At 34.3% G+C, this 72,089-nt stretch overlaps 3 protein-coding genes across 3 annotated transcripts; 2 read left to right on the top strand and 1 right to left on the bottom strand.

Annotated features, from left to right (window-relative positions):
• The first annotated feature begins 13,049 nt into the window (after positions 1–13,049).
• Positions 13,050–49,963, top strand: LOC145664386 (CLIP domain-containing serine protease HP8-like). The gene is made up of 6 exons (XM_081731047.1): positions 13,050–13,184; positions 25,066–25,182; positions 28,883–28,985; positions 29,627–29,814; positions 41,593–41,691; positions 45,645–49,963. The coding sequence occupies exons 1-6, from the start codon at positions 13,121–13,123 to the stop codon at positions 45,953–45,955; spliced, it is 882 nt and encodes a 293-aa protein (XP_081587173.1). The 5' UTR covers positions 13,050–13,120; the 3' UTR covers positions 45,956–49,963.
• Positions 49,964–57,939: 7,976 nt separating this feature from the next.
• LOC145665246 (uncharacterized) lies at positions 57,940–58,662 on the bottom strand. The gene has a single exon (XM_081732537.1). It carries the CDS (start codon positions 58,660–58,662, stop codon positions 57,940–57,942), a length of 723 nt encoding a protein of 240 aa, XP_081588663.1.
• A 12,239-nt stretch (positions 58,663–70,901) lies between these two features.
• Positions 70,902–71,477, top strand: LOC145665245 (uncharacterized). Its single transcript, XM_081732536.1, has one exon. It carries the CDS (start codon positions 70,902–70,904, stop codon positions 71,475–71,477), a length of 576 nt encoding a protein of 191 aa, XP_081588662.1.
• Positions 71,478–72,089: the final 612 nt, after the last annotated feature.

The raw sequence follows: 72,089 nt of genomic DNA, 5'->3' as shown, positions 1-72,089 counted from the left end.
TAAGACCTGCAGCTACATAACGGATGTCTCGCTGTGATTCATGGATACCAACGGTCCCAATCCATGCCAACAGAAGCATCCCCAAACCATACAGCCGCCCCAACCTGCCTGTGCAGTACGCACGTGCTGTTGGCGTCACACATGGAGACGCCCATCCGAGAGGAGGAGCGAAAACCGTGATTTACCGGACCAGCACACCCTTTTCCAATTATCCATGGTCCAATTAGCGAGTTCTATGCCCGAGCGCAACGAAGTCTGCGGTGCCGAGTCGTAAGGAATGAGTGACGAGTGTGTAGTCGCTGTGGAAGTTCATGGTGCAATGTACGCCGTATAGCTGCGTGGGATATGGGTGTTGTGCATCCACCATTGTATGGGTCATGTAATTTCCAGACACTGATGGTTCGTTTGGCTGTCACGAGCTGTTTGACGCGACGCAACGTTTTGAACTTTCGTACGCCTCCGTAGTTCCGTCTCTTGGAGACCGTTACTCCATTTTCTTCCCACTCCTTGTACATCTTCACTATAGTTAGGAACGGGCGCATCCGACAAGTATTGTTGTCCGGGTTATTGACGCATCTATTGTTCGGGTACCGACAATCATGCTCTACTAAAATGCGGATAAATCCTGCGCACCTCCCATTATAACAGTGTGCTGTTTGCCGACTTGTAACTTCGAATGTGTTCTTTCTTCGCAATACCAGTCGGGGTGGTCATATAGTCTGCTCGGCTGCTGGCCACACTTTCTTGTGTGGAGGGGTGGTCACAATTCAGTAAGCACTCAGTGTACATTGTAAGCACATATAAAAGAAATATCACTGTCGTCTTTGACGTTTATCGTGAAAATGGAACATGTTAAAGGAATGCTTTGTTACCAGTACCAAGCTCTAAGCTTTTTGCATCTGGTGATCTTCGTCTCGTTTCTCACAACTGTGAATAACCTTGCGCCAACTACATGTAGAAATGTGGGGTTAGATTGTTCCTACAGGAGTGAACACTGTAATGGACTTTCCTGCGATAATTCTGCCTAGACAATGTTATCGACTTTAATGATGACGACTGTGAACACCATAGCATTTTGTTTTCACCAGATTGGACTGAGAGCTGAGTTGACTTTTTCAGTCAGCAACTAAATATCAATTGTATAAAATGTGTAGTAATATTGTAGAAAGTAGAATATTTCGTTGTACTTTCTACGTTCAGTGTGTTTTGAGTGGGTGGTCCGTCATGATGTTATTACAGTACAAAGTACATTATTTTGCATTGTTAAGCACCTACCGATTGTTGCCAGTCCAGTACATGACGGGTCTATAGGTAGTGGATAATGGAACGACCCTGATCTAAGTTAAGAATAATTTCCTGAACCAAAATTGGCCATATTAATTAGCAATAACACAAGTAATAAAATATACTCGTAGTAACCAAAATTTGTGATAACCATTATAAACGAAATATTAACTTACGTTCATATTAATAATTTATATATGTATATATTTTAAAGCTAAGAGTTACATTTTGTTCCGTTTGCCATATTTTCCTTTTATACTAGAGGGGTAAGAGTGCTGTTACTGGATTCGATTCTCCGAAAGTATCTCATTTGTGTTGCCAAACAGGATTAGGAAGTATTTTTCCTCTCGTAATTCTTGTAGGTATTGCAACGAAACTTGGCACAAAGATTATACAGAAAATAGTATTTTCAAAGTAGCTTATATTCAGGCACCTGTAACCAGTACTCCTTCAGGGGTCCCCAAATTTCAAAAAAAAATGATTTTTGGAGGGAAATTTTCATATTTATCCCAAACTTCTTTTCCTTTGTAATTATAAACACATGCGATTAGTATCATTTAAAATCTTGTTTTATTCTGAAAAGAATGACGTATTAACCATGATACTAGAATGTATAGTACTGTGCCTGGAAACTTATCTTATATGTAGTTGTCCCAATTTTCCTTATTTATATATGAAATTCGGTATTGTCAAGCAGGCTTGAGAAATGATTTTCCCTCCTAAATATTCTAGATATTGCAATAAAACTTGTAGCACACATTATATATAGACCGTAGTATTTTGCGAGGTAGATTATAATCAGTTACCTGTAGCCAGGGTTGCTCCAAAGGACACCAAATTTCAAAAAAGGAAATTTTTGGAAGGAAAGTTCTGTATTTTACCCCGGATTTCCCTACTCTCGTAGATCATGCAAACATGCATATAATACCATTTGAAAGCACGTTTTATTCGGAAGAGAATGACCTATAATCCATGATATTCGGACAAATAGTACTGAAGTAGTAGCTATTTAACTGAAAGTCAACATTTTCCTCAAAAAATGCAAGAGACTAAAACGCTTAAGGGGGCAGAGGGGAAAGCAAGAGGGAGAGGGATGGGGACTTTTCAGAAAATATCCCTTATATTATGGTCTAACGTTCCTAAAAAATTAAGCTTGTTACTAATTAGTCCCAACATAAAACCTTTATTGATTGGACTAGTTTATGCGTGATGTCTTGTCAAAACTTCTTAAAGATATTCTGTAACGAATGTAGTTCAAACATGAAGGCAGACCTGAGAATTTTGTTGTGGATGATAGAAATTTCTAAGTTAATTTGATTTCTTTCTGTAGGGTGAAAAGAAATATCCAAAGTATGAAAGACTGATTCGAATCCTCGACGAGATAATTGCCCATACCATTGCTGCTGCTATGGTGATGTCAGAAATCCACCGAATTGGCCGTACCAGGGAACACCAGATTCCATAAAGCCATCAGTGTAATCAAGGCAATGGCTAATAGATCCAACACAGTCTGTGAGGTGATCCTCAATTCACCTAAGGGTGATCGTATAAATATGGAACTTTACAATATCACTCAGGGATTTCAAGTGGAGTCCGAAGGACGATTGTGTAGAGGAATTCATTTTACATATTTCATCTTTGTATATTTTTACATTCCATGTTTGTTCTTTTGTATGCCGCCTATCAGCGACACGTTTCTAGTATCTCCGTCTTTCCCATTATCCGTTTCGAAAGTTCATTTACTCACATGTTTCGATGTCTACTTCTTCACACACTTTTCCAACGTTTTGCTACTTAACCAGTTTTGTTTGTTTCATATGTCGCTGCCTCCCGTACACTGTCAACAATCTTTTATCCGCTACAAAGAAGGAATTTAGAGGGGGTACATGGTACATGAGTGGTAGAGTGTTTATTTCTATTGCTAGCGATCCCGCTTTTGATACACGGCCAACTGAGTTTGTGGTGGGACAATATCGTGTTCGTATTTTTATTGTTAGTGGATACTCACATTTTTCGCACATTTCCATTGCAATAATTCTTTCAAAATCATTAACTACTATAAGTGAACACGTCTTCTTTAGCCCATTTGACATGATTGTGAGTCATTAAACTGAAGATTTTACTTAATTTCATTTTATTCACTTCACATATTCTCTACTCTAATTATGAAACCACTCACAACACACACCAAAAACCTTAGCCATCTCGATTACGTTCGAGATATCGATGTTCTGTGAACGATTCATATAACGGAATATCCGGGAATCCCTCATATCCTGTAAGAATATTCAGTGCAGCGCCATTAAAAGAATCTGAATCATAAGTTTTTGGATAGAGCAGATTACAAGTCTGTGGCAGATTACAAGATAAACATGTGGCCTCAAGTCAAATGACTAATACTTCTGGGGATATTCATCTCCGAGGTCGATTTTCCCTCTTTTTCGGTTGCCTGTAACTCTGAGTCTAAGCAATTCAGATGAAATGTTTACTGGATTTTTTCTTGTTTCTATGAATAAATTAACCTACCAAACGTTGTAAAACTACCTTTAGATATACCCTGTGTGTGTATGTGGGTGGACGCGTGTGAGTGTGTGTGCGTATGAGTTTGTGAGCATATGTATGTGGATCCAGTTTCTCAGGATAACATTATAATGGGTTGAGTCCATATCCGTAGACTTGTTACGTTGCAGTTTTCACAAAAAAATTCCAAATCCCAGATTCTCAATTTCCTATATTAAATTATTAGACTAACTATATAAATTCTAGAACATGCGAAGCAATTGAGAATTGTACAGTTTGTCTACAAATATTGTGACTTCAAAATAAATGGTATGATATTGTAATAAATGCAAAATCCTTATAAAATGTTCGTTTATTTTTTAGGAATACGGAGTAACGTTAAACTCAAAGTAAGTGTTCCTGTGGAGAACTTAAGTAAATGCAAATCAATATACTTAAAGCTTAGAGTAAATCTGAATGATGAACATTTATGCGCTGGAGGTAAATTTGGGCAAGGTATTTGCAGAGGAGATAGTGGGGGACCTCTAATGGCTCCCTTCCATAGAGGAATTGACTCACGATGGTATGTATTGGGAATATTATCTGGTTCGTATGTAGAGTGTGGAACTCCAGGAATACCCAGCTACTATATTAAAGTTGGAAAATACTTGGACTGGATTTTACGGAAAATTGGTAAATAAGTGCATATGTATTCTTCCGTTCTGTTTCAATAAAAGAATGATTTTATGCTTGCCTTTGTCTCGTTTCCCGGAAATATCATAAATTAAAGTACTAATAACTAAAAATGAAAAAAAAAACATCATACTTTAGCCTATTTGTTAACTTCACAAGACTATGTTGTTGCTGCTGTTAGTTCTAGGTTTACCGGTAAATATTCTACTTTGATAAGTCTACCTAATTTGCACATTTCTCAGAATAAGGAATAGTATTTAAAATTATAGGAGAGTAAGTTGATTAATCTACTGTGAGCAGGTTTTAGTGAATGATTTTATAAGATGTATTTATTCATTAAGTAAGCTAATTGCTTTATGAATAAATACTTATTTTATTATTGCAAAAGATCCAATGCAAAATTCACCTTTCGCTTCTCCAGAATACGTTTGATTTGATTTCACTAGTTGGCACTTTGATTTCATTTTCTATCTCGGGAATGTTTAAGAACACAAAAGAAGCTTAATGTATCCCATCTGTTAAAATACCATAGAATCTTTTGCACTTAAAAATGGCAAGTTGTTAAAGTTGTTAATAATTTTACAACAAATTGTTAATAAGCTTTCTTAATAGAAATTAAATTTGATACTGATTTCAAAGTTTTGATTTTAGTGTAAAATTTTATTTTTGCATGTACATTTTTTATTTAATATCAGTTTTTTTTACGTTTTTGTAATTGTGAACACAAATGAATAAATATCAATTAGATGTTCAAATTTATTTTGCTCGCATTTCATTCCACAATATATATATATATATATACTATGAAAGGGTAGGGTGTTATTATTAGTTTTTGGTTAATGCATTAATATGAGTAGTGTTAAAATTTTGAACATATTTCAGGTAGGAATTTTATCAAGCTACAAAAACTTTTTTAAAAAGAATAATTTACATCAAATTGATTACTTTGATATGTCAATACCTTTCACATAGCATAATGAACCGGACTGCAATAATAGCATAAACAAATGTCAAAATGCGTATGTTCAAAACTATATTCAATCTGACTATTCTCCAAAAATTCATTGTAGTGCTACAACTTGACAACCTCTCAATCTTTCAAATCATTAATAACGAATTATTACATAATCACTAGTGTGAAATTCGAAACTTCAAGGTTTTGCACTAGTGGTTGAATATTTAAATTTTTTTCTTTCTCTACAGTTGATGTATCTTCAACTAACATGAGACATTTTAGATGTACCTGACCCAAAATTTTTCACAAAAGAATACTTACTTAGTGATAGAATATAAAAATAAAATTTATTTACATATAACAACTCATGATTCCTATATTTTCGATTAATGTAAGAGGAAGTTTTTCGAAGTTGTTCTGCTTGAGTGCTGTTAAAAATGCCTATGAAACGATCTTGATGACATTTTTATACTTATATTGACTTATACGTAGGTTGATGGTAAGAAAACTTGTATGAGTTTAGCCAATACTAAAACCAAATATAATATAATATTTTTGAAATTATGGGATGATTTTGGAAGAGACTATATAAGCATTAGCCATTGCTTAGTAAATCTGTTTAAATAAACAACTATCAGTCGAACTGTACTTGAGGGACAGGATGTCGTTTAGGGGGGTGGGCCCCAATTTGCCCTATGTGTATATATCTGTGGCTTTGAGTCAAGTGCAATACTAATATTACTGTATCTTGTTAAAATATAAAACGGTATGAAAAGGTCAAACTATATCGAACTTCCTGACCTTAAGGGTCTGGTATATCTCAGTACATATTTTCTGTTGCTGTTGCTATATATCCCTCCTCTGAGATTTTAATAATTCTCATGTTAGCGGCAGTCTTGCCAAACAAAGAGAAATAATTCGAGATTAAAAAAAGAATAAGAGCTTCGTTATTGTGTTGCACTGTCCCAAAATTTTAAAATTACTGAATAAAGAAGTAAGACATACATTTAGTATTTCTAATGATTTCTTTTAACACTCGGAAAACAAATTCGTGAATAGTCTGATAAATGGTATGTGCATCTTTTGTTTGTTTGATAGACATAGTTGTATAGCCAGCAAGAGCTAACTTTGAAAGAAGTGGCTGGAAGCTAGTTTCAAACTGCAAATCTCTTGTGAAAGCATGAATAATAACTACAGTAAAGAATGTTGGAAGTAGTGCTTGTAAGCAATGTAGTACTTCAAAAATGTTAAATAAATTAATAGACTGTATTGGGTTTTTCTTTCAGTCAAGAAATTCATAAGCCTAAATTTTGATGTCTAAACTAGCGGAGATTCTTTTTTTTTTTTTTTTTTTTTTTTTGTATCCGGGAAAAGTATACCATTTTGTGATGGCAAGGGGCAATTATAAACTAAAAGTACGAGTAATATATCAACGAAAAGCATGGAACTCTATGCTGCTACTGGAAAATGTCTTCAAAGCAACTATTAGTTATTTAATGCTATTTTGTAAGTATTCAAATGCTATTTTCCGAAATTATCATAATAATGCTATTGGGTTATTACAAAAATTAAGCTTTTTTTTTTTTTTTAGTTCAACGTCTTCGGTTATGCTAAAGAAGACGGATGATTAACGAAAGTGAATGATTGTGAAATTAATTTTTTGTTCTCCATTGGCAATCGAACTCAGAACCACGAGCCCCAAAGGCATACGTGTTAGCCGCTACACCAGCGGAGAGAACTAAAAAAAAAGAGAGAGAGAGAGAGTTCCTGGAAGAGTATCTCAGAATTTTAACATGGTAGAAAACAAAGAACAAAAAGAAGACACTTTAAAAAAAAACTTACGTACTTTGTTTGAACGTTCATGAATGTAATATCATGTGCGCAAGCACTTTGTATTACATTTTCGAATATACATGTATATTTTTACTTCCGTACCGATCTGTAAAAAGATGCTTCAGTACAAAACTCAAAATAAAATATACTCAATGTGATCAAATGAATGTCTATCTGATATTTCCAAAGTGACGCACAGAAACAAATAAAATTGGAACACAGATTCATGAGCGTAGTGACCTTCTATCATTCGACTAAACCGGCAGTTCTATTTGTGTCTGTTCCATAATAACTTTCTTAAAACATCTGATTTTGATGAAAGGTTGAATGTGCCTCCCTCCAACCTTTCAAAGTAGTCTCATGCTTCGGGCTGCAATTTATTAAGAATAAGGGTTAAAATTTGTCCCATGTTACAAGTTTACCGATTGTATACCCAAAAAATTTTACTTTTAAATTTTGTAAAACCCGTTGAATTTGGATAAAACAAAGCATATATTTTCCTTGGGGCATCCACAATGAATGCGGTTGAAATCAATCAACGATAAGCGTGTAAAAGGGTGTAAGTTCTATTTATCATGCACTGATAATTAGTGCCCAAGCTTGGATAATATTCTAATTGTGCTTTTTATACGGATTTGAGGACGCTCAATCCAATGAGATTATTTCTAAATGTATCCATCAATCTGATGTCTCAAAGTATGGATATTTAAAATACCACTCTTGCTAATAGTGAAAGTGTCCACATTTGGATACATTTTTTAATCGCTGAAGCCGTGGTTGCTCAGTGGTAGAGCGTGCACCTCTGGTGTATGGGGTTCCGGGTTTCATCCCAGCTCCAGCCAAGTGAACTTTGTGGTGGACAAACACTGTGTGCATGGGTTTTCTCGGGGATCTCCCGTTCCCTCCCACTTTTTTCATTCCACCATTTCATTCATTTCTCATCATCACTGCCTCTTTTAGCCTAGCCGGCATAAGCGTGGGACTCCAAGGTTTCATTTCATTTCGTTTACTTTTAATCGCGATTTTTAAAGTTATTTAAAGGCGTTGAATACAATGGAACTGTTTCCAAACATATCCGTTCAAAGAGTAATGAGAATAAAGACCTTAAAGTTGGTTCTTTTAGCTAGCTCTTATGATAATGGTAAAAGTATTCATGTTTAGATACATTTGTCATTGTGCATTTTATACTATTTGAGGAAGCTGAATCGCATGGAATTATTTTCAAACATATTTGACGATAACATCACACGAGAAATGACGTCAAATTTGAGTTATGAAAGTTTCCTTGTCTAACACGATAAGGAAATATTTTCCTTGATAACTTTCACTTCACCGAAGTTAAAAGTTTTATATTTAATATGGTGCTTTATTTTCTTTGAGACTTCTTACTAGTCCCAAGTACATGAAGTTAAAATCAGTAAATCAGAAGAAAATGAAATCTTTGAGTTTTACGTCCCACGATTTTGCCGGTTAGGCTAAAGGAGACGGTGATAAGGAATAATGAATGAAAATGGTGGAATGAAGAAAGTGGGAGGAAACGGGAGAACCCCGTGAAAACCCACGCACACGGTGTTTGTCCACCACAAAGTTCACTTGGCGGGGGCTGGGATCGAACCCAGAACATCAAGCACCAGAGGTGAACGCTTACCACTGAGCCACCGCGGCCCTAATCAGTAAATCAGAGTAGTAATTATCTCCCTCTGATATATTAAGTACTATTTCTTAAAGTTTAGTGATAGCTTTCGTAACAATTATTTAACTTTCATACAATGTACAGAAAGTTAAATAATGAATTACGAAGAGAAACAGACAGAGTGAGGGAAGAGTTTTACAAAAGAAAATGCGAGGACATAGAAGAATTAGAAAGAGTTGGGAAAAATGAGGAAATGTACAAGGAGGTGAAATCTATGGAATTTCGCAGGAAACAAGGGGGTATTATGATGGCAGTAGAAAACAAGAATAGGAAGGTAGTCAGCGAGAGAAATGAGGTCATAGGAAGGTGGAAAGAATACGTGGAAGACTTATATGAGAGTAGGGATAGACCATGTAGCCTAAATGTTGAAGTAGACGAGAATGATAAAGGACTTAGTATTCTCCGGGATGAATTTGAAAAGGCTATATCCGAGATTAGGAATGGAAAGGCAACAGGAATAGATAGCATACCAATCGAATTCATTAAAAATATAGGAGACAAGGGAAAGAAAGAATTGTTGCTGCTATGCAATGAAATATATGAAATAGGAGAATGGCCAAAAGACTTTCTGAAAACGATCATGATACCGATGGCTAAGAAATCGAACCCAAAGAGATGTGAGGACTATAGAACTATTAGTCTCATATCTCATTCAGCTAAAATTCTGCTCCGTATACTGAACAGAAGGTTATATGAAAGAACAAATAAAGATGTTCAGGAGGAACAGTTCGGGTTCAGAAGAGGCAGGGGCACAAGAGATGCAATTGGATTGTTAAGGGCGATCGGTGAAAGATTTATAGAAAAAGGGAAAGAGGTGTATGTTGTATTCATTGATTTAGAAAAGGCTTTTGACAGCGTGAATTGGGAATTGTTGTTGGTAGTTCTAACGAAGATAGGGTTGGAATGGAAAGTTAGAAGACTCATAAGAAACTTATACATGAACCAACAAGTAAGTGTGAGGATAGGGGAAGAAATGACGGAAGAGAGTGCAATTGGCAGGGGAGTTCGACAAGGATTCTGCCTCTCGCCAACACTATTTAATGTCTATCTAGAAGATATAGTGAAAAAGAGCCTACATGATGATGATGGTATTTCGGTAGGAGGTAGAATGATTAGATGCATAAGATTTGCAGACGATATGGCGCTTCTTGCAGAATCTGAAAAGAAAATCAATAAAATGTTAGAAAAAATGAGTAAGGGCTTTGAAGAATATGGGATGAAAATAAATGTTAGAAAGACAAAAGCCATGGTGATTGGAACAAAGGGGTGTGAAATATAAAAGTAGGAGGGGAGAAAATAGAACAAGTGTATAGTTTTCGATACCTGGGTATCATTCTTAGTAATGACATGAAGTGCGAACGTGAAATAAAAGCAAGGATAGGAATGGCGAAAGAAGTCTTTAGGAGGAAGAAAAGTCTGTTTTGTGGGACCTTGAATAAAGAGTCGAGAAAAAGACTCATAAAATGCTTCGTGTGGAGTGTTGTACTGTATGGGGCGGAAACTTGGACATTACGTAAAGGTGACGAAAATCGACTGGAAGCCTTCGAAATGTGGGTGTGGAGAAGAATGGAAAGAATTAGTTGTTTCGAGCGGAAAACGAATGAGAGAGTGTTAGAAATGGTGGGTGAGAAAGGAACACTTTTAGATAGTATTAGGAAGAGAAAGAGAAACTGGTTGGGACATTGCCTAAGAAGAGATTGTATCATGAGGGACGTCCTAGAAGGTATGGTGGCGGGAAAGAGAGGGAGGGGGCGAAGGAGACTACAATTAATGGATGATATTAAAACAGAAAGACCATACGCGAAGACGAAGAGGTTAGCGGAGGACCGTGGAGCATGGAAGCTTCTCAGCTGCGGCAAGTGACCTGCCAATAAAGGCAGAATACCTATGATAATGATGATGAAACAATATAGTTTAATAACTTTATGTCTAAACTTTAAAGAAAATAACTTCAGTATGTTATATATTTTTCTACAAAGAACAAAGTATGTCATAAATTTGTTGAGCATATTGAATAGAATTTAGACTTGCGAATTTTTGCATTTCCTTCTTTGTTTCTTTCTTTCTTTCTTTAAGTACTAGGGGTAAACAACAGAAACACTGTTCGATACAAATTATAGGTACCAATGTGATATTCAATTATCATTATTATTGTTATTATTATTATTATTATTATTATTATTATTATTATTATTATTATTATTATTATTATTATTATTATTATTATTATTATTATTATTATTATTTATCACTTAGTATCTGTTATAGCTCAAAAGCATTTAATGAAACACTTCTTTCTCATTATCCTGGATTTTATCAATAGTTTTCGAATTCTCCTTAAAGATTATGAAGTAGTAAAACTATAAACGCACGTCTTTTAAAAACTTTCAACATTTGTTTGTAAGATATATGTATTAAACTGCAATCAACCACGGTATGTTATCTCTTTATCTATTTCCAGCATATGTGCAATTATTTTCAAACAGCAGCAGTTTAAAAATTTACTACAAGTTCTGCCTTGTATTTGAGCCAAGCTTTATCAAATACTAACATAAATCATAAATATTTTCTCGTTATGAAAATTTTCTTCTTTTATACTAATGTTATGCTGTTGCAGAATTGTTTCAATTGTGTGTAGTGACGCATCTGTGTTACAACGATTTTCCAGAAAATTTAAACTCGAAATAATTGCGACAGTTTTTCCCATAAATAAGAAATGAGAGATACTGTATATAAGATCAAATTTTAAATTGTTTCAGACCTTTGGTCATATAGTTAATTACAGGATATCTCAGGATTTATCAACATGAGTAACGTGATGCAAAAAAAAAAAAAAAAAAAAAAAACTAATTCTTACAAGCATTTTTCATTAAGAATGGGATTTTTCAAATGATAAATTAGTTTCTGGTTTACCTCATTTGGCTCATTCACAAAAATATGTTACATTCTGTTGAAAAGAATGTATGCAGCTAAAAGACGAATTACGCTTTAAAAAAAATGAGTTATCTTTTAAAAAAATGCGTTTTTTAAAACATAAAATAGGCTTTAGAAGAAACATGTAAGCAGCGAAAGCTGAATAACAATTAAAAGTACTGTAATACTTTTATTAACATCATTATCTGTGTTAGGTATGACTACACTGAACAGGGTCGTCACAAGAGATTCACCATTTGCGAAGAGATTATAACTACTCTTTTGATGTCAAACTGACATTGCGTACACATATCTTATCATTGTTACTATAGTTAATACAATATATCAAAACTTTTTGTTGTTAAAGTCCAGCATCGAGACGTACACCTACAGTCGAACCACAGCAATACGTTCAAATTTCAATTCTCTTCCATCGGGAACCCAAACCGTGACTCCGTGCACAAAAGATGAACGCTCTAGCCATTAGAGCAGTAGGGAGGAATATATCTATCTATAGCACTGATAAAATTGTTTTCGGAACTTTATGATATTTTATTATTATTACTATTAATTGAGCTGTTCAGATGCCAAACCTATTAACTCCATCGAAAGAGATTTTTCAGTAGTGAGCAATTTAGTAATCAATTAGTTAGATACGAGAGTGATCAAAACGTTTACGCATTATAATGGCAAATTGTCAAACTATGAAGTTCATTCATTTTGGCTCTGAAAAGAATATATCTTTCCCAAGTTAAAAATGAGTAGAACTAAAAAAAAACAACAAAAAGTTCTGAACGCCTCAATTATCAGTTTTAAAAAAACGTAACTGTTAACAATAATCGGTTAAATTTTCAATTATCATAATTTCGTCCATTAAATTTTACATTAACTTTCACAGATTTTTTTTTCTTATTGCACATTATTGTAAATTACCATTTTTAATCAATTAACTTTAATTTTAACTGTTACTCTTTTCCAACATTAGTTTTAATTTAAACAATTATTATTTTCTTCCGAGCCCTCTTTATTTCCTATTCCTCTCCAAAGTATTCACAAAGTAACAAACAGGAAGCTGGGCTAAAGGAAAAACATGGGTTAATCCTCTAAAAGGAAGCTGAAATCATTTTTATAAATTACGTCCGGTGTGACTAAATGTTAATCTAATATAGGCTATACAAAGCGTTATTCACTTATCTTTTTGTTCTCTGCACGTCTTATTAGATACTAAATTTGCCTGACTTATTACCATCATGGTATTCTACAGCATCCAATTAATTTTAATTATGTGTGGTTTAATTCAAGGCGAGGCTGCAAGTAAGTATTATTTTCTTTCTTTTTATCTTTCAATATCTTGGAGGTATTTATCTTATTATCTTATTTAAGTAATTAGTAATATGGATATACTGACCACTGAAGCAGCGAGAATCCCGCCATCAACTCCAATGAGAGTAAAAGTTTTGCAGTTGCTCTACATGATGTTGCTACAGTTAACAGTAGTAAACGTAAATGGAACATAGTTGTAGTTTCCATTTTATTCCAATAGAGTTGCTGGAGTCATACGACCACAGTTGAGATCTAAGTTTTTAGCATTCTTTGAGATTATTTACATTTATATGTATATCTGATAACAAAGGAAAGAGAAAAATTAATTTAAAAACACATTCTTTGAAGGGTATGTCCATGGTAACTCACGTTACGTAATGACATATATTTTGAAGGATACTAACCACAATAAACTTAAAAGCTTCGTTTTCTTTCTTTTTTTTAAAGAAAAGAAAGCTGTCATATTTATACAGATAATTACCAAATATCGTCATTTTATATGATATAGCAAACCTAGGAGAAAAGAAAATACTATAGTAACTCACGTTACAAATTTTTTCCCTTACATTCAGAACCTGTGATTTTTTAGTACATTTTCTTTTGTCCTGGCATAGCAATGTGCATGGAATTACTATGTAAGATAGTGACACACATAATTTAATTATGACAAAAATATTAAATTTTTGTTTACATTTTATGACTACTTATTTTAGTGGAATATGCACAGAGTCGGGTAACTCACGTTACATTTGTCAACGGTCTTTTATTATTAACTATAAGCAACATACATTTATAATAATTTGAAATAAGCACAGTTTAATTAAGTTGAACATTGAGCTGGGATACGGACAAAATCTCGCGGCCGAAACATCGCCTCCCAAAATCTCGCCGGCCAAAACCTCGCGGGACAAAATCTCGCCGGGCCAAAACCTCGCGTGGCCAAAACCTCGCCGCCCAAAACCTCGCGGGACAAAATCTCGCCGGGCCAAAACCTCGCGTGGCCAAAACCTCGCCGCCCAAAATCTCGCCGGGCCAAAACCTCGCCACCCAAAACCTCGCGTGGCCAAAACCTCGCCGCGAATGAAACTTTTCTTTAAAATTTACCCAATGAGTTTCTTAATATGCAATTTCACATTACAAATAATAATAATAATAATAATAATAATAATAATAATAATAATAATAATAATAATAATAAGAAGAAGAAGAAGAAGAAGAAGAAGAAGAAGAAAATACAAAAACATCGTGTGCGTGGGCTTTCTCGGGTTATTCCCGTTTCCTCCCACTTTCTTTATTCGATCATTTCCTTCATCCTGGTCATCTACGTCTCCTTTAACCTACAGGACATAATCAAGGGACATAATATAAAGGACTCATATATTATTTTATACTTTCATAAATATTATTAGATTTTTGTTGAAATTTTAAGTTTTTGGATGCTCCAAAGTTCACGAAACTAACCCCGTTAGTCATTACTTTCCTTATGCAGACTTTCTTTCCCTATAACCAGTTTAAAAACATCCTGTCGCCCTATCTTCACATTGAAATCCTCTAATACAGAAATATAATTTTCATATGGTATCGCGGGACTTGGTCAAATACCCGTGATACTTTTTCTGAAACAGCGTCTTTTATACCGTCATCCTTATTATCTGCTGGAACATTTACATTTTGGTCAGGCGAGATTTTGGGTATGGCGATATTTTGGGGCGCGAGGTTTTGGCAAGGCGAGGTTTTGGCCCCGCGAGGTTTTCGCCAGGCGAGGTTTTGGCCCCGCGAGATTTTGGCCCGCGACGTTTTGGGCGGCGAGGTTTTGGCCAGGCGGGGTTTTGGCCCGGCGAGATTTTGTCCCGCGAGGTTTTGGGCGGCGAGGTTTTGGCCAGGCGGGGTTTCGGCCCGGCGAGATTTTGGGAAGCGAGGTTTTGGGAGGCGAGGTTTTGGCCAGGCGAGGTTTTGGTCCGCGAGGTTGTCGCCGCGAGGTTCTGGCCGCGAGGTTTTGTACCCAAACCCATTGAGCTTTACTTTAAGAAAAGGTTTCATCATTTATATGAAATTTTACTTGTTATATCGACAGAAAAAAGTAAGACCTATGTAATAATAAATAAGGCTTGTATAATATAATCATTATACATTAAAACTTAATAGATGAAAGGTAACCTACGGGAAAAATAAGAAAATAGTAATTCTCTGAAAACAATTTAATGATGACAGCTACATCCAACTATATTTTTATCAAAAGAACAACTTGACTAAAAATTATAACTATATTTCTTTCATGAATTTTTGTCCCTATTTCCGTGGACATACCCTGAAAAGTTTCACATTGTAGTTAATAGTGTTGAGTACATACACCATTACAATGATTTACATACTGAAATCTAGGATTAACATTAACAGAGTAAAAACGATATCCAAGAAGAAATTAATTACCGACTGAAAGCAGGGAATTCGTGTTATTATTCAGTTCAAAATCTTGTATCGTCGTGAATTCTGTCGACGAATTTGAAGCTTAAAACATATAAAACGTTAATCGTGTCTGTTGTCTTGTATGGTTGCGAAACATGTTCGTTTACTCTGAGGCAGGCCGGTAGCCGGCCCCAAAATGTAGGGGGGCCCGGCTGAAGTTAGGGGGGCCCAATCCAACCATATTATAGTTCATCACCATACTATATATTATTTGTAAGCCTACGGTGAAAATTTTAGGAGGCATCAAACATTTAGGGGGGCGAGCCCCCTAGACGCGCCCTGGATCGGGCCTGCTCTGAGGGAAGAACACGGATGAAAGTATTTGAAAATAGAATTCTGGGACAAATATTCGGATCCAAGTGAAAAGAGAGTGGGAAATGGCTGTAACTTCATAATGAGAAACGGAATAATTTATACCGTTTACCAAACATTGAGGGTCATCAAGTCCAGAAGGTTCAGATGGGCACGACATGTAGCTAGAATGGAAGAAAGTAGAAACACTTTTAGAGTTTTGACTGAAAATCCAATTGGAAAAGAAACATTAGAAAGACTGAGGCGCAGATGAGGACAATATTAAGATGGACCTCGCAGAAATAGAAAAACAATGTAGAAACTGGGTCCATGGAGAACTTTAGTGAACACTGCCTTGAACCTCTGGGTTCCATAAGCCATAGAGTTAAAACCCGTTCGTGGCAAGGGAAGGATAATGTTTAAGCAATATATCATATTTAATGGTAGTCAAATTAGTTAAATAAATAATGAATAGAAACATCTTTGGCGTTGCCATTCTTAATATGAGTAAAATAAATAAATAACGAAGAATGCGTTGCCCCTGTCAGTTCCCGTCTCGACTCAAATATCATCAAGACTGTCATCAATCACTTTAGTGATCCCGAAATCTATAGATTGGACACTAATATCGGTCATTTCAGACATGTTACTTTTCACGTCCCTAAACTCTGTATGAGGGACGGGGACTATACTTAGTCTTGAATGGCGTCTGAAGTGTTACTGTTCATTTCAGCAACCCCCAAAAATTATGAGGCTGACACTAATTTCCGGTGTCCGGGAATTCATTATCTCCCATTATTCACACATTTTCACCTTCTCGTACTGTCAGCCCGTGTCGAAATTAAGAAAAAAGGGCATCGTAGGCGATTAGATCTGGTGAAGAAGAATCCTTGTACCAAGTTCGGTGGCTCTGCGTTACTCTTCTCTATGCAGAAACTAATCACACACACACACACATACTATTTTATTATTGTTAAACTTTCAACCTATGCATCTCCTTCGCTGACTCTCTATTCAAACCAAAATTGGTTCAAATTAGTCACTTCCGGTTTCAACGTTTATGGTCATAGAATAGAAAATGGTAACATATAGCTAGATTTTTTTTTTTTTTTTTTTTTTTTTGCAAATGTTTCACCGTATCAAAATACCAAATCATGACTATGCACAACATTCTACGAAATCGGAGGTAGTTCAAGTTTACTAATTTCTTTCGGTTTCATTACTGATTTCCGTAGAGCAAAACAGTAAATGATATCAATCGATTTAACATCCCAATAATAGTTTCCATCTCCTTCGTTAACCATCTATTTAAACCAGAAGTGGTTAATATTATCTATTTCCGGTTTTAACGTTTAACGCAACATATCATGACTATCCACAACAATCTACCAGAAAAACAGAAGTTTTACTATTATTTCCGGTATAGTACTGATTTCCGTACAGCAAAGACGTTAAATACTATTAAGATCTTGTTTCCTTACAATCGACTCTGCGTTCCAAGAATGTGTTTAATCTTTTCCTTTGAAGCTCTATTCAAACCGGAAGTGAAAAAATAAATAATTTCCATTTTCAACATTTATCGCCACATAAAAACCACGGTAATAGATAACGAGAAACATTTTTAGCAAACAATTCAGCGTCTAAAAGTAACATATCATAATCATCCTCAACACTCGAACTAAACCGGAAGTGGTTCAAAATTACTATTACTACCCATTTCAACGTTTATAACCGTGTAACGAAAACGATAAGAGATAAAGAGAAACCTTTTCTGGTAAACGATTCTGCGTTTCAAGACAATATATCATGACTATCCACAACAGTCAACCGAAAGTGAAAGTTGTCCAAATTTTCTCTTACTAACGGTTTCAATACTGCTTTTCATAAAGCAAAAATGGTAAATAATATCAAAATTTGTTTTTGGAATCAATTCAGCTTCCAAGAAATGGTTTCATCTTCTTCGCTGCTCATCTCAGTATTCAAACCGGAAGTGGTTCAAATACGCCATTTAAGATTTATATGTTTATTAACACATAACAAACACAGTAATAGATAGTTAAAAGCGTTTCTCAAACGATTCATCATTCAAGGCAACATATCATGATTAATCACAAAATTCTATTAAAACCGGAAGTTGTTCAAATTCACTCTTATATCCAGTTTCAATACTGATATCCGTAGAGCAAAAGCGGTGAAAGATATCAAAAACGAGCTTTTTGCAATCGATTCAGTGTTCCAAGTATAGTTTATATCTCCTATTCAAACCGGAAGTGGTGGAAATAAACAATTTTTCACTCCAACCTTTATTACCATAGAACAAATACATTAAGGTACAGCTACTAAGGGTTTTTTGATATGGATTCAGTGTCCGAGGATCTGGTTCTATCTTCTATTTCCAGGGGTGTAGCCACGGGGGGCCCATCGGGGCCAGGCCCCCGAAATGATTTCCTGGGCCCCCAAATGACCAGCCTTTAAAACATCATTGTAAGATTACCTTTCTTCAGTCACTTAAAGATAACAAAGTTTACATATAATTAATAATTTAGGGTAAAATAGTATGGAAAAATACTATTTTACCATACCAATCTAAAAATAGTATGGTATCTCCTCCTTATACCAATCGGAAACCAGTGTGGTTTAATTTTATTTTATTACAGCAGATTACACAATTTACTGCGATTTATATTTGACACTTGGAAGGCAAACGTTTCAACGTTTCATAAATATTACCATAAAACAATGGTACTAAACTGATTTGTAAGTACGCCTGCATTAAATTTTTTTATATTCTGTAACTAATATTTTTAAAAAATATTTATATCAGATGAAAAATTTGGTGAAAAACGTTTTTCAGTATGGATTTCAATTCATCGGTAATTTTCAATTATTTTTACATGTCACTATTCCCCTTAGGAGTACTAATGGGGACTGAAGTTGGATTTAAACGGCATCGGAAGTGTCACTGTTCATATCAGCCACTCCGAAAACTATGATTCGACATTAATATTGGTCATTTTCGATCATTTTTGTATATCTTCCCCTTCTCTTCAAAGTGAAGCTATAAAACCATTCCAGGCTCTAATCTCATCTACGTTGAAAATTTAATCGAAATCAGTCGGGTGGCTCAAGAGTTATTACAAATCTAGTCATTTCATTATATATATATATATATATATATATATATATATATATATATATATATATATATATATATATATATATATATACAGGATTGACGGTAACTACGTGGACAAATTTGGGCGGGTGATAGTACATCTAACAAGAAGCAAAAAAAAAAGTCGTAGTGAACAGGGGGGAAATTCCGTCCCGTTTAGGAGTGACAGAGTGTCGAAAGCGTGAGAACATGAACTTCAGAGGCCAACAGCTTAAAAACAATATATCATAGAGAGTGCAGTTAAAAACATAACTTAGAAAGTCATACCTGCTGTTGAAGAATGCATGTTTGGAAACGCAGCTATGCGTGTGCACGGGATGCCCCAAAGGAACGGAGGGATTCCCAGACATGCTGTAAAGGAAAGAAGTGTCACACGTTGTTAATCCCGTGCGCACACGTAGGTGCGTTTTCAAATATGCATTTTTCAATAGAGTAGGTATGACTTTCTAAGTGACGTTGTTAACGGCACTCTCCACGATGTATTGTTTTTAAGCTGCTGGCCTCTGAAGTTCATGTTCCCACGCTTTCAACACTGTGTTATTCCTAAACGGGACGGAATTTCCCGCATGTTCACTAGGACTTTTTTGCTTTTTTTTAAGATGTACTATCACCCGTCCAAGTTCGTCCTCGTAGTTACCGTTCACCCTGTATATATAGATATATAGATAGATAAATAAATAATTATGTTATTTCGGAAAGTTGCGAACTATAGCCTATATAAATTGAAACATACAGAAGTTATTCGAAGGTGTACTAGACACCAGCATGACTCGTGAAGAACCCTGTGTGTATTACAATACAATAAACCTCCGTTTTGCGGCTATCGCAGCATTGCATTTACATCACACCCTTTTCTGGAGTTAGTTGTTAGTGATCGTAACCACCGCTTTAAAATTCCTTCGCGTTTCCACTTGTATCGCTATTTCTGAGAATATTATTTAAAACTTCTAATTCGAATCATTACCCACTCTTTTCTTTGAAGAAGTTTCGCATGTGAAACAGAAGAAACTTTTTTCGTGAAATATTTTCCGCGACGGAACAATGCACGATTTGCAGACCCAAAGATATTAAAAACCTAATTCGTCGGATATTAATTTCGTACTACTTTTTTTTTAATTATTTTTTGATTTGAATATTTCTGATGAAATCGAGTTTATTCGCATTCTCGCACTGATTTAGGAGAAAAAAAAAGAATTTGTAAAGTGGTAAATTGAATTCCGAAGTCCAAAGAAGATGCTCGAAAGCTGGTTTACAAACAAGATGTCCCTGCTTCTTCACGTGTGCAGCCACTTCGAATCTGTAGTTGACTAGAAACAGAACTCTGCATCGTTAACACTGGCGAACTTCAAATGCACGAAGCATCCTGGATCTCGGAAGAAGAGGTCGATGTTATTTCCTCCACCATCCTGTTTTAACTGCATCTTCAGCAGTACTTTCTCCTTGCCAATCACCAGTGACCTAAAATGATGGGTGCGATCACCTTGGGAAAACGACAGTAGTTTTGAAGAATTAGGATTGGTTAATTAAACAACCTTATGGGGATAAAAGATTATTACGAGTTTACCATTTTCTAATACTTTGATTTGTTGGGAAAAAACACTACAAATATATTTACATTTTGTAACAAAAACTTCTACCATTAAAAATAGTTTTTTTATTGTAATAATCACTAAAATAATCAAAATAATGAAAAACCAAAGATCAAAATATATTACGTTACAAAGAGGACGGGTTAGGCCTTGCGTTACGAAGTGTGACAAGCAGGAGGGAGGGGCGTAAAAATTGGTCAAAAATAGCGTTACGGAATATGTGGACTGCCCCTAGCAAAATATTGAGACATAGATGTTAATAAAATAATTTTTTAAGTCACGAATGATAATTATTTTTGTCAGGAAATCTTAAAGAAAATAAGTGAAATTTCAAAGAAAATCAGCTTTATGTAGATAGGTTCTGTGTAAAGGGCTTAAACTAAAATAGTTATGCACAAAGATATAACGTTTGGTTCGGGACAATAATATTGATTAAACATAATAAAAACTACCTGGAATATAGTTTATGGACAAAAAGCAAATAATAATAATAATAATAATAATAATAATAATAATAATAATAATAATAATAATAATAATAATAATAATTTAGAAACCAGTGGTTTTTACTTTCCCGGAAGGAAACCAAAATTTGCCGGTTTTTTCAGGCCTGGAAAACACTAGCTGCAACATAATTTCTTTTGGCTTTGTAGCTGCCCCCCCCCCCTCAAAAACGACGGGCCCTTCCTACATATACCTGCTGGCTACACCCCTGTCTATTTCTTTCCAAGATTTTCGCTGAGATAAATGATGAGCATTGATAGATGTGAGGGTGTTAGATGTATAGTAACCAGAAACCAAAATCAATCTTCAACTCAAGGAGCTTGGAATGATATTTTCCTGCTTTGATCTAATTTTGTTTCTCCTACCGCACTGTTGGCAATTTGTATCGTTAGCTTCATCTCATTAGGTGAAAGTGAAATAGGAACAAGTGAGCAGAGTTTGGAACATGGGTGGACCCAGAACATTCATGAGTGAAGTAAAGGGAGCATAGATCTAGGAATGAATTAGGAATATTTTTGATATTTTCCCGATATATAGGCATACATTAGGAGCGGCTGCTGATTCCAAATGCTTGTTCTGTAATATCCAAAAAAAAAAAAAAGTTTTTAAGTATTAGAATAGTGTTTGAGCAAGAATAAGGTCTTGTTCTATAGCGGAATACAATATTGATACAGTCTAAAGAAAATCATACATAGAATAAGAGAACTGATGAAAGAGAATGGTTTACATTTTTTGTTAGTTCACAGCTGCAGCTACGCCCAACTAATATTGAGTATGTGACTGGAAGTCCCAATACCGTACTCAATGGAAAGACTCAATTACACCTGCATTACTCCTATCTTCTAGTGTTGTAGACAAATGATTGCAATTTCTTGGCAACCTCCAGCAGTCTGTTTGCATGAATTCTTGTCAAAATGACCCTGAGAAGAAAGCGAGGACACAAAAACTCGACTCAAAACTGCATCACGTCAAAAGGGCCTGGTCAAAGTGGCCCGGTGATAAAATGGCCCCATGTCAAAAGAAGTCCGGGTTAAAAGGGGTACGGTTAAAAAGGCTCCCGCGACAGAAAGGCTCAGGCAGAGGTGGACCCACTTCCAAAAGCGTAAAAATTTCTTTTTAAGTCATGATGTGGTGTAAACTTGGTTCTTTAAATTAACAGGAAAAAAGAAACTTTGTTCAATAGTGTAGAATGATTAATTGTATCAAACAACACGTTTATTCCTTATTATTCCGCAAGCTGCAAAAATTTCACTTGTGTTTTTCAGTTGGCCAAATTTCTAGAACATTGTTAGCATTTAGTGAAAAGAGAAAATAACTGAAGATGAGACCCATATCATCAATTGATCTCATTAAGTTGAACAAGATTATATAAGTAAAGGTAAAGGTAAAGGTAAAGGTTGTTACAATCAATGATGCAGTACGATAATCACGATATGTATTAAATGGTACAAATAGTATACCTTCATGAAACTATTTAGTATTTAGTACACGTGATCTAAAAAATCGGCTGTTCTGTTTATTACATTTTTTTTATAATCACTTATTCACAGCTTCTGTGGACAGAATGCTGTTGCGTGATATTATAACAGTCTTGAGAGAGTATTATTGTTTTCGAAAAGGTGGTAAATCTGGGTTTACAGGCCAAATGCTTGAAAATAAAATAAAGCATTGTTATTTCAATGATAACATCGTTTCAAATACATGATTAGTAAATAAACCTTAATTTATAGTCAAAAACTAACATTATTAACCAAAGTGACCAAGTGTTAATTTTGTATGAATAATAAACGATTCTTTATTTAAAAATATTATGAAAATACATTACTCCAAGTCTTTCAGATATACAGTATATTATCCGACGTTTTGGATGTCCGCCCTCCAAACAGACAAAATAACAAACTGTACAAAATAACAAAAATTGCCTCTTCATACACAGATGGGTTAAGCTCTTGTTTGTGATCTGGAAATATGACAGTGCACTTTGTTGTTAAACTCTATAATTCAAATTACTATTAACTGTTAAACTTTAATTATGTTTGTTTAAAATACATTCGAAAGTCAACAGCTACATATATCTGTTAACTGAGAACAAGTTAAACAATATGACACATTTGAGGTTAAATTCGCGCTTATACAATAGTTTCCGTGAAAATAGAAGAAAATTATTTTATGGTACTGAAATGTATGAGTTTGTTGCCAATATTAGCTAGGACTTTTTAATCAGTTAGAAAATATTGCTTATTTATTTATTGTATGTATTGTATATGTAAAAAATATATATACTGTTAACTAGATGTTTGTGTTCTTCTGACGCTGATGTCCTTCCTACAATCAATGAGACATTTACTCCCAACAGTTACACACATACTACAGGATTACCCAATAAAAGCACCTACATTTCAAAGGCTAATAAAACAAAAAGTATTGCAGGTAGAAATTTGTTTATTCAAAAGTATACAATTTGTATTGTAAACAGTTTTAAAGTGCTTTGTTGCGATAATGAAATAGTTGACAATATAATTTCAAGACAATTTCTGAAAGCTGCACATGGTGGCTCAGTGGTAGAGCGCTTGCCTCTCATTCGATCCCCGGCCAAGTAAATTTGTGGTGGACATCATCGTGTTCATGGGTTTTCTCGGGGTACTCCCGTTTCCTCCCACACTCTCATTTTGCTAAATCGTTCATCATTACTCACTTGCCTTAATCACGTTAAACTGCAAGATTGCATTTAATTACATTTCTAGAAGCTACAGGTTGTAATTGGTCAATATTCTCAGACATACGAGCACTTTTAAGTCGGTTAGATTATTTTTTTTCAACGCTGAGCCCGTTGTTCGGAAATAGTCGATCCACTGCAAGTTTATCTTGCGATTAGGAATATTTTCATTACGTGGAATAGCGAAACTTTAAGTGAGAAACTCTTGGGACAGTAATCACAGAACTGCTCCTTTTCAAAACAGATTTCGACTACATACATATGATGAGCTCCTTACCAAACCATACTAACAGCTGAAAACACCAGGAGAATGTGAACTGGGATTACCACTCTTCTCGTCCTTCCACTGACTGCTATAGCAAATAATGAAGTGGAGGATTTTTATCAGATGTTAAAGACAATAACTGTATTGTCAACTGATGTGTTATTTCAACACAAGGCATACTGAGAAAAATCCGTTCTCCAGACCATGGTATATTGTACAAATTTACGGAATCCTCTTGCTAACTACAGAAATAATTCAGAGCATACGTTATGTTCCGTAGGCATGAAATGCCACATAGACACTGCCCTAAGATGTTACATCATGTCGTTGCAGGATGTCTGATATCTAACAGTCTTCCTTAGATTACATACATATATGTATGTTACGTTCGTCAGCTATATGTTATATACGTAGATTTGTATGTGAGATCCTGACCCCTATATTGTTTCATACGGAAAGTACGTATAGATGGAACACTTATACAGAAAGTATTATAAAACATGCGTTTTCAGTTATACGTTTGCTGTACATTGTCCAAAAACTACAGGATTTACAAATGTAACATACGATTTTACATACGCCGCATACGATTTTTTTCTTAGTACAATAGTAATTCAAATCAGAAAAAAGTAGATACAATCTGTTACCAATGCCAATTTATATTTTCGAATAAACAAGTTTCTCTCTGCAATACTGTTTGTTTTATTAGCTTTGCAGGTTTTATTGGATCACTCTACAGTCGTAACTTTTTGAGCATGGAAAGATAGCGAAATATTAGAAATCATGAAAATTTTTGTATTGTAATCTCTTTCTCTAGTAAATCGTAATATCTACATCATATTAAAAAGTAGTGTATATTATTTCAGACGGAAATCCTAGATTGAGTGATATATGTGGAACTTCTGTAAGCAGTGTAATATATGGTGGGGATAGAACTTCTCTTGAAGAATTTCCGTGGATGGCATTGTTATACTACAGAAAGAGTAAGTTAAGATTGCATTTAAATTTAGTTTCATTTACAAGTGTTTAATAAAATTTCAAATGATAATTTTAGAACTAGCGTACGTCTAGGATGCTTAATTTTTCAAAAGACCAAAAACAAAAAATATGTAGGAAAGAAAATGTAGAAATTAAAAATATTCCCTGGATATGTCACAACATATGGTCTCCTGCAACATTGTTATGTGACTTACAACATTTTGGTACATTTTTAAAGAGTAACAATTAAGATGCTTGAACTTACGTCGTTTCTAAAATTTATATGATATAGTGTAATGCTTCTTGTGACATTGTTAGTTAAATTGTATTCACTGTTAAAAAAATAAACAATTAGCATCAACTGGTAGGCCATTAGTATCTTATGACATTAGTTCGAGTTATTACAATATCACAAATAAGGGTTGTAACAATATAAGTATATTTGCTGGACCTTTTTCTTGAAAGTAATACTGATAATTCACTTTAATGTCTCAGTATTTCTCCTTGAACAAATTAAACATGACTTTCATTGTCAATCTTCCATCTAAAAAATATTTCTCTCTCCCAGACTAGTGATATCGTTTTGTAGGCAATGAATCAATATGTTTATGAATAAGATTCTTTACCTCAGCAGACTTTGCATTTGAAGTAACATTTTTACCCCTTTGGTTAATTGGACATTTATCACAGAGCAGTAATTCCCTTATACGACGAATTCTTCAATCGATTTTTTATTCCTAGTACAACTCTACACGGGATGCCATTCTCTTGCGTCTTGCAAATAGAGATCTTGTTCGTGTTTCGTTTCTAGGCCATTGAATCTATTCAATATCAGTGTTCTTGTACCTCTTGTATGTCACTAAAACACGTTTACTTAGGCCACCATATATTGACCATAGGATAGAAGGGCCGAGTCGAGGTTCAGTACTATCACCAATGCAACAAAGTCTCGTACTGCATATTAATTCGAACACGTGCTAGACAAATGCGTCTCCAATGTTGGGACAGTTAACTTGTTCATGATACCTCTGTCTCTATCTCTCTGCTTCCTCCCTTTCCTCAGATTGGCTGCTTTTCTTCTAATCAGTGTCTGATTGGTATTTCAGTAGCACCTGGAACCAGTTCTTCATGTTAAAATTGTAGTTTTTATATTCTCTTCCCCCTACATGAGCACGTTTTATCATTTCACATTTATACGAAGCTATCTTTTAACACGTTTGTGATTTTTCTCGTTTATGCCATCCATCATCATGCAGTTTTTTTATTTATTTATTTATTTACATACACAAACAATAACCGTATGATTATGCCTAGAAGTCAGCGCGGATGTGGACATCTGCAGATATATCTACGAGTATCAGCATCATTATAGTATCTGCAGATACATATTTTAGTTTGTTTGTGGATGACAGATAAAAATGCAGATATTCGTGAAAAGACAAGAATTTTAGTGTTATTCTTCTAAATGCTATTAATTATTTTCATTTTATATAATTACTTTTATAATTAATTTGTATCATTATTTTCATAATTATTTTGTTTTCATAAAGTGTGATTTCGCATTTGGAACAAATTAATGCCAGAATAAAATTGAGTCAATATCATCAACGTTTTAGAACCCAATGAGTGTTAGCCAACGGTTGATTTTTGAACGGTTCCTAATAAGCCCTACATCGCCCTGATGTCGAGTTTTCCGCAGTACTTTTCAACCAATCCGTTTTTACCGAAAAAGCAACCAAATTACCAATCATTTGTTTAAAACTTAATCACAGGAAATAAATGTTAGTTATATGGCTAATGTTGGTTGATTGGATTAAACGAAATTAGCAATTACATATAACTGTAGTTGAACTAAAAGTGAAATTTCGTTAGTTGAAATCAATGTTTGGGGCCCAAAGTTGTTTCACGCACAAAAAATCAACTAAACCACAAAGAAACGCTGTGCTGAATGTTTTGGTTACTTGGGCATTTGAACGATGATATTCAGGTTTCAAGTATTAGATAGTTGTTGTACAGATGATCCTAGCATAATCCAGGTATAGTTCTCAAATAATATAATACTGAGAAGCAATTATAATCTTGCATTTTTTTAAAACTCCTCCTTAAAATCTATATTATATATATAACTGTAAAAGTGTCTCACACATAAGGCACAGGGCATTCTACTAGAACTACAGAGATTAAATTTGCACACTGAAACAAGGGGTAAATGAGGATCTTTCGAAATAACGAACAAGAAATCCTTGAGACTTAAATTTTTTCGTCAGGAATAGTGTATCTCACAAATCCCTGAAGTTAAGGCCACGAAACTCTTCACACAAATTCATTAAAAGTAATTGAAAACATCTTTCATAGTTTTCGATAATTACGATCCTTAAGGGAAAAGGGAACAACTTCTATAATATTAAAATTTCCCTTTGTTTCTTTATTCGAAAAGTGCTCAATATAAGAGTTTGCTTAAGTTGGAGGTAAGAAATTTTAAAAGAATGAGGCCCAATCAACGTATTTGATTATTCCGTTCCTAAAAGAGGGAAGGAGACGATTTCGGATATTGTACGGAGCAATTTAAAAATGGTATAAAATTTCATCTTGGTAACATAAGACGATTCAAATTTTTTCTTGGTGATACAAGATGTACTAAATTCTGACCTAGTTAAAATTGGAATTTGAAGATTTCTAGACTAACAATTAACATTGAAATACACCCCTTACTCTCACTGGTACCGTACGTGTTTCATTGCAAATAGATTAGAGGTTCAGTGCACTGATGAGAAACTCCTACAGTAAAGTACAGGATTTCACCATTCTTTACATACCTCAGATAATTGGCAAATACATGATCAGCCTATGCATGAATTCACCTGAATTGTCAATCCGATAATATCTTCATTATGTTAAAATAATCCATATTTCATCATCATATTAAATAATATTAGATTCCATAGAGGCTATTTGAAAAACTAACATCAAATGTTCGATATACTCATAATTACTCATATTGTTTCTTACCGATCTTCTTAATCGCATATCAGAGACAAAATATTAATACGATACAGTTGGAATTTGCATTAGGCGTGTCGATCAGAGGCTTTGGTTAATTTGCAACCACACGTTTTAATACAAATTACTTATCACAAAACACAATCTTATGTTTTCATATTTAGCAAACTGTAAAACCATTTATGAAGACATTTCGGCTGTTTACTAATAAAAATTAGAAAAAGTTTTCTTAGATTTTAATTTTAAGATGATATGATACGGAACAAATTCCAGTTTTAGCATCCTGAGCTAGAGATTGAGACCGGAGTTGCCACTTTTTTCAAATACCTTGTAATGCACTAGGTTCAGGTTCAGTTTAGTGGCGCATTACAAAGTCAAATGTTATGTATGAACGAAGAGAACAAAGAAGAACGGTAGCGCTTGGATATTTCCACAATTTTTGACACTGGTAATGTTACCATAATACATAAAAAATATAGTTATGATTTACTTTCCTAGATATTTAGATATATTTAATATGAAAATGTGAAAAGAGGTTATGAAATTGAAAACTTGAATTAATTTTGATTTCTAAGTTACTTATATTTGATTTCAATTGTAATAGGGGCCTATTTAGTTTCTTGAAGCATATATTAGAAGCTTTCAGCATAATTCACCAATATTTAATAAATAGCTTATATTCTGAACTCCTGTGTTTTCCTTTAGGAAATGGCATGATTGTATACGAATGTGGAGGAGCATTGATTTCTGAAAGTTACGTTCTGACTGCAGCCCACTGTGTAAAAGATATTCGTCCAGATTTAAAATTGTAAGTACACTGCACGCATATGGTTAATATTCAGTATTTAAAATAACGTACACAATATATATTCACAGATCCTTATCACTTTGATGAAATATTTGGAATTGTAAACAGGCTAGATGTCTGAGTTTGTAATGGTCAGACGGGAATCTCAGTTCTGGGCTGTTGGTGCTGTTCGGTAGGGAAAAATTCTTTACTACGTGGAGAAGAGTAGAGTCGCAGTGTGCAGCGAATTTAACGGACCGGGACAGTGTGAAATGAACAACCTTTCTGGTTTCCAAAGGGGACAAATTGTTGGCGCTCGGTTATGTGGTAAGAGCGTGATAACAATGGTAATTGTGCTGGGTGTGAAGCGAGGAAAAATGTTCAAGGTGACTACTTCCCACATAAAATCAAAGGAATGTTTTCCTATCTTCGATTTCCTTATAAATTACGTATTTCTATAGTTGTCTGAAATCTATAATCTTTTTGGAGGTATGTCTTTATGTTAAATCGACATTAAAACATATATATATATTGTTAATTTCCAACAAAATTTGTTTCAAATTATAGAGATTCAAAGAGAAAAGTGATAATTAAAAGTACCAAGTAACGAATACTTTAAATTTCTTTACTTTTCATTGAATTATTATTATTTCTTCATACAGTTTAGGTGTTCGCCTTGGAGAACATTCTATCAGCGTGGATCCCGACTGCGACGAATATTATGGATATTGTGCTCCAGCTGTTCAGAATTTCTCTGTGAGAATTATACCTCACCCACGGTACAGAAGTTATAACCCACTCTACTATGATATCGCCCTTCTCAAGTTAGAAACACCCGTTAAGTTTACAGGTAAATGAAATGTTTTAATCTACAAGTTACCATATGCGAAGTCTGAAATTTGATAGAAATACATTTACGTACGGTAAACCTACATTTTATGAAATATGATTGCCAGACCTATTAAATGTACTGATACCTGAAATTATTTTACGCACATAAATAACTCAACAAATATTTATTTTCCTGCTCTAAGAAATAGCAATAAATTCAAAGTGATTCTTGATAAATAAAAAGTGTCATATATCTATATTAAATTGGTCCATAGCTGATGTAGTGGAGTTCGTAATTGATTGAGAGTTTCTGTTATTATTTTTTTCTTTTTGTATAATTTGCGATACCCCTTTCCTTCCTCTCACTGTTGCCTCTCGGGAATTCCCGTAAGTTAAAAAAAACGAATTTAATAAATAAATATAAACATCTATCATCTGAAGCTGTAATAAAAATATTGACACTTATCTGTGCCAAGTTTGTCTAGAGTAGAACCGAAAACACAAAATAGAACCGAAATTTAGAAACACTAACTACAAGGATTTAGCGAAATTCTTTATAGAAAAACTTTTCTTTCAATTAGACGAAATACTTTATTTCTTAATAATCACTTTTTGTGAATGAGAAATTCCTGAATTAAAAGTAATAGCTCTACATTGTTTTACAAAGTTCCTCCTCCAGGAGAAGTACCCTCCTAAATAAATCCTTAAGGTTGCACACTTCAATTAATGAAGTAATTTATTAGAAGAAGCTAAATTCACTTAAACGACAGGAGACTGAACATGCGGCCATGTACAAGTTATCATACCCTCTACCATAATCTGAAGACAAGACTCAATTCTGAGAGATCTGTCTGGCCTAGAACCACGAACATGGATTGCTCTGAACTTGACTCACCCTTAAAAGGATTAGCTATCATAGTATTGATAGTGATATGTTAGGTAAGGTCAGGAGAATTAACTCATAGAGAAAATATAGCACTTCTTTTAGAGGTTAGTTACTGAGTTAAAATCTTACATAGCTTTCATACTCCTTAACATGAGAAATTCAGCTCAAAATGAATTTGACATTGGCTGTAAACAGCCTGACTGCAACAAAATAGGTCAAATGACTCACCGTTGGTATTCTTTCCCAACCAAACTTCGACCGATTAATTAATTGGTCCAAAATTGTCCAAATTGGACGTGGCCACCAAACTCTTAATTCTTCCTACTAACTTTTGCATTAATTTATAAGAAACGTGATTTAACTATCCAAGGGAGTGTCTCATCTAACCTTGATTGTGAAAATAAAAACTTCGTTCATATATCTATTCCAAAATTACCTTTCCCGAAATATATACCTCCTGAAACAAAACTGAAATTTGGGGCCTATTTCCCAGCCATTATTATAAGCTGATATTAAAATAGCCAGAACACCGGAAGCCAGTTCGAAGACGAGACTGTATGAAAAAGAACTCTACCCAGAATCAAATCCCATAGCATGGAGGTTGAGTATTCCAATCTAAAATTTCCCTCGAAAATCAAGCTACATGTTTCCATCAAGTAATATTATTCCCTTGTGCCTCCTGCCCCTCTTGCTCGAGCGGCCTCTTATAAATATATGTGAGCCTAAGCTATCTCTCCAAGGCAAAGGAGGGACTGTTATAGAGAATAACCTGTTACAGAGAATATATGTAACGAATAAATCATTCCTCTTCAGCGCTGGTATACCCTGATAAAAAATGAATAATAATTATACATATATTTCCATATAATTACAAACATATATATATATATATATATATATATATATATATATATATATATATATATATATATATATATATATATATATATATATATATATATATATATATATATATATGTACGCTCATGTCCAAAATTATTGTCGCATATCTATAAATATGTTTTTGTAGGAATATAATTTGATAACGAATTCCCATGGCATTTCTTATAATGTTAGTATGTGTATAATCGGCAAAGACATGTGTGGAAAATTTCATGTCAAAAGAGCAGTAAATAAGAACAATAAAACGAAAATAAAACTTTCTTGGCATTTAGCAACATTTTGTTTTACTCACTCCAATTTTCGTATTTATAATTCTTTTTCTATGAAATTTACCACAAATATATATTTCCCGATTACACACACAGTATCAGTATTAAAAGTACCCTGCAAAATCATTATCAAATTATATTCTTACAAGAAGACAGTTATAGATATGCGACAATCATTTTGGACATGAGTGTACATAATAAATGATATAAAAAATACTAAGGACTGCAAAGTGAGATATTGCAAGTTGCGTTTGTATCAGTGTCAGCGTTAATTTCTCCCCTCCTCACGGACGCCACAGCAGTAAATTAACAGAAAGCCCACTTTTGAAATACAATTGTTCCAATATATAATTAAATTCGATTGTTGTACCGCCTAAGTGATCAATATTCTGCTGGCCTCTCTTCTTCATAGCCTCTTTAGGTAAAATAGGACAGATGCAAGACCGACTTACGGGCAGTATAACTTAAAGCTGGCTAGCAAGGCAGATATACCTGTTTCTGTGATTCCAATGATTCCTGCTATTGACGAAGACGTTGGAAATCTCTGTATGTATAAATCTTGTATATTTATTTCTGGTTTTAGGTTTCAGTATGATTCTTAGGAACGCTTATCCCATTAAAAGTGCCTAACAACAAGTATTAATTCGGGATTAGAAACATTACAATGCATTTTCACTGTTAGTCCATATTGAAGATAAAAAGAATGAATTCAATTATGTTATTAAATAAATTAATTTGCTCTATACTGTTATGTGTTTACCTAAGTTTAGCACTCCTTTTCAGCAGTGAGGGTATCTGAGACATCAATCTACACTTTAATTTGAAATCCAAACTATCATAAAATGTTCTTCCATGGGAAGAGCGGCGTTTCGGGGTGGCCAATGGAGCAACCTCCCTAGGCCCCACGTTCTGAACATGTTTCATCCAAGAAGTAGGTACAAAAGAACATTGCACCCCCAGTCCGGTGCCACCTAGTATATCTTCGAAACGACTGCAAATATGAGAAAACGCAAAAACACGTTCATCAGTATTTTAAAGGGTTTGAATTTTGAGCTATAAAAGGTCCACCAGGAATACGTGGGGTCAACTTGAAAAATTTAAATACCAAAGGAGTCGAGTACTATATCATTGAAAAGATCTTGATAAAAGATATATTTTTTGGTCTAGGAATTAATTCGTGCGGGTGGACAAGAGATGGCGCAACGAACGGAGCGTCCCACAGTTCCGTGTATCCACACATGTGTTGCAAACCCCTGTCATCGCGTATCGTTCGTAGTATAGGGCAGTGGATTAAAGCGTCAACAACACCAGTTTGTAGTTAAGTGAACATGGCGCAATTTGTGCCTGATAAAGTGTTTTTGCGGGGTGTCCTGCTGCATTACTTTAACATGCAGAAAAGTGCGACTGAAAGTCATCGTATTTTGGTGGAAGTGTATGGTGACCATGCTCTAGCTGAGCGAACGTGTCAGAAGTGGTTTGCACGGTTTAGAAGTGGTGATTTCGGCTTGGCAGACCAAGAGCGAGCTGGACAGCCAAAAAAATTTCAAGACGAAGAATTGACAGCATTGCTCGAGCAGGATTCGTGTCAAACGCAGGAACAACTTGCAGCATCATTAGGCGTTGATCAAACAACAGTCTCCAAACGCTTGAAAGCCATGGGAATGATTCAAAAGATGTCACATTGGGTTCCACATGAATTGAAAGACAGAGACGTTGAAAGACGAAAAACCATTTGCGAATTGCTGCTTCAACGACAGAGCAGAAAGGGGTTTCTGCATCGAATTATTACGTATTACGGGTGATGAGAAGTGGATCCATTACGAGAACCCTAAACGAAAAAAGGCCTGGGTGAAACCAGGTGAACCAGGTCCATCACAACCAAAACGAGATATTCACTGTGCAAAGGTTATGCTGTGCATATGGTGGGATATGAAAGGTGTGGTGTACTATGAGCTGCTGCAACCGGGTGAAACTATGAATGGAGAACGTTATCGACGACAATTAATGCGTTTGAAGCAAGCTCTGGCCAGAACACGACCAGAATGGGAGAACAGACATGATAAACTTATTGTTCAACATGATAACGCTCGCCCACATGTCGCAAAACCGGTCAAAACCTATTTAGAAAATGTCGGATGGGAAGTTTTACCCACCCGCCGTATTCACCAGACGTTGCTCCTTCGGACTACTACTTGTTCGATTGCATGAACAACGATTTGATTGGACAGCGGTTTACTTCTTCAGAAGATATCGAAACATGGGTCTCTGACTGGATCGCTTCCAAGGATGAGGACTTCTTTCGCCACGGAATCCGTACATTGCCTGACAGATGGGCAAAAGTGGTGGCTAGCGATGGAGAATATTTTTCTTAAGGTATTTATGTATTTTGTGTTTGTACTACAGCTTCAATGTGTGCGTACCAACCGCACGAATTAATTCCTAGACCAAATATTTTGCCGAAAGTTTAAAGTCCCTATGTTGACCCCATCCAAGATGATGGGGGTTCACATTTTATGTCCATAAAGTCTGTTGTCACCCCGTGTACCTGCGAAACGACTGCGAATATGAGAAAACGCTAAAACACAACCGCCATTATTTTAAGGAGCTAGAATTGTGTGCTATAAAAGTTCCACCGCAGACCCCTATTTGGGGAGGGTAAACGTGAACATTTCATATGACAAAGGGGTCGAATAATTTCAACAGGCTCGCCAAAAGAACTTTTGCTGTAAGTTCTGAATTTGATAGGTTGCCGAAATCTAAAATAGTGGTGAAATCAAATTTTGCAATGAAGGCCAATTTGACGAGGTCGATCCTTAACGCTTTGTGTTAAACGAAACATTTTCACAAGTTGGCGTACATACTGATGATTTATACTAGAACGTTCGGGATACAATTAATTAAATCTACTAGCAGTCACACAATAATTTCGCCCACATTCTCCGAAAAGAAAAATAAGTTCAGCTATATCTTTAGCAGAACGTGCTCCTTCGATACTATTCATGATGAATGTCGTAAGAAAATCTTCAGTAAAACTCGAACACACACACACAAGCTCATTCAAACTATCCTCGATAAAATGCTTTAGAAGAACACAGCGTTCACTACTTCATTTCACTACTGATTGGAAGACTGCACCCAATTGCATTCGTTTGTATGAAGATTGTATTTGACGCGAAGACAATACTAAAATTTATGTGCACTGCAACGCGTGACTCATCATTGTGTGTGAGAAGTGTAGAAATTGCTAAGCAAAATAACATAAAATTTCCAAATAGGATAGGAAATTGTACTTTTAATTGCCTGCGTTAGCCTTAATTTTTCTTGGTCTTAAGCCTGTCTCAGTCAAATGGATGACTTCCCTGACCGATTACTCTATAGGTAGGTTGTAGTGAACTCTTCTTCGACTGGTGCGCCTAGAGGCAAATCTCAGAACGAACAACCGACCCATTAAGATGTTTATGCGAAAGTTGATTTACGCCAATGTAACTAATTTTAAGGTAATTTGGGACTGTGTACGCGGGTTGTTTAATTTTCAATCAGCGAAATTATATAGTCCTTCATATCTAAAACCTGTATTGATTACCATTTCTCTACACTCTGGTAGTACTGATGCCTCTTTCTGACTTCCATATTTTCACAACTCTTTATTCCTACTTTTGAAATAACTATTTCTTAAAACCTTACTCTCATGGCAATACAGTATAACGGCAAAATGGGCCTCCGTTTACAAAACTAGGGGCAAGATGCACAGAAGCAAAGTATCGACCCATTAACTCAACATTTTCTCGTTTTAGGAAAGTACCGGTACTTACGATACTTACACCCTCCCTAATTTTCTTTTTAAATGTAGAAGAACTACACTCACAAACCATAGACATCTAAAAGTCATCAAAGACCTTCAATCCGAAATTTGATTTTACCGCCATTTTAGATTTCGGCAAACTAGCAAATTCAGAACTTACAGCAAAAGATGTTTTATCGAGCCCGACAGAACTACTCGATCCCCTTTGCCATTTGAAATGTTCAAGTTGACTCCCGTAATCCTATTTAGGGGGTTTGGCTTTTAGAGCACATAGTTTCAATCCCGTAAAATAATGACGGACGTGTTTTTCCGTTTTCTCATATTCGCAGTCGTTTCGAAGATACACTGGGTGGCAACATACTTTACGGGCACCCTCTACACACACACACACACACACACACACACACACACACACACACACACACAAATATATATATATATATATATATATATATATATATATATATATATATATATATATATATATATATATATATATAATAGATAAATTTTGAATTCGCACACTCGGTGATTTTCACCAGTACTCTTGCCCTACGGAATCATTATTGGCTCGCACCTAACGTCGCTTTTCTGCCCATGGGATGCGAACCTAAAACCATGCATGCGCTAGTAACATGAAACAATTCTGAAAGGTACGAGATAAATGGAACAGCCACCATAGGTATCAAAAGCAACTATCTGTGTCATGAACCCAGAATTTTTTATGTAAAATCTTAGATCGGAAGTGTTTCGAAGGAAGGTAATAAATAACATAACACTTTACCATAGTTCTTGAAGGCTCTATGGCTCTATTAATGTCATATTCACCTAATAAAGTTGGAACCCCTTAATGGAATCACACAGAAAAAAAAATCCTCTTTTAAATTCTTTTATACAAGAAAGTAGGGTGTTGTAGGAAATCATCAGAGTAACTTCAAAATTAACGTAAGAGCGATGAGCGGAACAATACAACCTCGAAACGAATAGAGAAAAGTGACTTTAATCGTAGTTGAATATAGACTGAAGTTTTTAGGTTATGGATGGATTGGTGTAGGAGATGTACACCATATGAAGAAATCATATTTGTTATTATTATTATTATTATTATTATTATTATTATTATTATTATTATTAATAATAATAATAATAATAATAATAATAATAATAATAATAATAATAATAATAATAATAATAGATATCAATTATGAGACAAAACCCTTTTTTTGGCTGTGTTGAAAGAATAGTATTCCTTTAAGAAAAAGTAGTAGTAGTAGTAGAAAAAGTGGGGTATGTTTAGTACAAGGGGTCCAGAAGCACGTAAGAAACACAAAATTTACAGGAGAAATGAGTGATGCAAGTACTTAGACGTAACATAACGTAACCAAATCTAACCTAACCTAACATAAACTAACGTTAGCTAACCTGAACTAACCTAAACTAACGTAATATTAGTAGAATCATTTTTTTGGAAAATTATGCGAGACTCCTACACTAATATAACACAAACTAGACTAACCTAACGTAACCTAAACTAGCCTAACCTAACTTAAACTAACCAACCCTACCCTAAACTAAGCGATTATGAACAGAAATTACCAAAATTGTAACATCTTTTAGAGAAAAGAGCTGGACCCCTTGTGCTAAACATAGGCCGAAAAAGTAAAAGATTTATCATGCTTTTACTGTATAATAGGGTGGGCCGAAAAATGTCATTTTTTTTAATTCGTGATACCACGGAAAAGTTGCAAATTAGGGAATCTACAAAGAAGTTTAAAAAAGAGAGATAAAATCGGTTTATATTTTCTGGTCGCGCATACCAGTAAATATAAACCGATGCGATTGAAATTTATAAATGACCAAAAAAAAATCCATACTTTATGACCTACATAGATGGAATCCCTAATTTTGTTGATAAAGTGTGTCAGGAGAGGATCTAGATGTGTTAAAGATGTCTATAAATGTATTGCTTGGATTACTCCAAGATGTGGTAGAATAACGCGCTCCAGTGAAAAATGGTAGTAGGCCTGATATGGGGTCAAACGGGTTTGGCGTTGTAGTTGTGTGTAAACGAAGAGAACATTGCCTAAAAATAATTACAGAAGATCACATAAGTCTCGGTTATTATGGTATTTAGGTCATTATCAGTACTTTGAAACTGCATACTGAACACGGAAGAAGATGAAGCTATGAACTGTCAGGCAAGAATGGTATCAAGAATATGACGTGTAGGCAATAAATTGAGCATCTGGATGAGTGATAGATACCTATAAGAGTGTGGTACAAGATAAACTTATTTTCGTATGTTGAATACGCGCCGTGTGAACTTTGTGTTGGACAAACACCGTGCTCGTGGTTTTTCTTGGGGTTCTCCCGTTTCCTCCCACTTTCTTCATTCAACCATTTCATTCACTTCTCATAATCACCGTCTCCTTTAGCCTAACCGGCATCACCGAGGGACGTAAAACTTAAATGTTTCATTTCATTTCATTTTTTTATGGCAGGGAAGTGTTAAAATAACAGGGCCAGAATAATATCAGTTAATACCGGTATGTTAAAATCAAATATATATATTTCATGGAGATACGTATCTTTCTTGTGCTGTGTGAAATTTCCGGAAATTTTGAACCCATTAGAAAAAAATCTTTTGTTCGGAAATATTGGCAAAACCCGTAAAATATAATTAAAAGCTATTTCTTCGCCTGATACTAATCTTATTTGCTGTAACGCGTCTGCAGCATATATGTATACAACGTATTTCGCTAGCAGAAAAAAATACTTAAGCCAACAGCTTTTAATTTTACTTTTTAGTTTTCTGATTTGTGATAAAAATCCCTCTTTATTATTTGTAATTATATTTTTTGAACAACTCAAAAAAAGAGATTATCTTATTTACATATACACACACATATACCACACAAGTGCGTAAATTTGAGCAGCGACAAATATATTAAAGAATTTAACATGTGAAATTTCCAGTCTTTATTATTAGACCCTCTAAAGACTAACAGAATATTCGTTCTTCGCACGAGGAGAATATGTTTCATTTTGGGTATAAGGGACACTAAAGCTGTCACCAAATGAACTTAGGACTCTAAAAACTATGAATTCGACACTAATATCAGTCATTTTCAATTTCTTTTACATTCACTTTCCTCCTTTAGGAATAACTAGTGGGGGCTGAATATGGATTTAAATGGCATCGGAAGTGTCACTGTTCACCTCAGCCACCCTGAAAACTATAGAGTCGACACTAATATCGGCCATTTTGATCATTTTTATGTATCCACTTCCTCTCCCTCCAACAAGTTGCGGCGCTGAATTTGGATTTAAACAGCATCGGAAGTGTTACAGCAACTCCAAAAACTATGTATTCAACACTAATATTGGCCATTTTCGATCATTTGTATATGTCCCCCACCCCCAGGTCACGGCACTGAATTTGGATTTAAATGGGGTTAGAAGTGTCACTGTTCATTTTAGCGACCTCGAAAACTTTGGATTCGACACTAATATCAGTCATTTTCGATCATTTTTATATATCACCCCGTTCCCCGTCCCTAAAGTTTCGGCATTGAATTTGGATTTAAACTTCATCGGAAATATCACTGTTCATCTCGGCGGCCCTGAAAACTATGGATTCAGACTACTATAGATTATTTTGCATCATTTTTATATATTTCCCTCCTCCCCCAGTTTGCGGTGGGACATGTTGACATTTGTCTATTAGCTACATGTTGATATCAACACACACATTGGCCACATTTCAATATCGATCATGCGATCCCACTACTGATATTCCTTGAGTTTACTCAGTTTCTTAGTGAGTCCCCTTGCACAATTTCAACTTGGCCTCAGTTGCATCCTTATTGGTATGCAACCGTGCACATCATATTGCATTGGATTGAGGGAATATTATTGGTGAATTTGCAATCGCTTTCATGTTCTTGATGCTATTCCTTACATTTTCGACGCTTTGAACTTAGTATGAGAGCATTTCTGGGCATTTTTCGTTAATTGTTTCCACACATGTGAATCACCCTGCTTCATCTGTTGTGCTCTACCGACACTCCAGATGTCCTTCTAGAGCATTTGAGTACAAATTCGCTACAATTAATACTCAGAACGTTACTGTTGGCCAGCATCCGTACCTGGCGATTATGCAACCACACAACGGAAATAAAGGTGTCCTCTATTTTGTATTTGTAACAGATATCGACTTAATACAAACGAATTATTGTTACCTGGTAGAAACTCTATCAATTCATATCCACTTAGACCTATTTTCATTTGGCATATTATCCGGGACTCCCTACTTTCCTTTGGGGAATCCCTTGCGCGTGCATGGTAGGATTGTGAAACATGCAAAATTCAATACAGCAGGTATGACTTCTTCAGTGAATTTTTTACCCGCCTCTTTACATTGGATAGTTTCCTAACTATTGGCGTCCGAAAGTCATTTTCCCACGCCTTCGGCACCTTGTAGATCCTAAACTATGTCCGATAGCCGAAAGTTCAAGATATTTTTTTTTTTCTTGTCTCTGTGGCTGGAGTCACCTTCCAAGAGTTGTAACACGTATTTTGCAACATCCGATATATATATATATATATATATATATATATATATATATATATATATATATATATATATATATATATATATATAGGGTGTTTATGCTTATGTGTTAATAGGAGACTGTATTAGTTTGTGTTTGCATGAGATTTTCAGCACGTTTTTTGGCGCCTAAACATTATAATTTCATAAACAGTAAATTATTTATTACAAAATGAATAATTCGCCTGACGTGAATAATTCGCCTGACGCCTGACGTTAAGATCGATAACCACATAGTAGTGTGTTTTCAATATAACTCACATACTTGATTTGATATTTAACACTAATATTATAAAGCAAGATCCGATAAAGATTTAAGCTCATGGCTAGACTTTGTTTCTCTAGTTGAAACTACATATTTCAAGTAATGAAAACAACACTAACATTTCTCTGAAAATATACATTTATGAAATAATCAACCATATCATTGTTCACTTCGAGCACATAATCGTCGATAATAATGAGGTCAGGCTCATAATTCGATGTTTCCTTCATAAAATTTTCAACTTGAATTGGTGGATCTATAACGGATTTTGCAATTTTGTATGATTACATTGTATGTTGGGGAAATTTGTATTCACTATAGTAGGTAAGTTGGAAGGCAATCATTTTACAAGATGGGTTTTACCATAAGCACTTTGTCTAGGCACAATATATGAAAACAAACGTTTACATGACAAACATTTGTTAAGTATCTAACATTATTTATAAAATATTTTGAAGTATTTGCTAAGTTAGCAAATTAATACTTCTTAAAACTGCCACTGAACATATAATTTTATATTAGGCGTTATTATTATTATTTTTTTTTGAGTTTGTACAAACATTAATTTTTTGTAAATACTGCAGTCATAATAGTACAGTAGTACTCCAGTAATAAAACTTTATGAATATCATGTAGTTAAATATTACATAATATAGATATTTCAGTAGGTAAATTGGAAAAATCATTATTTTATGATAAATTAAATCAGTACTTATCCTTTAGGTTAGGTGAAGTATTTTTCTGCTTTTTAGTGCTTTTAATCATTTTCTGATTTTTAGTATTTTTTTATTTTCTGCTTCTTCCAAACTTCTCTTCTTTCTTCTGCCTTTTACGAACTTTTTAAAAGTGCGTTAAGATATTTTCTGTAACTGCAATAACAAACTGCATTTAAAAAAATGAATCTAAAGAAAGCCTTGTATAAATTAAAGATAAATTTTCATTATTTGTTTTATTTAATTTGAAATTTCGAGTTATTCTGTTTTGTTCACTTTGAAAATAAATTGGTGTGATTGTATTATGCATATTTGTCATCGTTCTTACGTTTTCTTTTCTTCTCTAGGATATGTGAAGCCAATTTGTTTGCCACAAGGTGAAATAAATACGAGATCATTTGCAGGTGAAAATGTAACAGTTGCTGGATGGGGGAAAACAGAAAATGGTATAAAAATAATTTTATCCAGCCATTTATTTCTTAAGTAGTGTAAATCAACGTTGTTCGTTTTGAAACATTTAAGATTTTTCTCATTGCAAGCATTAGAGAACACATTAAATTGTCTTTCATCTTAAGTTGAAAATGATGTTTAAGTTACAACGTGATGTTCAAGTTATAACAAAACATAATTTTAAATTCCAAGTCTATGATTTATCCTCTTCAGTGCCCGCGTCTCCTGTAAGAGACATAACCATGGTAGGAGACATGTTTGACTCACTGAGTCCCATTGTCGCCTACACGAGACATAGACTCCCGACACTGCAACACTGTAACCCGTCTCTTCGTACAACATGCATGCGCGCCAAGGTTATAGATGGAACCAAATTTTAGTGTGATAAAGTGATTTTATATTATGTACACAATTATAGATTTATTGATTAACATTTCTTAAAAAGCAAAACGTTGTTCCCTTACTTCACGGGTATCACTAACCAAGAGCATTAATGAGAGGTGGACTTGCCCCACTTTGGAGATAGACAGCTCAATTATTTTCAATATATATCTTTTTCTTATTTTACATTAGACGTAAATTAAATATATTAAGTAACTTTAAAAATAGTTTAAAATACATATTTTAAAGTAAATGACACTTACATAATTTACTAGATATAAGAAACACTGTGTTTTATATTCATGCGAATGAACTAAATTTCTAATATTTTTATTATTTTGAAATGGTCATTTCAAAAGAAAACTAAATCACATTTTTGTGAAACTTAGTTGTTATGAGGTAGTTTTGAATTTTCAGAAATTGATGCCAGACTTCAAACTTTAATTGATGAAGTACATTTAAAACATCTCAAATTCATTTTTTCGTAATTTCAGTTTTTTTATTCGTCGGCATTTCAGTTTTTGTTCCGAGGGCTATTCACTACGGTAATACCACAGCTAAGTCCAACTCAAAATCTTATTTTCAATATAAAATAATTTCAGCTAAATAGAATAACATCTCAGGGCGAAGGACTTGGGATGTTATTCAATTCAGCTGAGGAATTTAGATCTTTGTGCATTAGGGCGAATCATGTCGCTGCAATGGAGAACTTCAACGATAGAAAAATTTCATTCGGCTATAATGTTCTACTTGACCTTAGTCGCAAACAACAAGAAACTAAAGTTAGTTACTTCCCAGCATTCGACAAAATTGTTGGACTCTCTCGTCCGTCTTTTAAAGTCGGTAATTCCTATTGGCTGCAATTACAAGGACTGTTTCTGTTCATATAAGCACACCGGACAAAAAATAATCACTAAATCTAGAATGAGGATTGGTCTCTAGTATGTCAGTGATAATACTTGGCTAATTAACCCATTACTGCTGAAGGTAAGCAAATAACTGCCAGTCGCTTACATGAAAACAGCTCGTCAAGACGGTTAGAAGCAAAGATGTCACAATGATAGAAAGATATAATTGTGTTTGAGTGAGAACATGGACACGCAATAAATACAATTGACGAATCGGTTAGTATATCGAAGCGGACTGTCAAACATGTCTACAAGAAATGACGTCTCACACACAACAGCTCGTGTGAATACAAAATGTCGTCATAAATGTAAGCACCAAAAGATCCTTATCAAAGAGACCGCTAACGAGTTTAATGCCTTCTCGAGGAAAATCCTTTTCAAACTTGACAGCATTTACTGTAGTCTACAAATGTATGTTTATCCCGACTAATTTGTAACATTGCGAATAGAAGTTCATGCTGTGGACATTTTAGGTCGAAGTACAACGAAACAGGGCACTACTCACTACAGTGAATAAAGCTACACATCTTCATTGAGTTGAACATATACATGTACTATCGAGGACTAAACGTGTAGTGTAGTTCAATATGTCATGTTTTTTCCTATGTTTAAATTATCCAAAAAAAAAAAAATCAGTATAACTTACTCAGTGTTAAGTAAGTTTGCCAAAGTTTTTGCTCGGCTTCCTATGCCTTCTCCAGAAACCACATTGCAATACATTTTGAATTACATTAACTCTTTTTTGCCCAACATTAATAAAACGCATACTTCTCAGGAATCAAATTATCACACTTACGATTTCAAAGATGCACTTTCATTTGAAATTTGTCTGATTAAAAGACTCTTTTCATACATCTACGAACTACAATTAGTAGTATAGCAAGTATACAAATTTCACAGATCGCATACAAACTTTCCCCTATTTTTAAGTAGGATTTTTCTCCTCTATTTCGTAGCTGTAGGCGGAGATCTGAACTCGCTGAGCGCTCTTGTTATTATTGTAAATATCTACATGTAAGTTTCTCATTGGGGACCCTCTTCCAAACTGGTTTAGCTGCCCCATTGCAGTATTGTACCATATGCACATACCATGTCGTGAACCAATGTAAATTCCTGCAGTGCTCCTTTCCCTTGATGCCCTAACTACATCCTATTTTGCTTAATGGTTAATTCAGACAACGCAAAGAGTAGACATTTTACTTTCCATCATCATCAAATTATTAGCTTAGTATATTTCATTCATTTTTCAATATTTGAGCTGTTATTCGAACTGCTATGTTTCAGCTGTAATTCTTATAAACTGAGAGCTGTTATACTTCAAATCTCATCTAGGTTAAACTTGAAATACCTTTTTCTTAAGCAGGGTTGGCAAAAACCATGTTTTTTATTGAAAAAACAAAAAAAAACTTTTTTTGTTTAAACCAGGTTTTTTGGTTTAAATAATTTGCTCTATATATTCATATCATATATGGACAGAAATAAGTTTGTTTCGCCTTGATGTTATTATGCAACTACCGGGTTATGGTGGAAGGGGTCACATAAGCTTAAAGCGGAATAAAAACCGTTTCTCGAGTTACATCCGAGAGAAATTGTCCTCCATTTGAACTCAGAACCAGGACTAATTGGCCACAAATGCGATACGTCTGCCGACTTACTCACGAAGGAATCCTGATTAAAAAAATAAAAATAAAAAAAAACGTTGTACTGATCTTTACATGCTTCTTAATATAACTGTCAAGAGTCATTTCAGAAGGACAAAAAGATAAACAGTTGCACAAGTGAAACCATTATACAGAATTACATATGGACAATTTCAAAGTACTACAGAGTACAGAAGAACTAATTTAGTTCAAGTTAGTTAACAGCGACTTTTATTGGTCCAAATTAAAGAAATACAACGACTTAATTTGCATATTAGTAAGAAAAGTGAATAAAGATACGAATTATTTGAGTCCACTTTGACTCAGACTCATTTATACATAAATAGATACCAAAGATACCTCTCATTTCACTAAATGCCTCTCGTGGGGTCTGTATGACCCCCCCACACACAAAATGTATGGCATTTTGATGTATTTTATCAATAGTAAACATTGAAACGAAACAATATTTAGAATTTTTCTTTGATTTCAATTAAATAAAAAGAATAATAACAACTACAAAAATATCACAAAACAAATATTTATAAACTTATATATAAAAACGTTGCTTTTGTAGTATAATCTTTTTGAGTAATGAATGGGGAATTTAGGTCTGAATATAATACGAATAATATACGGGAGTGAAATGTGATAACTCACAAATGTGTGTTCATCAAGATTTTACAAACACTTACACTTTTACGAACATTTTTCGTTTTTTTGGCTTAAACCAGTAGTTTTTTTTTTGAAAAAAACCAGCTGGTTTAAACCACCTTGGTTTAAACCAGCCAACCCTGTTCTTAAGATTAGTTTTTATCTAGTCTATCAACTTCAAGCTTTTTAATTACATATTTAACAGCTTATATGTTTCTGTATTACCGAAACCTTTGATGTAACTTCACAATCAGAAGGGAGTTATGATCATATGATAGTATTAATTTCTTGGCTGGACAAGTAGTTTCAAAATTAAATATTGTATACATAAATGTTGAATGATTTAAAAATATCTCCATCCTATAGCTAAAGGGAGTGATGAGAAACTGAAAGTAACTGTTCCTGTCATTGGTGATTCCACATGCCAATCGATCTACAAAACTTCTTCCCTCAATGACCATCACATTTGTGCTGGAGGCTTGCGAGGAAAGGATTCATGCAGAGGTGATAGCGGTGGACCTCTTATGGTTCCTCTGAACAATAGAGGAGATTCACGATGGTATGTTCTGGGAGTGCTATCCCGTGGTTATCGAAATTGTGGAACTGAAGGTAAACCTGCTATCTACACTAAAGTTGGAACATTTATGAAATGGATTTTGCAGAAGATCAACAACTAATTTCGTACAGGGAGGAAATAAATATGTTAAGTACAAAGGAGAACTGACTATTTATTCATATTTTCTGTTTCAATAAGAAATTTAATAAAATCGCATTTTTCCCGTCCTATATCTAGTTGATAAATAGTAAAGATCATTATGATTGAATTAATTTTTAATATTTTGAGTGTCAGATCAAAATAATGTAAATGTAAGGCAGGGTTGAATTTATTTAACAATTTGAACAATCAGAAAAAAACATGTATGAAAAATACTTTGTCTTTTCCCCTAAAGCCTGTTGAATGATTATTTCAACATTACTATTTTTTTTAATATTTAATATGTAGGATTGTTTTTATATTATTATATAAAACATAATTCTAGTTACGTAACTTCATATCAAGCATTGTATACACAATGTCCCCACTTTCTATGATAATAGAAGTATAATACTGTGCTTATGTTTTAATATTGCTACATAAAACAATATATAGGTGCGTTCAATTGATCTTCACTTCGAAATAATTTTACATTTATTGACGAAAGAGATCATTCACACAGCTTTAAATGTTGAGAATTTCTTGTACATTGACAAAAATATATTCAAAATTATAGCTTTTATGAAACAGATTTTTATTGTACGACAGAAACAAAAAGCGTCCTCCTTCCTACAGACTTCTGTTTTCCACCTATTATTTAGTACATATTTCCTTCTGTATATAATGAGCGAACAGGAGTGCATTTTCTTTTTTTGTTTTTCCATATGGGGAAAACATAAGATATCATAACTGCAGCACTACGCCTGAATTTTTAACGTGTTATAATGGTCAAGAGCTGTTTTCTCCAAACCGTCATATATTTTGAGACGATATCCTTTATCGAAAATCACATGTTTTGATAAGGTTAACTAGATATGATTAGTTTATTGCAAAGAAAATTTCATATGTCGTATCTGGAAATGAATCACCATTATAGTTGGTATACAGTACTTAGAAAATGACATTAATCCCAGATAAAGTGTGCATATTCTTAATTGTGCATTTCTAAACAGTATTGTGAAAGTTGTTATATCTATGTATAAATACACATCACTAAAATTGTATTCAAATATATTACAGTCGATGACTTAATAATCAAATTTAATGTATTACAAGGTTACGAATGTGTCGCAAGTAAATGAGAAATAGTTGTCATTTTATATGTTGCACTTAGTAAATCCTGAACGCTATCAGCTACATGCAACATGAGAAAGTTATAAGCAAATAATATTAATGAAATATTGAATTTTTAAAATTTTAATAGAACTTTTCATTATGTGTCATTCGTATATCTCATTACTTTTGACACAATATTTTTACTAAAACACATCATACATAATTGGATTAAGTTTTCTTACAAAAATCGAATTGTGTTGGTCATATATAATTAAAAATTCATGCAATTCGTAGCAATATAAACTTCAATATTTGGTGCTTAATACACCGGTGAATATTTCAAATATTATTCAAGAATAATATTCAAGAAAGGTGCATTGTATATAAAATTATTTCTTACAATTACTTATTTTTAGAAGAAAATATAAGGGAACGTTTGATAACAGATACATAGCGACATGCATTAAGATATTTTCTTTATTTTAGAGCTAAAAGTATCGGTTTGTCTCCCATATTCAATAAATTAGTACAAAATGTATTACTAAGATACAATATCATGTGTTTCTTACACACTGTCACAACAAATTAAGTCGCTTACTAATACATAATAACAAAGAAAGCATTCTGAATGATCAGAGTTCATAGGAAAATATCCACAAAATAGTCCCAAGGAAACATAATTGTCAAATAATTAGAAAAAACTAATATATTTAGCAGATCAATGTATTTAGCAGTAATTCAAATGTTATGGTTATTCATATATGTTTCCTTTTGTAGTTGTATTTGATATTTTATGGAGTTTCATAATTTAATTAATTTGTAATTCATTAAAGACGCTACTCTCAATTGAAATAACGGAAACATAATTTTAAGTGCATATTTTTGTTAGCGTAATCACATATATAATTATGTTCATCGGAATGACGCTCTTTACGAATCATCACTACAAATAATGAATTGTCAGGTTTAAGAAGGAAATAAGTCCGAAAATAAAAATGTTGATAATCGAAGGGGAAAACTGTATAAGTAGTTGAGTTTTTATACAATAACCACCAAGTTTGTACTAAAACTTGAAAACTATAAACTATGCCACTCGCGAGTAATGCAAAGCTTGGAGATTATATAGAGTATACCTATTTAAGATCATTCTGTTTTTCTTTTCTTTCTTTTTTTTTTTTTTTTTTTGTCTTCATTCCCCTCTTAATTCTGAGCATTTAATTGTAAACAATAACACGAGACGTAAAAATAAATATTTAATTCCAATATTAAGTATTCAATTATTCACAAATTATTGGTAAAATAATACAATATTAGAATGTTTATGTTTAATAAATATTTTAAAAGAAGACGTGGCATATGAAGATGTTAGAAAATGTTACAGAAATTTCAATAGCCTTGTACTATTAGACTTTATTTATTATAATAAATATCTAAGATATAATCTTCGTTATTTACCTTCCTTGATCAGTGTCTGCTATATAGCGTATAAATAGTATAAAGTGTAAATTTAATAAGAGTGTTTAGTTTATTTTTGTGACTATAATATGCTACGTATTAAAAATGAGAGTTGACATTCATTTCAGAGAGCTCGATTTTTTTTTTTTTTTTAAATATTTTACAAACTACGTATTTCAAAAATGAATGACTAGTCTTACAATTTGCCTGCAAACTTCTAATATTCATACTTGGGAATTAGGATTTAGGAAAGTAAATGAGATATAATCATTAATGCAGTTTCAAGGTGCACGGAGTACGATATAAGTTACTATATATTGTAAATTGTGTCAACTTCATTACCATTTTTATTTAATAATGTAATACCGGATTTTTTGAAATTCTGTGTGGTTCATTAACAATAATGAATTTTGAAAAGTAACAAATAAGGTCTACAGCAGAAACGCCAATAGAGTTGAAAAAACATTTTTAAAAATAGATATTGGTATCATTGCATTCTACTCGTTCATTCGCATACGCGCCTTTGGCGCAGGAGACCTTCATCGTGTGAAATAATGTGCTTCGAAACCTAGGTTAAACTTTAGGTCCACGTCTCACATAGCCTTGATTCTAAAAGGAACGCTAAACTCCAAATAAAGTAACCAACTCTCATTTAGTTGTTTTAACGTACGAAATCAGAACTAAGGACAAATCAATATCATTTGAAGTGGAAAGGAAGTTGGAATTCATTGGAACGTTCTACGTATGTGATATGAAATCTTGTGAGGTGAAACTTTGCTAGAATGGACTGTTGGTTTTCCCACACATCTTTCAAATATAAATGGTTTGTTTCAAAATTTATTTGTAACAGTACTCCAAAATTCTTAATTTGTATAGTGTATCACACGCAGAATAATATAAATACAAAATTTATTTACCCAGTCAAGACATTTTTGGTAATCAGATTTCGTCCCTCAGAGTTTGCGTGCATGGAGGAAAAAACACAAACATAGGTTATTGAGTTGCTGTTAGATGTTGGAAGCTTTTATCTTAACGTAAAACAGGAAAACCAAATGAAAAGCTGTACTTCTCAATACTGTGCCTAAGTTTCGGCTATTAGAACTAGGACCACACTTGTAATGAAATAATACAAGATTTTGCTTTCTTATAATTTTTATTTATCAATTATACAAGCAATTCTTTGTGTAAACTTGGAAAGAGTAGAACTGTAATAAAACAGTTCGCACATTTGAAATAAACACATCTCAACAATATTTTACATTATGTTAAGATGATGAGTTTTTTTTCTGAGTTTGTTTTAAACACAACAGTGAAACAAGAATGCTAAATGGAACAATGGATAGTAAATGAAAATTTCAAGCATAAAACTTTTGTTACTATTCAATTTAATGCATTTTTATAGCTATCATCTACTGTAATGTCGCATGAGAACCAGAGTAACGTAACTCCAAAAATGCAGTTTTCGTTTTCTTTATATTTGGACATAATTTTGAACGCCCCGCTTGGTGTAAACGGAACGTAACGCCATCTGTTCTTCTTGTCGATCATCTGTTGTAATGTAGCTCAATTACCATCTTATTAAAAACACATCTTTCTAAGAAAATAATATTTTGTCCTCTCGCCTGTAAACCTATGAAAATGGAGTTACGTTCCTCTGGTTCTCATGCGACGATAATATCTGGTATGTAGCACTGAATAACATTTATTCAACGGGATGGAAACAAATAAGAGTATTCGAATTGATTGATTGATTTAACTTCACTTTAAGTTACTGAGGCTATATAAGACGACTTAGAATCGGAATCGCTAGTTGAGTAATTACCCAGGGCTTGTATATCCACTGCAGTTCGAATTCACGACTACGTGTACAGAAAGTACATACGTTAACCACTTGGCCACGAAATGTAGAACTAGAATAATTTTAAAGTTACAAATTAATAACCCTGTCAATAAAGGTTTTGTGTTGGGACTAATTAGTAAAAAGCTGATTTTTCTGGAGCGTTTGATCACAGTATAAGGGGTATTTTCTAAAATGTCCCCACCCCTCTCCCTCCTGCTTTCCCCACTATTCCTTAACCCTTTTAGATTATTGTATGTTCAGAAGAAAATTTTGATTTTCAGCTCAGTAACTACTGCTTCAGTACTCTTCGTCAAAGTATTATGAATTATACGTCATTCTCTTAAGATAAAACATGCTTTTAAGTGGTACCACACGCATTCTATGATGTACGTGTTTGCATGATGTACAATAGAAGAGAAATTTGGGGTAAAATAGAGAAATTTTCCTCCAAAATATCCCTTTTTTGAAATCTGCTGCTCTTTGGAGTAGTTCCAGCTACAGGTATCTGAATATAACCTATATTGAAAAGTATTACAATCAGTATGTAATGCACGTGCAAAGCTTTATTGCAATGTTTAGAATAGTTTCGGGCTGAAATATTTTTCAATCTTGTTCGACAATAGCAAATTTCATATCGAAGTAACGAAAAATTGTGTATATAAAATAAGTTTTAACACACAGTACTATCTATTCGAGTATCATAGTTAATATGTCATTCTTTTTTAGAATGAAACAAGATTTTAAATCATACCATACACATGTGTTTATAATGAGTGAAAAAGTATTTTGGGACAAATACTAAAATTACCCTCCAAAAATCCCTTTTTAAAAATTTTCCGACCCCTGGAGCCGTGCCGCCTACAGGTACTTGAATATTATCTATCTCGAAACATAATACTGTATTGGCTATATATAATGCATGTGCCCAGTTTCGTCACAAAATCTAGAATGATTACGAGAAGAAAAAATATTTCTCAATCCTGTTTGGCAATATATACAAATGACATACTTTCGGAGAATAGAATCCAGTAACAGAATTCTTATTCTTCTAATATACCACGAAAATTTGACAAACGGAAAACAAAAAGTAATTTAGTTTACATACTAGACCAAGGGCCCACTCCCCTTGGGAAACCTTTGCCACTATATTAGAAATGTTTCTGAGTGTCCTTAGAATCAAAAAATAGTTGCTGGTCAACATATAAGTGCAACACCTGGGTCCTGGGGCCCTTAACCCTTTAACACCCACAGTCATCTATGGGATCTCTTTAAATGACCGTAGATCAGACCCTTAGTGCAACACTGGAACAAGGTATACCTCGATCGATTTGCAAGATAGCAGGCTTTCAGTTTACGTAATAAACGGGATATTTCTGTGAACAAAAGAAAACTAATTGAGGGATATTTAAGAAAATTACCTTAAAAACGTCCCTCTCGCGATTCTTTATTATGACGTAGCAACACTGTATACTAGGTGCATAATAAAGTAAATTTATGTGTTCTATTTTATGTTCAACTTAAAACTGAAAATTTAATCTGGATCTATCAAATAGCAGCAGAGAAAATGTGGTTTTAGACGTTTCACAGAGTCCATAATAATTGATTTTCATGTAAGTAGTCTACGAGAATGAATTTGTCTCAATCTTCCGACCGTCAGTGCAACACTGGAACAACTTATACATCGAAGTATTTCTAAGAGTGTAGGCTTTCAGTTTACGTAATTAACGAGACATTTCTGCTTACAAAGGAAAAATAATTGAGGGATATTTAAGAAAATCTCCCTTAAAAAGTCCCTTCTCGCGATTCTTTTAGTTATTACGTAGCAACGCTGCTAACTAGGTGAATAATAAAATGTATTTATGTGTTCTGCTTTATGTTCAACTTAAACTGAAAATCTCGACTTGATCCTTCAAATAGCAGCAGAGTAAATATGTATTTTATAGTCTTGAAATGATTCATAATAATTGATTTTCATGGAAGTACGAGTATGACTTTGTGTCAATGTACAGTTATTACGTAGCAACATTGCAAACTACGTGAATAATAAAACGTATTTATGTGTCCTATTTCATGTTCAACTTAAACTGAAACTTTCGTCTTGATCCATCAAATAGTAGCAGAGGAAATATGTATTTTATAGTCTTCACAGGCTTCATAATATTTCTAATTGATTTTCACGGAAGTACGCGCATGAGTTTGCGTCAATGTTCAGTTTTATTTTCCAACAGAAAACAAGTGATACAAATTATTCTAGTTGATTTTCTCATTTGTTATATTATGACAGATTCCCAGTACCGAGAAATCCCCCAGGAAGGTTTTATGTTTGTTGGTCCTTGGTATAATGGAAATTATTTCAAAGCAATAATTTTACTGTTGTGCGGTTACATTATGTTCTTTCGAAAATACTTGTTTTTCTTGTATTCTGCAATGAGTACAGCTTCCAGACATGTCTGCTGGTATGTGAAGTTATCAAACCACTTTCAAAGTTATTGCGTAGGGCATGTATTATTACTACATATGCACAGAAATAATCGCACTTAATATAGTATGTAATATGTGGTATTTTTTAATTGCCGTAGTATTGAACAATTTGTTATATTCTTTGTACTCTTGTCTGTCTGTAAGTTAGTAATAGTAGCACATTCGCCTTGAAATCCACATGTTAGCAGTTATTTTGAAGAAGAATAGCAAACGAAAAGAAGCCAGTCAGGTAGACGACAATTGCAATAACAAAAGAGATTGCTCTTGTTAAAAATCGAAAAATCTGTGTAATAAACTACGCATAAAAGGAAACTGACATGAGGACAACAAATTTCATCGAAGAAAGCTTCCATAAAAACTTGCAGGTGAAAGAACTATGGCAAGAGAGTGACACTGCAAAACTGCATCGCTTAATATCAATTTGTATCCAAATTCCTACAGAATACGACACAAACAAACATGGTCTATCGCTGGGACTACCAAAGTTTCTCAAAATTTCCACGATTGCTAAGTCAGGCTACTGATGCATGTGTGGTGGTAAATTGTACACTCTTAGTGGATTATTTGGATAATTCACAATCTTTAGAGCATACTGCTATACAACAGTATGTAGCAGACATCGAAGAGCAGTGTAAAACCTGTTTACGAGGAGCAGTGCGTATTTTACCAGAAATAGAGCTGGAATGGGGATTATGAAAAAATTGAAAGGATGTTTCTTTTGAAACTCCAGTGACATATGTCACTAAAACATCTGAACGTGCCATTAAAGTAGGGCCGGATTAAGAAGGGGGCTTAGGGGGGCTGTAGCCCAGGGTCTCCAGGTGCACAGAGGCCTCTACTCTGATCAAAATCTCAATTGGCTATCTAAAAGGAATCATAAAAATACCATCATCATTATAAAATAAAATATGACAAGAAATATGAAACACAGTATATTCCTTAATTTTGCTACTGTACTTTCACAGAAATGTATTAGGCGAAGCCAGAAGGGGCTAAATTTTTTCTCGAGCTCCGAGATGGGTTAATACGGTTCTGCATTAAAGGAACACTAATTCGGTAGGAAGATGAGTAACTACTGTAACAGATTCAAGAGCTGTATCTCATAGCAGCCGAGATGATTTACCGCAACTTGTACCAGATCGTCGAGTTGAAATTGTTCATGGAAGAAACATACCTAAAGGTAAATTCGTTGAAGGCACACTCTGTGCAGGTATATCAGTGTTTTAGATACTGAAGCAGAATTATTGTTACTGTGAGCTTTTATTAATTACCATCGATAAGTGTCAGATATTTCGTGGCTGCCCACGCAAAATTGCTACATTCCGAGAGTTTAGACATACCTCATCTCCTTTTTTAGTTTATATCTATCCTTTTAGCTGCAAGTAATACAGTCCCAAGCCTTTGGAAAACCCACGTCGCCAAAGTTTTAACGCTAAATGTTTGTTCAGCTGTTTTAGGTATACCATGGTTGATGCCAAAACAGATGTTCCTAGGTATAACAAATAGTACAGAATTAATAACTCTGTTCAACCGTACAGGCCACTCATCTTCATATTCATAAATATTTGAATTATAAACAGCAATGTATGATTGTGTTGTCAAAAGCAGCGATGACCTCCAGCCATCAGTCTTAAAAGATTCATCTGTATTCTCCCCCTTTTGATGGGGTCATTTCCAAGGATTTGCGTATCACTTCCAGTTAAAAGGGTAAATAAAACTGCATGAGAAATGAGGTAAATATGAGCTCTTTGAATGTAGCATTCCCGCCGTGGGCGGCCACGAAGGAACTCACACCTGTTGGTGGTGATTAATAACAGCTCGCATTAACAGTAAATCTGTTTCAATAATCAAAACACTTACTGACATACCTGCACAAAGTGTACTTTCAATTAATTTATCTTTAGGTATATTTCTTCCATGAACAATTTCAGCTCGATGAACTAGTACAAGTTGTGGTACCTCATTTCGGCTGCTATGAAATCCACTTCTTGAATCTGTAACCGTAGAATTTCATCTTCCTATCCAATAGGTGTTCCTTTAAAGGCACGTTCACCTATTCTAGTGACACATGTCACTACAGTTTCAAAAGAAACATCCTTTCCATTTTTCGAGATCCCTATTAGCTCTATTTCTGGCAAATACGCACTGCTCCTCGTTAAAAGGACGTCTGCTACATACTTTCGTATAGCAGTACGCTCCAAATATGATGAATTATTTATTCACTAAGAATATACAATTTTTCACCACACATGATTCAGTAGACTGACTTAGCAATCATGGTAATTTTGTGAAACTTTGGTAGTCCCAGCAATAGACCATATGTCGTATTTTGTTTGTATTTGTATGTATTTGTTTGTGTCGTATTTGTAGGAATTTGAATACAAATTGATGTTAAGCGATGCAGGTTTGCAATGTCACTCTCCTGCCGCAGTTCTTTGACATGAATGTAAGTTGTATTCGTTGTACAATAGCAGAACAACAATATTTTGCGAAAGAACATAATGTAACCACACAACAGTAATTTCTATTATACCAAGGACCAACAAACCATGAAACATTCTTGGGGATTTCGCGGTACTGCGAATCTGTCATAATATGACGAATGAGAAAATCAACTAGAATAATTTGTATCACTTGTTTTCTATACAAAAATAAAATGGAACATGAACATAAAGTCATACTCGTACTTCCATGAAAATCAATTACTATGAACCCTGTCAAGACTATAAAATACATATTTTCTCTACTGCTATTTGAAGGATCAAGACGAAATTTTCAATTTAAGTTGAATATAAAAGAGAACACATAAATACATGTTATTATTCACCTAGTTAGCAGTGTTGCCACGTAATAACTAAACGAATGGCGAGAAGGAACTTTTTAAGGGAAATTTTCTTAAATATCCTTCAATTGGTATTCCTTTGTCCACAGAAATATCCCGTTTATTAAGTAAACTGAACGTCTACAATCTTACAAATCGATCGAGGTATAACTTGTTTCAGTGTTGCACTAAGGGTCTGACCTACGGTCATTTAAAGAAATCCCATAGATGTCTGTGGGTGTTAAAGGGTTAAGGGCCCCAGAACCCAGGTATTGCACTTATATGTTGACCAACAACTAGTTTTTTTATTCTAAGGACCCTAAGGAACATTTCTAATATAGGGGAAACTATACAGTTGTGGGCACCTTAAGGCAATTTTTTTGAATAATTAATTTATAACTTTTATACGTTTGGCCATATGTATCTACTATTTTTTAAATAATATTGTTACTGTATGGGCCTTAAAATAAATATGATATCGGACTGAAATGTAACAATAGGTACGCGCAATATTTTTTTTTTTTAAAAAAGTACTACCTGTATAACTTTGATAGTGATGGGCCCTAGAGAGACTGAGTTGGGCACTTTTGATTACAGTTATGGGCACCTATGCAGAAATTTCTAAAATTATTTAATAATGTCAAGATACATTACTTTGTCACATAAGTGCATAATACAGCATCTCGTTTTGATGTTTTGTAGTTTTATTGTAACAATTTTATTAAAAAATTAAGAACTTTTATGAAATAAGGCACTCTGTTTGCTTAATCACTGTCACTTTCAGTTTCCTCTAAGACCTGCAAACACTGGATACAATAAAATACATCATCATCATCGTGGTCTTCTTCACAGGCTGCGTCTCCAACAAGAAGGCAAGCTTTATGAAAAGCCTGTCCACAGCGTTTGCAGTTTATTCCTGGTAAACGAGGTCCTATACTCTCACTACACTGGTTACACAATCCAGAAAGTGAAAACAAATTACGGTTTTCTAATTGTTCCGGACTGTTTTTCAACACCCTCACTTTCAATATGTTTGAATCTTCTTTGGATGCTGAAGAAGAATGAATTCCCTCATTTTTGTTCGCTTGTAGTTTGCCAAAAAGCACTCGTTTAGCCGGAGGGACAGAAGGTAATTTCTCCATATCAGCTCTAGTTATACTTGTACGTTTAGAAGAAAATAGATTAACACTAGGAGTATCTTCGTGTCTTTTTTCTACTTTCCCAGCTGGACCTGACTGTTTAACTTCTCTTTTCCTCTTTCTCCCTCTCTTGTTTTTCTTTTGTATTTCTTTTCTCTTTGTGCAGCTCTTTCCATTTATCTTATGTTATTACGAATGGGAATCTTCGAATATTGCGACCTTTACGCTTTGGCGTTTCTGGCCATACCAAACAGTCCTTAAAAAGCGGCATATCTGATTTCTTGATTGGATACATTTTACCCCGGTCAGTAGTTCTGTTTTGCTCTTCGGGTGTCACCTCAGCTTGCTTCCTCAAGCTGTTCTGCTAAACCACTTTCAGTCTGTTGTAATCTTGGTAAGTTTGAGGCTTCATCTGACGGCAACTCATCATTTGCGTGGATTCTTATGAGCGTTTCATCTTTAGAAAATTCTTCAAATATCTTACAGAGAAGGCGAAAATCTTCACATTTTTCTTCATGACCATTTGGAGCTTTATCTTTAAATTGTTTTATTTGGCTACACTTCTCGGGTCCAAGTAAATCACAAAACTTCTCATAAGTCAAATCACGAAAACTTCCATTGATCGAACGACTTGAAGATTCACTAGTTTTAACTGTATCTTTCTCCTTGCGTCCAAGACACTTGCTAAAATCAATGTTTTCTGGGGCCCACGAAAACAAACCACAAGCTTTAAATCCATTCTTAAGAGTTTCTGGTTTAATACACTTGTCAATTACCTCTGCTAAGACGGGAGCAAATTCCTTTCTTGTGAGGGCTTGCGAAGGGTTTTCACGACGCCAAACCAACACTCCTTGTTTCCACGCAAGTTTAATTGGTCGGAATACCGAAACATCTGCTGGTTGGAGGATTCTAGTAGCATTCGGATATAATGCGATCAGAATGATTTGCAGTTCGGAGCACTGAAAGGTAAGATGCGTTTTGTGATCATCAACGAAGAGAAGAACTGGAAATTGTGTTCCAGTTTTCACCAAAAAAGGATGTAGAATATTTCCTACAAATTCGAAAAATATTTCCGACTTCATCCACCCTGTATCACTACATCCGACCCCCATCCGTCAGGAATAGATGCAGCTATATCGGCCGGAAGTCTTATAATTGTATACTATCATTCGAGGACAAACTATGCCATTCGCTCCGAATGTGGAAAGTACTGTAAGTGATTGCTTTTCGTTTCCACTAAGAACTTCATAGACATTTTTTACTCCTTTTGGTGCCAATACCTTTTGACTTTTAGAACACAATTGAAAATTGGTTTCATCTACATTAAAAATTCGAGAAGGGTCTTTAACAACATCAAATATGTTCTTCTCCTTTAAGTACTGCTCAATTTCTTCAAACCATTTACAGATATTTGATTCACTAACACAGGCACTTGGCATAGTTACACTTTCCGATGTTCGTGTAGCTAGTATAGGATGTCTTCGGAGGGAAAGCTTTGTACCATCCTGTACCGGGCATATTATCCTTGAAAGGGCGCTTTTCCGCTGATGAGACTGTAGAAAAGTTTGAACACTTGATTGCACGTCTTCCTTTCGACGAGGAAATCCCTTCTTACTAGATTCTAACAACCAGTTAACTAACATAGTTTCTTCCTCTGCTGTTAATATGGGATTTGGACCAAAAGTGGTCTTTGATTGTCCTTTAAGGTGCCGTTGAAGTGTCGCCCGAGGAACATTGTATCGTCGGGCCGCAGTCTTAATTTTCTCGCCGTTTTCCACAGCATTGATGGCACCTGTTAGTTGTTCTTTTGTGTAGCACGATTTCCCTTTGTTAGGCATATTTTCTGAAGAAAAAGAAAATAAACATTAATTAGCATTTTATTTACTCTAATGTATTATACAAACAAATGCAAACATATAGAGAAGCTCTATGTGATTTGAACACTTTTTTTAAAAGAGCATCTATTACAGTTGACGAATGCGATTGCATTTTCTATCGTTCACCGTACCAAAACTCTCTATCAAACATGCCGACAAGATGCTCTCTACATGGTTTATGCCCTTTTAGCAATTAAGAGAGCAAGTAAATTTCGAAATAATCTGATGAGGAAAATTCTAGTTTGTTAAATCAACAGAGGGGTTTTGCTGTTTGACCAGATATTGAATGTTGGGAACTGTAAATTGCATTTAAATAATATTGGAAATGATTCAGCCCTCACTCAGCGCCGCGAACTAACTTGGGCAGCTACCTGAATTAAAACGCTGTGGTTAGTTTCTTAAAAGCCGGTATTAACAACAATGGCAAATGTGCTGAGTAATCACATCCGAGGCATCAACGCAAAAATTACCGATAGACACTTGCCATTACATCACGGAATTCAGCGTAAAAAGCAACTAGGCCTATTTCATAAACCATAATTTCACGTGTAAGTACTATACTCCACGAGAAAAGCCAGTGCAGAATGACCACAACGTAAGTCACTGGTTTTTCTCCTAGCGCGAGGACTGTAGCTATATTTTAGATGGGCCGCAGTGGCTCAGTGGTAGAGCATTCACCTCTGGTGCTGGGGTTCTCGGGTTCGATCTCAGTCTCCGCCAAGTGAACTTTGTGGTGGACAAACACCGTGTGCGTGCGTTTTCTCGGGGTTTTCCCGTTTCCTCCCACTTTCTTCATTCCACCATTTCATTCATCACTGATCATCACCGTCTCCTTTAGCCTAACTGTGCGACGTAAACCTCAAAGATGTCATTTCATTTCATATATTTTAAATGTAATCACAATGGTGATATATATGAATAGGCCTTGTTATTCAATTTTCAAGGAAAAAACTGTACACTTAGCAACATGAAAAAAGAAGTTTCGGACTTACAACGCACACTGATGTTTGTGCAGTGCTTCCTCTTCTTGTTCTTTTTTGGAATCGTGATCTAGGTCTAGCTGTGTCGAAGCGTCGAAACCTCTCCTTTCATGTTGGTAAGAGTGCAGATTCATTCCTTTTCCCTAAACTTAAATGTAATCAGATACATGAGAAACTTAAATCTACTTAAGTAGCCTTATTATAATGGGTCCCATATCGAGATCGTAGTTATACACTCCCTTGTACATTTTTTAGAAAGGGGGGTCTATAAAATAAGCCTAGTTCTATTGTTCTGCATAATCATGGCCGCCTTTATTGTTATACATAGAGATGCGCACGAGTCGAGTCGAGACATCACTTTTACAGCACATTTTCGAGACGAGACAGCCTCAAATCTTGTCTCGTGAGCATCCCTAGTTATACAGGCCAGAGTCTTGAAATGGCAACTGCGCATTTTTGCCTTCCACAGACTATCCATCAAGCACAGCCGGCTGCCCAAATTCTCTGCATTAATATCTAGAGAAAGGGAGGATCCTCGCTAAAATGGTACAGAAATAATATGTAAACTGCCAACTGTTGAAGGTGGATAGTGTGTGGCAGGCTGATTTGCGCATTTGCCACATTCAAGGTTCTGGCTTGTATAACAAAGGAGGCCGTGGCTTAATCCAATATAAACATACAGTGATTGTCATAGTGAGTTTACAGTAATGGGCACTGGACCCATCACTGTTAAAAAACCTTTAAATTTCATGAAATTTTCAAGCAAGAAACACAACAGCCTGAAATGCACTTTAGGCTTAAAATAACGACAAAAAATCATATTTTAAAATATAGTTATGGGCACTAGGTGCCCATCACTGTCATGTCCCATTAAATTAAAATACAATGGTGAGCACCTCATGATTTGAGAGCAAAACTCATTTAGACTTACATCTCATTAGCATGAAGTGCTCTTATCATTTAATAATCACTCAAAACACAATATTTTAATTTCAAATTCATTTATAATGAAACAAAACCTTAATCAGTACACCTACCTGATTAAAAGAAATCTTTAGAAATGAACAACAACCATCACAACGTTTCACATCGCACACCTTTCGACACCCCGCCACACGCACAAAAGAAGTAAGACAATTGACAAACTGTGAGCGTAAAGAAGAAAGGCCTACCAACATTTGAAAGTCGTCAATAGCTCGTTACAGGCGCTCAGAGTCTTATTATTTGAACATAACTGGCATAGGTGCCCATCACTATCAGAGTGCCCACGACTGTATAGTTTCCCCTAGTAGCAAAAGTTCCCCAAGGTAGAAGGGGATCATCACCCCCTTGGCCCTTGATCTATACATTATTCATATGCACATAAGTTAATATTTTATTTATAACAGTTATATACAAATTTTTGGTAACTATAGTTTATTAATTTGTTTATTACTTGTTATATTATTATTGATAAGTTATATGGCAGTTTGGTTCGAGGGATTATTGCTAACCCTTAAACCGGGTTCGTTCCATTATTCACTACTTATCCACTACCTATGGACCTGTCGAATGTGTCTTGGACTGGCAACAATCGGTAGGTATTTAATAATGCTAAATAATGTACTTAATACCATTATCATTGACGACCCACACAAAACACACTGAACTTACATAAAATATTTTACTTTTTACAATATTGCTAAATATATAGATATACACATTTTATATAATCGATATTTTAATGTTGATCAATCAAATTCACTTCAGATCTCAGTCTAATCTCATTAAAATAAATGCAACATTGTTCACACTCGTCACTATCAAAGTGGACAACATCGTCGTATGCAGGAGAATTATATCAGAACAGTCCATTACAGTATTCATACATGGTGGAACAATCTAGCTCTACATTTTTATATTCACAGTTGTTGACACAAGATTATTTTCAGCTGCAACAAAAGAGGTCAAGAAGATCTTTAGGTGCCAAGGGTTTAGAGCTTGGTACTGGTGTTACAGCTTTCCTTTCATATATTCTATCTTCCAGCCTAATGCTGTGGAATCCAATTCGTTTCCAAGCCATGCCTGTACTTGTAAATACATTCTACATAAATGCTCATGGGCAACCTAAGATATCGGAGGAAGATTTGTGAGTTCAACGTTTGATCTTAATTTAGATTTCTTGGTCAGCCTTATAAACACAAAGTAGCGAGCTTCATCAAGATTGGATTATAGTTGCATTCCATACAGAGTTAGAACAAAGTGTTCTTCGTTGCTTCGCAGTTCTTCTTTGAATACTATCAACAATAAAGAGCAAATCTTGTGATTGGGCTTCTTTTGAAGACTATATTGTGTCCATGACTATTTTTTTTCCAAGACGAAAGGAAACACGACGTTGTGTTACAATCTATTATGGCATTAGCAAATAACAGGAGAATCCATTCACAATCTAGTGTATGAATCAATTTAGCAATACTGCAGTGTTCGTAGGTTTCCTTAAGAAACTTTCTCTCGACTGATTCAAAATTTTCAATTTTCATATCAAATTTTCCTTAGCTTGTTGAGTGTCCAATTCCTATGACAGAAGTTACGTGATAAAGGAAGTGCCAACCACATTTGTTTTATTCATTTTGTCCTTGCTTCTATTTTCTGTTTTTTCCTTCACTTATTTTTAACCAAGAGAACACGGTGGCTCAATGGTAGAGCATTCATCTCTGGTGCGTGGATTTTCCCGTTTCCTCTCACTTTATTCATTCTACCATTGCATTCATTTTTCATCATCACCATCTTGTTTTGCCTAGCCGGCATAAAGTGAGATATAAAATTGAAAGATTCTTATTTTTAACAAACACACACACACACACAAACACACAAATACACCTAGCCAACAATGGTGCAAATTATAGTACTTTGAACACACACACAATATATATATTACTATTGCATTACTTTATTTCTGAAGAAGAAAGAAAAATTTAAACATTTATGTTGGCCAATCAGTCAGCAGGAGAATTTCCTTAAAATTTTCGTTTTCCCGAAAATTCCCTTTTCTCCTTTTTTGCTAAATTTACCTTTGAAATTTCCCTAGATTAGGAAAATTTCCCTCAAACTATGAACCCTGCAATACTGTAGTGAATGTTCGAAGTAGTTCTTATAGTCCTGTTAGCAGAAAAAAAAAGATTGGTTAACAACAACAAATCAGTGTCTGTGTCAACAACAAGGGCGCCCATGTTGTGGTTTCCAAGGGGTGCAAGCATAAGCAACGTTTCAAATATAGTTTCAAATTTTGCAGTAACTATTCTATTATCTGTAAAAATTATATTAGGTTTTCGATATTCCCAAGTACAATTTCCTCTTAGGGGGGCAAGCGCCCCACCTTGCCCCTCCTGATGGGCGCCCTTGGTCAACAACAATTATATTCAGTTTTCAGTTTTTCATACCCGTTTTTACAATGGGAACGACAGCATATTCTATAATTGGACGGAGGGTAAAAGATAAGCCATTTTTATTCATTTTTCAGGAGAGCCAAAACACTGGGATATAGTAAAAGCACCTAAGGAAATAAGTTAAAAATCTAAAATTTTTACAATATGTTTCGTTGTAAATACTTTGAAGTTACGAATTGGAATTTTACTCTTACCAACATTATTAATGATATTATGTTATGTTATGTGACTTATTCCCTTTAGTTCAATTATATATTGATATGGTAAAAAGGAACGAATCATCATCATCATTATTTCCAATAGAACTGTGTCGTGTTAAACTACATAAATGTTTACATTAATACATACTTTGATTTACTAAGAATACAAATTACCCACACTAGATACTAGTCGAGGTTCTCAACTTTTATTTCTCACCCGTCCCAAGCGAGTGAGTTTCAATTCCTTTTTGTCTTTTTAACGTTTAACAACCGATGATGGCGATGCCATGAGACGAAGTCGTACAATATACGATAAAGAAGGTTGAACAGTATTGTCAACTATTATTTTATTGGAATACAATATAATTTTTAATCTTATATTCCTTTTGCAATATACAAATTATGATAAAAAGCAGTGAGGTTATTAATAAATTTACTATTAATTTAATGAAAAACATACTTTCTAACTTTAAAATATTTGAAAATTACCAGAAATATTAGTCATGTTTTGACTTAGAGGTGACTATATCGTTAAATATGCCTGCGTGCAAACCGACCAAGAGTACATTTTCAAAGAAACCCCTTCCATTTATATCAGAATTAGGGGTAATATGATGATGACACTGTGAGGAGCTAACTACAAACTTTCCCCCATCAACTGCATTTACTTATCATCTTCAGAATCAAGCAGTGGATCTTGCACAGTAGCTGCAGTAGGTAAACCTGTGTAGAAGTTATGAAATATTGGTGAAATATAAGACAAAAGAGATAATAGAACTCTTTTTCTCTGCTGAGATTGGTAATAATGCACTGCAACACCCACGGGTTCCAAAGGGAGATTCTTTATGCGTCTCCGAGACAGAATTTGTCATCATTGAGTGATGTTTTATAATACAGCTTCAGTGGTTCATTACGAAAATAATGGAACCACTTCACATACTGCCACACAAATTTTGCTCCCTCATTTTTTTTAATTGCAGCTCTGTTTTTGCCAATATGGAAAAATCAAGAAAATTGTCTTGGGTCATTTCAATTACTTCAAAGGGATTTTTCTTGGAAGCAACTCATTAACTGTGTGCTCAGTCATGAGGATGAGAGATGGGCATTTGTTGTCGGTTTTCGATCTTCCTATGATCAAAGTCACACTCCATCCTGTTGTGTCCTGGGACCAGAAACTCGTTCTCTAAAATGTTCATGTGAGTTGTTTTACTTATAAATGATACACACGTTACCACAAATGGAGTGATTTTATTTTGTACAGAGTAGGAGTCACTGTGAAGTAGTACATGATTTTTATCCTTTGGTGAAGCTGAAGTAGCTTTTGATACACACAAAGAAATCTCATTTGCCTCTTTTTTACCTACGATTTCATACCACACATAGCATGAGGTTTTCTCATTCTTTAGATTATGGACAGTTAATTTATATGTCCATAGCTGTCTTTCGTAGAACGCAATTGATGATTATATGCAGGGTGAGCGAAGATACTGTTGAAGATCAAAAACAAGCATTGTCATATTATTCCCTTCTTTTGCTACCATTTTGTCTGTGATTTTAGTCTGATAAGCTAATTCTGCCTCTTTATGATGTTTTTCCTGTTGCTTTAATATTTCTTCCTTATCTTCACTCAAAGCATATGTAAGCCTAATTTGAAATGCATCACAAGAATGGCATGTGTCCGTTTGGGGCTTTTAATGGCAATATTCATATTATGGAAGATATTTGCCCCCCCCCCCCAAAAAAAAAGAATAACCAGCAGGATTTTGTGTCTGTTCTCTGTATTTCTTATACACCTCAGCTAATGTCATGTACGGTGACAAGTACTTTATACTAGTTTCTCTTCAACAACAATGGCTTTCATATATATTCAAAGAATTTAGGTAATCACGAATTTTTCCTTGGAGGCCTCAACCAGGCGAAATTAAAATACAGCTAATTTTACAGCAATTATGTGGTATCTTCAAATAGATAAAATATAATTGAAATGTGGAACAAGAGCGTCATATTTTGCGTGAGGTACCGTTATCACAAGTCACCTATTGGCTTTCCGTTTTTAGCCATTTAGAAACGCGAAAATAAATATCGATTTTCAAAATGGCTCGAAATCGAAAGCAGATAAGTGAGTCGTGATAACGGTATCTCATGTAAAATGATATTGTCTAGGGGAGAGACAAAATATACTATAAATAAACTTATGTTCGTATGCTTAAAACAATATTTCATGTGAGATAATTGAAAGAAAAAGTTCAAAGTTCAAAGTAACAACAATTTCTGTCAATATTTCTGTCAGGTTCAAGATTCAATTCTGTCAATATTTCTCGTGTTCAGGCTCAAAAATTCCCTGGCGCTAGGTAGCTATGGCGGTTTCAAATATAAGTCTGGTGCCAACATAATTAAAATCCAATATGAAATTATGTGTTCCCATATATCAAATTGTATTATTATGGTGCCTAGTTTTGAGAACTGGCACCTAGATCAGAAGAAATATTTTTGAACACTTCTCTCGTTCATAATGCTCTTTCGACAGCCTAACTATCTGTCTGCTTCTATTCGCTATAGCTTTCTTCAACTCCAAACCACCACGGTGACCATAAAAGCATTTCTCTTGTAGTTAGTAAAAAATAATAAACCGCTATATAATACATTCCTATAGCATTAAGATAAGAATAATTACTATTTACCTTAACAGTAACCTAGATATTACTATTTAACTAAATTCATTTGAATTGTTGAGTTCGAAACCCGGTCATCTCCTTCGAAGCAAATTTGAGAGGAGTGACAAACAGAACTAAGTTAGTCTATATGCATCTGACATATAGGGTTATTTTCATTTTCGGACCGTAGAACTGACATTTTTCTACTTTTCAAAAATGAAAATAACTCTATATGTCAGATACATAATGAATAATTTAGCTTTGTTTGTCACTACTCTCAAATTTGCTTCGATGGAGATGACCGGTTTTCGAACAACGATTCATTTGTAGTTTACACTAAGATTCCCTGAAGTTTTCAATACGGTTCAGAGAGGGATACCAGATATGACGTCAGACCAGGTAAATGATGTGACCAGAGAGGGATATTTATGTATCATTATTACCTATTACAGAGCTATTGCTCCCTTTACAATAGGTATTACAGGTACTTTCCTTGTAAAATTACACAGTAAAGTTAATAAAAACAGACATTACAAAAATAAAAGAATAAACAGAGTGAAAAGAAAAGTAACAAACGTTTACAGAATAATGAAAGAAAATAGTACATACATTCAATACATTACATAGTAAAAGAGTAAATACATCGTTTTGTTATATATGTGTAATACATGAATACATGAACAAAGTACAAACCGTAGATATTTCTATATATAATTTCATATGTATTTGATATTTGTTTTGTAGTTTGTAAATATGCATGTGCCAAATCTCATTGCAAATCAGTAGATCTCATTAGCTACAAAAGTACTGTTTTACTTATTAATGTATTATTTTATTATGATAATATAATATTCAATATTCATTGCAAAGTCAACATCACAACATTTTTTCACTAATAGATTATACTTTCTAGTTATCCTTGCTATTGGCTAGTTTTGATGTACGAGTGTATTAGATTTACAACAGTAAAAAGGTAATCGAACTCGTAGACTGTGCTTCCTAATATTAAAATTTAATGAATGTAATAGTTCCTGACTATCGACCAAACCATTAACTATTTTTACAAGAACATTTGATCAATTAATTCCCTCCTATCACACAAGCTATTATAATGAAATTCCGTTAAAAGGGTTCTATACGATATTCTCTCTTGATACGATGATATTTTATATTTTTTTATAAAAGACATCTTAAAAATTTATTTTGTACCCGTTCAATCCTTTTTATATAATATTGAAAGCAGGGAGTCCAAATTATACATCCATATTCTAATTTAGTTCTTACAAAGCTATTGTATAGATTGCACATTACATTTATACTTCTGAAATCAACAAGATTTCTGTTTACAAATCTCAATGTTCTGTATGCATCATTAATAACAGATTCAATATGGTTTTCATATGTAAGAGGGCAACTTATTGTCACACCTAAATCTTTCACTTTATCCTCTCTTCGTAGTATTTCATCATTCATCTTATACTCATATTTATATTTTACTAACTTTCTAGAAAATGATATAACAAGACATTTTTTTTACATTAAAAAACAATCTGTTTTCTACGCTCCACTTGTAACAATTATTTAAGTCAGCCTGCAAATCTAAAGCATCATTCATTTTATTAACTACTTTATATATTTTAAGGGCATCTACAAACAGCAAACAATGAGATGACTTAATTGTTTCCGGCAGATCATTTATAAATAACAAAAAATAATGGTCCTAAGTTGGAACCTTGTGGGACACCTGATAGAACTTCATACCGTACTGAATTAGTCTGATAATAGGAAACATGCTGTTTTCGACTTGATACATAGGATATTGTCAATTTCAACAAACTATTAGAGAAACCATACATAGCCAATTTTTTGATCAAGATATAGTGATCAAGTTTGTCAAACGCTTTAGCAAAATCTGTATAAATTACATCAACTGAGTTACCATTCTTAATTGCATTAGATATAAATTGAGTAAAGGTTACTAAATTTGTCACTGTTGATCTTTTAGGACAAAGCCATGCTGGAATTCTTAAACATATGATTTTACATGATATATTCTTTTGTACAAAATCTGTTCAAATATATTAGAGGATACTGAAATTAATGACATTGGCCTATAATTCTCAATCACATCAGGATTACCTGATTGTGAATGGGACAAACTTTACTAAGTTTCCACTTATCAGGAAATATTTGAGTTTTCAGAATGAAATTATATATATAACACAGAGGCTTCAACATTAGATCGCGACATCCTTTATATATATACTGAGGTATTTGGTCAGGTCCACTGGATTTATTTGATTTTAATTTCTTTATTGATTTCTTGCATTCGTCTTCATGTATGATATCAATATTTAAGCAATTAGGTACTGTCAACTGATGTGTGCTTGGAATTTCGTATGATGGAGGTTCTGCAGCATACACAGTTTTAAAATATTGTCCAAAACTATCTGCTATTTCCTATGTAGACAGTAAAAGTGTACCACGATATGTCATAGTATTGATGTTTCGATTGTTAAGATTTTTACTTTCAATGTAATTCCAAAACTAACTAGGGTTCTTATCAAGGTTCTTTCCAAGATTGTGTAAATACAGATTATATTCCATTTTTATCATTTTCTTTAGCTTCTTACACAATTCAATAAACATAGTTTCATTATACTCAGAATAATGTTTTCTCTTTCTATAATATTCCTTTTGTTTCAAAGTTTTAATTATGTCTGTGGAAAATCAATTGGGAAATGATTTTTTCTTATATAACTTAATTTTAGGGACATTTTCCTCAATAATGCTGTTAATAACCCTATAAAAGTGACCGAATACTTCATTCGGATCTTTCGAATTATATATTCCATCCCAACTAACTTCCCGCAAATTGTTGGGTTTTATATAGTTTAGTAACTTTAGTTTAAGTAAGCTATTATTAGAACATAAGATCTGGTAACACTGAAAAGAAAGGAGAGAGAGTGTGTGTGTCGGATGGCGGTGTGCAAGGCCATGTTGATTTCCAACGTATTGTCTGGCGTAGTTCTACCAACGAAAAAATACAAAAGTATAGATTGTTGACTGTAACATATGGTACAGCATGTGCGCCATATTTAGCCACAAAATGTTTACAGCAATTGGCGAAAGATGAAGGTCATAAATATCCGCTTGCTTCAAATGTAGTATTACGAGATTTCTTTGTAGATGATGTTCTGTCTGGAGCTGACAATGTTGCACAAGCCATAGAGTTAAAAGAACAATTAATTGAGTTGTTAAAAGAAGGTGGCTTCGAGCTAAGCAAATGGGCTTCTAATAGTAAGGAAGTACTTGATTCAATGTCAAGAGAAATCGATGAAAGAAAAGTTTTATATATATATATATATATATATATATATATATATATATATATATATATATATATATATATATATATTTGAAAGTGATGCAGTAAAGGTGCTGGGAATTCAGTGGTGTCCCAGTTTAACGGGTGTTATTGTCAAATATAGCTCAATTGTACGATCCTCTGGGATGGTTGTCTCCCATTACCGTAAGGTCTAAAATTCTCTTGCAAGAATTATGGATATTAAAGCTAGATTGGGATGGTGAATTACCAACGAATGTAAGATTAATGTGGGAGCAATATTGTTCTGAGCTTCCATTAATTGAGTCAATTAAAATCAAACGTTGCTTGATGCAGCCAAATGCAGTAAAATTACAATTGATCGGATTTTCTGACGCAAGTGAAAAAGCGTACGCAGCAGTAGTGTATTTGCGTTCTGTGTATTCAGATGGTCATGTAGAATGCAATCTTATAGTAAGTAAGACAAAAGTAGCGCCATGCAAGAAAATTACTTTACCTAGATTAGAACTTTGTGTTGCATTATTGTTAACTAGATGATTAATACAGTAAAGGAGTCGTGTTTGTTCCCGGTGTATGATGTATTGGCTTTTACAGACTCTACAATAGTATTGTCATGGCTGTCACCTCCTCTTGGTAGGTGGCAGACCTTCGTAGTCAATCGAGTAGTAGCAATTCAGGAATCTCTTCCTATAAACTAGTGGTCTCACATCAACTCTCTATTAAACAGTGCAAATATTGCTTCCCGAGGGCTTGCAGTAAAATATTTAATAAATAATGAAGTTTGGTGGCATGGCCCCGAATTTCTGAAACAACAATGTTGCCAATATGCAAAACACAGGTGTTTCATCCTGATGCTATCAATGAACAGAAAAGACAGGTAGTAGTTATGCATTCGGTAATATGTACGGAAATGATAGAAAGATTTTCATCATTTTCTAGGTTGCTAAGAGCAGTAGCTTGGTGTCTAAGTTTTATTTACAATTGAACGAGTGAGTTGAAAAAGGTACACATTCCAGAAAATAGGCAAGCTAAACTGAGATGGTTATATTCATTTTGTATGTACCTACACCGCTTGAGAGGAACAAAGAACGCATTCATTAATTTTAGGTCCTCTTTACTGAAGTCTACGGGAACGTATGTGTGAAAAATCGAAGATATTTCTGGAATGTGTTCATGTTTCCACCCAGTGTTTGAAAGTTGTGGTTTTTGGAATATGTCCCTTTTTCAACTCACCCATTCAATTGTAGATCGTCAAGTAAGTTGAAGGGAATTTTGAGCACTAGTGAATTAAGTCAGACCTTGATTGCCTTAGCAAAAGTAGTGCAAGCCTCAAGTTTTCAAACAGAAATTAGAAATTTAGAGAACAAAAAAGAACTCAGCAATAAAAGTAGATTATTGAGTTTAAATCCTTTCTTAGATGAGCAGGGAGTTCTGCGTGTAGGAGGTAGACTACGTAATGCTCTAATTTCAGAAGATAAAAAATTTCCAATTGTACTTCCCAGTAAACATCATTTTATTGAGTTGTTAGTATAGAATGAACATTTACAAACATTGCATGGAGGTGCAGACCTGGCGTTAGCCAATTTGCGTCAAAGATGATTTTACGAGGCAGAGATGTTGTAAGACGTATAATAAAAGGTTGCGTAAGGTGTCATCGATTTGAAAAGGACACGACTACACAATTGATGGGTAATTTGCCGTTCGCTAGAGTTACTCCTGGTAAGGTTTTTACTTATTGCGGAATTGATTATGCTGGGCCCATGTTAGTTAAATCTAGTAAGCTTCGAAGCCAGCGAGCTTACAAATGTTATATCTGTTTGATTACTAAGGCCATACATCTTGAGCTTGTAAGTGATGCTAGTACTGAAACATTTCTTGCTGCCTTACGAAGATTTCTATCGCGTAGAGGAAAACCATTGCATGTATGTACTGACTGCGTTAGCAATTTTGTCGGTGCCAACGTAGAGTTAAAAACATTATTGAAATTTATGTTAGATACACAACATAAGGAAAAGTTATCAGAATTTGTTAATACTCAAGGTATTGAATGGCATTTCAATCCTCCTACAGCTAGTCATTTTTGTGGACTCTGGGAAGCAGGTGTAAAATCAGTAAAATATCACCTAAAACGTATTGTTGGTAGTGTAAAGTTAACATTCGAGGTAGCATGATTTTGCTGAAGGATGATCATTTGCCACCGCAGCAATGGAAACTAGGTAGGATCACAAAGGTTTATATGGGTACAGATGGATTGGTACGTGTGGTAACTTTACGCACTACACAAGGAGAATGTAAGAGGCCTATTGTAAAAGTGTCGATCTTGCCTTTTGAACAATTGAATGAATCGAAAATTGTATTACAATTATTATATGTAAGTTGTTGAAGTGTTGACTTCAAGGGCGGGGACATGTTGATTTTTATATATTTTGGTAACTTTAGTTTAAGTTAGCTATTATTAGAACATAAGATCTGGTAACACTGAAAAGAAAGGAGAGAGAGTGTGTGCGTTCGATGGCGGTGTGCAAGGCCATGAAAGCGGACTTGTGGTGGCACTGAACCAATTTTTGTGTAAAATTGAAGCTAATGTGTAACATCATTTAAATACAGTCCACATTTTTTATATAATGACTTTTCTCATTTAGAACCAAACCAAAACACAAATCATGATACAAACTCAAAAAACCTGCTTTAGACTAGTTATAAACTGTAATCGAGTTGCATCTAGCATGAGATGATCTAAGGCCGTTATTTAAGGGGGCCCGAGGACCAACTTTAAAATTTTA

Source organism: Thermobia domestica, chromosome 11 (genome assembly GCF_964235325.1).
Source record: "Thermobia domestica chromosome 11, izTheDome1.hap1.1, whole genome shotgun sequence".
NCBI classification, from domain to species: domain Eukaryota; kingdom Metazoa; phylum Arthropoda; class Insecta; order Zygentoma; family Lepismatidae; genus Thermobia; species Thermobia domestica.
The sequence above is the reverse complement of the archived record's forward strand: the minus strand, read 5'-3'. Positions and strand labels throughout refer to the sequence as shown.

Coding starts and splice junctions, on each gene's coding strand:
- LOC145665245 (XM_081732536.1), top strand. CDS start 70,902: ATGATTTTACGAGGCAGAGATGTTGTAAGACGTATAATAAAAGGTTGC.
- LOC145665246 (XM_081732537.1), bottom strand. CDS start 58,662: ATGCCTAACAAAGGGAAATCGTGCTACACAAAAGAACAACTAACAGGT.
- LOC145664386 (XM_081731047.1), top strand. CDS start 13,121: ATGGTATTCTACAGCATCCAATTAATTTTAATTATGTGTGGTTTAATT. Junction 13,185..25,065: donor AATTCAAGGCGAGGCTGCAA/GTAAGTATTATT, acceptor ATATTATTTCAG/ACGGAAATCCTAGATTGAGT. Junction 41,692..45,644: donor ATGGGGGAAAACAGAAAATG/GTATAAAAATAA, acceptor TCCATCCTATAG/CTAAAGGGAGTGATGAGAAA.